Genomic DNA, 72,089 nt, shown 5'->3' with positions numbered 1-72,089 from the left:
TCTCTCTCTCTCTCTCTCTTTCTTTTTCATATCTCTCTTCAGCAACTCATTTAATAACTTTGCTCGGTCTTGAGCTTGCTCGGATAAGTTTGCTTGATGTTTGGTAGAACTCGCCTATGCGAATATGAATGCATTTGGGCTCAGTGTTTTTATTTAGTCACTCTACTTGGTCCTTCTCTCTGCTACGAGCACTTTCTTTACACCTGAGATGGTACAAAGGGCCATTGACAAGATGAGGACTGGGAAGGCATATGATCATGACGGTCTAGTAGCGGAGCACTTTATACATGCCAGGGATATTCTGATGGAGGTTCTCGCAGTGTTGTTCAATCGTGCCATGTGTGAGGGATTACCTGAGAGTTTGGAGGTTGTCTAATATTGTGCCCATTTTCAAGGCTGGTGACCCTACAGAGCCTCCGAACTACCGCAGTATTATGGTTGGACACAACACTTGAGTAATTGGGCAGAGGGCGAGGGTGTACGAGCAAAGGGTCAAGCCAGCTTCAGGAAGGGTTTGTCCACTCTTGATCATATTCTGACACTTAGGGCCATCATTGAGGCGGGCAGAGCACATGGGATAACAGGAGATGGGGGTGCCCATAGAGGTGATTTGGGGGATTATGGCTTTGTACAGATTAGTGATGGGACATGTACGCACTATGGAAGGGGTATATGATTTAGCTCACTCTACTATTGGAGTGAAACAGCGCTACCCATTGTCTCCTACTCTATTTGGTATGTATGTTGATGAGGTGTCTGATTACATTGACAAAGAGGGTGACAGGAATGCCCAGCTAGCAGGGACGTGGATCCCATTGTTGCTTTATGCTGATGATATTGTGTTGATATCTGACTCACCAGAAGGTATGCAACGACATTTGGATGCACTACGCAGTTTTCCAGAGGATAGTGGATTGTGTGTAAACCTAGGTAAAACCAAGGTTATGGTGTTTAACACCACACCGCAATGGGTCAGAAGATCAGTACCTACTTTCAAATATGGTCAAGAGATGTGGAGTATAGAGATGCATACACTTTTGAGAAGAGCAGTAGAGACTAGACAAACTAGAGCTGGTGTGGATTTGGGAGGAATGGAGAGGATGTGTTCGTAGGTTCAGTTCCACGAACCTAGGACAAAGTTATGGCTCTTTGATACTTTGGTTGCCTCTTCTATGTTATATGGGGTTCAGGTTTGGGGACCTTCTGTAGGCCAGGATGGTTGGAGGCTTATGGATAAGCCCCTGGTATCTGTGATCTCTCGACTCATTAGAGCCAAGGCTTCCGTACCGCATGATATCATTCGAGCGAAATTAGTTGTCCCCCCTATGGAGATTGAGGCGCTTACCAAATAAGTCTCCTTTGTACACAGTCTGTGGGATACTACCAGAGACAGATATGCCAGGATGGCTCTAGAGTCCTCCAAACAATTAGCTCTTAATGGGGATACATCATGATGGAATGCACAGATGGCATCATGGTTTCAGACACATGGTTTCACCATGGACATGTTGCCTCCTTTTCAATACTCTCTACAAGCACCCTTGAGGTATCTGACATGGGTAGAGATTAATAGACTCATTTGTTAGGATCTCATCCAACTGGACACGAGGAGGACATGGATACAACCGATACACAAAGATGGCTTTCTATAGAGAGCATCTTATCCACCTCATGGGGGATGGGTTTGTGATTTGACCTAGATATATGGACACACATCTTTCTCATGGTTTTCGTTGTGCCATTGGTTAGATACGCATGTCCTCACATCAGCTTGAGATTGAGACTGGGAGATTCAGAGGGACACCAACAAATAACAGGATATGCCACTTATGCCATCTAGAGACAGAGATAGAGGTACATTACATATGTCATTGCGCAGTGTACTATGTGATACGAGGCCATTTTCATTGTTCTCAGAAGGTTTTGGGCCTCTATCTAGGGTCATGGGTTATGAGGATCAAAGATGTCTGGGGCTATATCTACTTGAGTTACACCGGCATAGAGAAACTTTACTTAGGAGAGCTGATGAGAGACAACCCCAGAGACAGATCACAAATTTATTTGCACTAGATATTGTACACCCAAAAGAACAGACAGGGGAGCAACCAATAGTGGAGAGGTCTACCCGCACTACTGGCAATCTCATAGACCGAGCGGAGCTAGGGAGATCTAGATGACCCCGATGGAGAAGAGGAGCTACACAGTTTTGAAGGAGGCTACATCAAAGGATTTGAGCCATACTTTTTGTCATCCAGAGTCCAGATGAGGATGCATCTCTATGAAGATGGATCTCTACTTCCCTCCCATATTGTCTACACATTGTACTGCTTAGTTCACACATTTCACGCCTTTCACCTTTCACACCTATCAGCTTAGTTTAGGATTCTGCAGTATTTATATTTTGCTATCCTAGTTTAATTTATTTTGTTAATCTAACTTTGTATCAGATACACCACATTGTAACTTTCTGGTCTCATAGCCTTTTGAAGACGTTAATATAACATTTAATTTCATTTAATTTTTACAATAAGCTGGTTCAATTCTTTCGTTTGTCTATAGCATTGAGAACACCGTGCCAATTGAAAAAGATTTGATGTTGAAAATCCTTAAGAGCTCCACATAAGGATGGCTAATACAACATACCTTCACTACTATTGCACCAAAACATGAGTGATTCGACCAGAGACACAAACCGTTTGGTATAGCGGCTTGACCATCCCTCCCATCTTGGATTGATGACAATCTCTAGCAATGCTACTTCAATATCTTAGACCGTCCAACACATAGTATTTAGTTGTAAAGCACATTTCACAAGAGATTTGAATGGCCTTGCTAGGTGACTTCCAGTTGTAACTTATTACCTAGGGCACTTGGTTTGCTAGTTTTATGAGCCATATTGGCAAGAGGACCAACTTTTTACCACTGGAAAAGCAATATATTCAATTCAATGTAAGTATGTTGCAAAGTTTGTTAGTTTTTGTTGTGGCCATCTTCTTGCTATTTTGTCTTTTTATGCTTGTTTTATGCATCCATTTGCAATTTCAAACATAGGAGAGGATAGAGCTCCCTTAATCAAAACTATTGAGTGTATTAGATGTCTAAACAAACCTACTAAAATAGGCCACGCAAATTAGGCATGATTTTTTTTTTTAGTGTTGAATTGAAGATTTGAGACAATGGAGAGGTTCTAATTGGTCTTGTCTACCATCCTAGAAAGTATGGTTCCATTTGAAGCAGTTTAGCTTATCAAAACATGCATGTATTCTTGTGGCATGAGGTTTATATTTAGTGATTAACGCTCACTAAGATTGACACTAGAGAGTAATATTAACAGCCTCTCTTAGTCATGGCATCTACATCCCATGGATTGACATATTAGTATCTATGGTTCCCACTTTGAAGGATTAACAACCTCTCATGGTCTCCATGCACCAATAGAGTAAGCTACATTCCACGGATTGACACATTAGTATCTGTGTTTCTCATTGCTACCATTGATATAGTGAGGCGGGACAACCTACCGACAACTATATTGAAAATAGAGGAGCTTTAAGTTTTTTATAGCTCCATATCTTTTTAATACCTAAAAATATTTTACACCAGTGGATAGCTGATGATTTTTATATCATTAGTGTATACATGCATTACTATATAAAGTGTAAATCTTTCAGCTTTTCTTTCCTATAGAAATATAATGAGTGGCATGCACTAGGGTAGTAAATTTCACTTACGTTGTGGATTAGGGTAGAAAGTTAGTTAGCCCCCTAGGAATGTTTTTGTGTCAAAAATGTAATAATTGATCTTAGGGTTGTTTGAGTACTTTCTCTTACTTCTAAGATTGTCTTGGTGTAGAACTCGGTTGATTTGAACCTCCATTCTTACTTCCAAGGTTAGCAAGAGAAAGACAAGTGCAACAAACCTCTTGGTTGCTTTAAGATGACACTCTTACCTCCAAGTAGGCTCTATCTTTAGTTAGGCATATAATAGGGCTTGCTTAATGCTAAAGGTGATTTATGAGCCAAACATTTTACTTCTAAGTGAGCATAAATGGTGGCTTACTTTAGAATTCTCTAGTTATGTTTAAGCCAAGGATCTTACCTCTTAGGAAAGAGAAGGTCATTGCTAAATTTAGGTGTAGCTTGGTTGTGTCTGAGATTTGATTCTTATGTCCATGCTCATGTAGAACTATGGCTTGGTGTTTTGAACTTGCAATCTTACTTTAGAGAGACATGGATAGTGGATTGACAACTAGTGGTACTTGTTGTTCATGACATAGCTCTTTTTACCTCCAAGTATGCTAGTAGCCTCATATGTCATTGCCCACTAGTGAACACTTTCTAGACTCTAAGAACTAGTATTGCTAAATTACATATGGAATCTACATGGACCTGGTCACTTATAGCACCTCTATGGATGGGAAAAATAACCATACAGTCCTTGAGCACTATAGGAAGTACCTGAGTACAACAAAGTGTGTACATATTATGTGGATAAGGTTAAGGGTAATAGGGAGAAGATACTTAAGCAAACATTTCTTAATTTTGTCCCAATTTTTGGCTATACCATAGCGCTTGATGGATGGATCAACTACCAAAGAAAACCATTGATCAACATAATAGTAATTCCCCCCAAGAGCTCGTGCCTTCCTAAAAGATAATACAATGAACTTTATTAAAAAATGTGTATGTGCATTCCATTAACTACCTAGCCCCCCCCCCCCCCCCCCCCCTCCCCCAAAATGTTACATCGGTTATGACCAACAACACCTCCAATTGTAGTGTGTAGGCTTGTCCATCCAAGATAAGTATCATGGAATCACATGGGTATCATGTGCGGTATATACATTGAATCTCCTCTTGAAAGACATTGGAAAATTTTCATTTATGAAGCAAGTTCTTCTAGACTCCAACCATGTGATAAAATATTTATCAGAGAACATTAGTTCACCTATGCCCTTTTTTGGGTTGTGATATACACTCTTATTTAAGTTGAGCTTTGGGCATTTAAGTACTTGTTTCATGCAAGGTGAGTGTTTGGGAGGAAAAAAGAAGAGTGCATAATGAAAGTGCCAATCATGGGACACTCTATATGAAATATTTTAATTTTTAAGAAAAACATGCGGTGCAATATTAGAGTTGATGGGTGCTTCAAATAACAATTGTAACACATGTGACAGTAAAATGTTTCAAGAGCTTTTGCTTTTCCAAGAAGGGTTTATGATCTGGAAGCTTCTCTACTCAACCTCATAATGGTAAGTGTGTGAATGTATTTTTGACTCTTCTCCTTTATCATTGCTCCCAAATTGAACTACATAAAGATGGACTCTTATGCTCACCTATACTTGCATGAGCAACACAGCTTTGATATGCTCAACTTTGCCACCTTGAGCAATACTTAAAATAATAAAACTCTTAAACCACAAAAATATTACTTGAATCTTTGGATCCAATTCCCCTCTTATTTATTGGCTTAGCTACCCAACTCTAATTATGCAAAAGGATGTTGTTTTTTTGCATCCTAGTGACGGAGTGCTATTTTTGAGCTTGTACCAAAGCCGTTTCAATTATAGGAAAGCTTGTACCTTCAAAATAAGGAAGAAAAAGAAGAAAATGATTGTTGAGTTTTAATGAAGCTAAACCGAGATTGTCTTTTTCAGCATAGCTTAATCTTCCAAGTCTACATCTGTTGAGGAGGTTGTTGGTGATTAAGCTTGAGTGAAAAAGATTGTTAGTTTGGCTTAAGTAGAAAAATATGTGTGTTCCTTCATAGAATCCTTGGGATTGAAGTAGCTTCATTGAGACCATATGTGTGTGGCCTTTGTAGAATCCTTGGGCTTGAAGTAGATTCATTGGGATTGAAGTCTACTCTTTGACTATAGCACTTCGCATGCCACATCATCCACCACCTGTTAGCAATAGCTAACACATTGTTACACCGATTATGCACCAAGGGAGAGATTTTCTATGGACGTGGATCATGGGGAGTTCCAAATTGTATATGCTAGCTAGTGGGCTTAGACTTAATTCCAGAGTAGAAAGGATTGTGGTGCAAGCCTTTATAAGAAAGCCTTTATGCAAAGAAACCCTCCATAGTAGAAAGGATTGTGGTGCAAGCCTTTGTGCAAAGAGGTTTCAGTCTTGAGTAGTCATTCTTGAGGATCCATTCTTGAGATCTCTCTCTTGAGTGTTCACTTTATGGATGTCTTAGCCTTGAGATTAATGCCCATGCTTAGAAGGTTAGTGCTAATCCATTGTAATTAGAGAATCATTTCTTAATCTAATCTCTACATTCTTCATTAGTCTTAATTCTTCTATATTCCATTATGTCATGAAGTAGTTTCACCTCCTCATTATTCTAGATTTAAATGTGTGTGATGACTTCTTGCTTATTGACCACTCCTATCCTTCTATGAGCACTCGATTTGCGATATTTAACATCTCTAATTAGGTTGATTAATTTTGTTCTTAATCTTGCGATTAGTGTATGCGCCCTATTGTTTGCTTGTGTGTGGATGGGTTTAATGAAACTCTAGCACCATTCAAATTTTGAGGGTGTAGCTTTTGATGAAGTTTCTTGATTGGTATGTGGTGATTGGAGAGGCCAACACCAATGCAATTAGTGTGTGCGTTGAGATTCTAATCTATGTCAAGTCGGACTTTGGTGGGCTTAATTTGTGTAGGTGATGCTTGATTGATGATGTGATTAGAGTTAGTGACTCATGGCTAATCTCTATTGCATTGGAAGAGCATTCTTTTGAATCCTCTCACTTCATACATCCGATGATGCTCGTGCTTCCATGCCCTAGCTGGGCTACCGATCTTAGGATTGATAATTTTGTTGATCTTGGGTTGATCAGGGTATGCTATGATTTTTCCCAAAATTTGGCGCCGTTGCCGGGGATCGACAACCTAAGCTAGTGAGTATAGTATGTTTAGAATAGAGTGATTTCACTACTAATTTCATTGGTTTGAGTGTGTGTAACTTAATTTTGGATTGATTTGATGATGTTTATGCAAGTATTTGAAATTAATTTTTGAGTTATGAATACCCTAAACCCCAATTCCATCCCCAAATTCACTAATTTCATAATAACCCTTACTAATGTTTCTTCATTTCCATGCTAATTGTACTAATTCCATGCTAGTTTTTGCTAATTTAGGAGACCATGAAGCGGGGGAGCTTGAAGATGATGTTGCAAAAGGGTAGGGTAAAGATGCAGCGCACTGGAGGTCGTGTCCATGGATGTGTTGGAAGGAGGTTCTCTCTACTGTGAGGAACCTTGCGGGTCTACGTTACTCACTTGTATCCTCCATCTGCTAGCCAACCCTTTTTTTGGAGCTGGTGGAGGAGGCCCCTCCAAGGTCTGCGAAGAGCTGAAGTGGTGGCCAATTTTGAATAATGTACACTACTATGTTTGGGGTGTTGGTGTCGAAGAATAAAGGGAACGATGGTGATAGCATCAGACCTTTTTGTGGTAGCCTTGGATAGTCCTGCCTTGCAATTCAAAGGTGCATGGCTCACATCAATAGCCTTGTCTTTGCTGCACATCATATTTGGAGAGTAAATGAAGGTAGATTTTTTTTCCATTGGTCTGTTATAATATGTTGGTTGCTAGTTGGTCTTGGGGTGATGCGGGTGTCAGGATGCGGTACCTCTGAGGGAGTGGGTGACTCATGTCATATATGGTTGTATAGAGCTTGAGCAAAATTATGTGCGTGACGTGATGGGTTCGTAATAAACCTTACGATGCTTGCTCGTCAACTTTGAGACCGCATTAATTTGATGCGGTCTGGTTTGAGCACGGCCTACTGGATTCAAGTAGAGGGTAGATCTGTCTCAGGATGCTTTCTCATGGACTTTCAAGCCGCATTAATTTGATGATCAGCAAGGGGTCTGCTTTTAGCAGTCCTGTTGGATTCAACTAGAGGACAACTCTCTCTCTCTCTCTCTCTCTCTCTCTCTCTCTCTCTCTCTCTCTCTAACACATATTTTCGAGCTTTCCCACACACTTGCTCTCCTCTCATGATCACGAATGAGAGAGGGAAGTCCCTTCAATGAAGATTCGAACCTTCAAATGAAATCAAGCAAGAAGGTAGCAAAGGACCCGCGAGCGTGTGGTAGGTCACCGCGAGCGAGCCCACCGCTGGTAACGAGAGCAACGGACCATTAACCTGTCGAGCAAGAAAGAATGTTTTGAAAGAAACACACAGTCACCCATGTGTAGGACCCTATAGCTTGTGTGTAGGCGCAGCTATGGCGGAGCTCCTGCCAGGCTTGAACGACAAGGTGGCTTTGCTTTGCCTCGCTAGGGTTCCTCGCATCTATCACACAACTGTAAGAACTATTAACCAAGGCGCTTGGCAAGATTTTAACGTGCGGCCAAGAGCTTCTGTTGATGCAGCATGCAGTGCTAAAGAGAGGCTGCAGTGTGATCTACCATGTCAAGTGCGCAGGGGGACCCACCAAACCGCAACTTGACATCAGTGTTGGTCAAAGAGCCGGTCATGCTTGTTGAATTTTCATCAAAGCAGCATAATATGCCTTTGCATACTCTTCTTGCCAATATAGCCTATAGACCTTGTGTGAAACAACGAACAGTCTGGAATTTTCAAAAGAGCACGAGACTCCACAGAGGTAGTTTACACACCTCATTTTTAATCTTATCCTTGACATGACCCCAATGGTATGACCATGATGAAGCTCCTCTTCTTCATCAGTAGCGGGCGACTCAGTCCGCCTCAACTTCATCAATCGTTCATCGGAATCTATGTGCTTCAAAACCTTTTTGACTATATTTCGAGTCCCGCAAATGCTTCCATTGATGCCTTCACTAGCAAGTATGATACCTCCTCAGACACGCTGTTCATATCAATCATAAATTTGTAAACAATCAAAATGGGAAACGTATCAAGACAGCTTATACATTCGACCTCCCGGATACTGATCACTCAAGGTAAGAGATGACAACTAGAGCCTCATGAGACCAAGTCTGACTGATACCACAAGTCTTCTAAATGTAATTACAGAAAACCCCACCTCTTAGCCCTGAAATCTTCAAGCATCAATACCATATATTATGTAGGTCAAGCTCCTCCCTATTCATTCCAGCAGTAGAAGGTCGACAATGTCATTGTTTGCTTTGTCGCCATGTTCGAATTCACCTTCACCTGCAGTAAAGCCTCTGCGCCTTCCCGGCCTAGCCATCATATGAGCTATGTGTGTATGTCCACCTTCAACTACCTTACTCAGCTCGTTTCTGTAGCCGCAACTACTTATGGCCTAACTCTACTGTGTTTCACTGCAGACAGATCAAGAGAAACTTGGACACAACTCCTCTACATTTGCAACAGCAACAAATTCCAACGTGCGGTGAGTAAGAAGTGCCACATTTTTATCTTGAACACTAAGGACACAGTAAAAAGGAACACACTGAAGATTGCATGCTGCCGTGGGAATGGAACTTTCCCTCGTATTATAAAAATTGGGGAGGACTGTGCAAACTCCCCCGTGTAGGGACACTAGCACGTTTTCTTTTTTTTCTATAACATAAGAGATAAAGAAAACATACAAATAATGAGATTACTCTTAGAACCTTCAGGGTGAAAGCATGTTAACCTGTCGCGCTTTTTGTGCTAGTTAGCATTTTCAAGTTAGCACATCTTAGAAATGTTGGGCGACCGGTAAAATTTTTACAAATAATATCAAAATTTGTCGGAAGTTGTACATTTGGATTCCTTGTTTCAAGATCTTTGTATTGATATATCATACGTCATAGATCTTGGAGATGTAGCTCATGTTATTGTACTAGTTAGCATATGTCAAAATTGTGCTAGTTAGCATTGTCCGGGACATGAAAAAGCATGACATGTTAACATGCTTTCACCCTTCAGCATTGTGTGCTCACTTTTCTAACTCTTCGTACTCATTCTTTTCAAGGGACATTCAAGAAATCAACGATCGCTTGCCTCTTCTCGGTCTGACACCCCACAATAGCACAATCCATCACCAAGTACATAGTTGTTTCAAACGCTTGAACTGTTTGTTGCTTAGCCGTGACTAGTAACTAAATATCACAAGGTTCTGATCGCATTGAACCATTAAGATTGAGTCCGACTGAAGCCTTCAATGGACCATCACCGAAAACATAGGATACACCTCAACAGATCGAAAGCGAGACATCGCACTTCAATCAAGAATAAGGCTAGATTTCTACCATGCTCACAATCATGGATTGATATCGTCAATTTAGTACACCGATGGAGTTCAGAAATAGCAACGATATTCAGACCTTTAAGCATATGCTTTGTTTGTGGTGTAGTTTTCATCCAAATAAGTGCCTCTTTTCATTGTACTCGAGCTCCAGACGAGACATCGATCGAATGTTTGCTAGCAGTCTACTGGTATCTAGCTTAGAGGCTACACAAATAGGAACGCAATGGGTGCAGTGCTCCGCTTGTGAGAACTCAAGCGCACATCGCAGATATTGTGTGCCCTTACTTCCAGACTACACCAGAAGAATATTGAGCGGAAATCAGCTTCACATTCAGCTACTGAGCGTCATCGACATATCTATCAACGCCATATCAACAGTGACAACAATTGCATGAGGTACACTAGATAGACGTTCAATATTAGATAATCCTCTGCTATCATGGAGTAAAGAGCACAGAAAAACCTTCACAGAGCAAGATCTAGCTACATCACAAGTGGCAGACATACTTGAATTCAATCTTGAGAACAACTTCGTAGTATAGAAGTACATGTCGTACCACAATAAGAAGCTTGGCCTCTACATACTAAGTCAAGATAGTGTGAGCAAGATCATTCAACGCACCTTTTTCACTGATGGCGCAACTGGACACCAGTTTGATGTTTGGTATCATTGAAAACATCGTTGAACCGGCCAAAAGAAGAGCATTCACTGCCAGCGATACTTACGAATTTGCTTCTTTGCACCTTCGTGGCCGTCAACAATTGCTAGAGAGAACAGTTGATTTCAAGACCAACGGCATGCCTGCCGCATCAAGCTCCATGAACGACATCACAATAGAGACAGCAGCGTTTCCATTCCTGTTTCCTTTTGGGAAAGGCCAGTATGATGGTAAAATAAACTTCAGTATATATGTAAAGATACGTGCATCGACTCTGTTCTCCGTTTACACCCTGTACAAGCCATACCTGCTCATAATGTACCAACTAAAGCAGGCTCTTATGTTGGCTAGCAATACACACACGAGCTTATTGCAAAGGGACATTGACAAGTACAAGAAGGCCAATCGTACGGCAACTGACAAGGATACTGTGAGACATGTGCTTTGGTATAGCACCCCTTTCAGCATGCCAGGCTCCTGCTCGTGGCACCGCAAGAACCTAAAGGACTTGATAGCAATGGTGGACGAATGGGGAATGCCTGATTTATTCTTGACTTTCACTGCGGATGAGGTCACAGACACAAGATGGTCTGAGTTTGACACGATCGAACTAATTGCACGTCATTTGAACGCCTCATTCACTTGGACAAACTACCCAGCTGAATGCGCCCTCACCTTCCACACTAAGTTCCAAATGCTTATGTCCAAATATATACTTGAGAAAGGTGTGTTCGGCCGTGTGCAACACCACTTGGTTAGATATGAGTTCCAAAATAGAGGATCACTACATGCTCATGTCATACTGTGGATGCATGAACAAGACAAAGCGCAACTATCTGCTGAGATAACTGCATACATCCTGCCAGAAACTAGCACTGTTGTTTTGCCAGAAGTCAGCCGCCTCCGACAACTCGTACTTAGGAAACAACTTCACAAGTGCCGTACAAGTTGCTACCACGGTCAAAGAGATGGAGTATGTAAACACGATTTTCCATTTCATGCGCAGCCTAATCTAAACCCAGTCTTCAATGAACAAAATCATAGATGGAAATACTTCAGGCCCCGACCTGAAGACAGAAATGTCGTACCGTACCACCCTACACTGCTTCTGCTATGGGGTGCACATATGAATATATAGCGGGTCACCAATTCATCATTGTCCTACTACCTCCTGAAGTATGCACTCAAAACTAAACCAATGGGCCATCTCAACATCCGCTCAGAAGATGCAGAGCGCTTAGGCCTAGGTGGCCTTGACATTGTGAAATTGAAGCTGATCTCAGCCTCTTTACTGTCAAAGCCTATCTCACCAACAGAAGTGGCATTAAATTGTTTGAAAATCCCAATCATTTCAAAGAGTGACACCGTCCAATACGTCGACTCATCACCCCAAAAGTACAACAACGAATAATTTCTCACAACAATGATGTCGTGCTGCACCCTGTCGATCTGTACTGCGCACGACCACAAAGTTTGGAGAATCTTACGTTCTACGACTTCCACAAGAATTACACAGTGACGAAGGAAAAAAAAGTATTTCAGAGGCGAACACGTACGGCCAACCGCTGGAGTGGCAACACCGACTGGTCCGTTTCATAGACTTCCACCCAGGGCATCATCCGGAGGCTTTCTTTTACAACGTGCTGCTAAAGAGCATCACCTTCATAAATGAATCCCAGCTGCTCTCACCGGAGAACACGTCCAGGTCATACTACCTTGAGTGCAAACTTAAAAATTTGATACTGACAGATGAGGACCTTGAGATGTACATCACAGAGTATACACAACGAAATATGCTCACAACAGATCAAACGCACCAATTTCACAACATGATACTACAGAAGACATCGTCAATAAAGGCTGCCTCATTTCAATCTCCAAATGTGCAAACAAACTACGAGCAACAGGACACAACTTCTCGTATCTTTGCCCTTCTAAACGAGCTTCAAAACGCCTAGAACGCGTCAGTGACATCTGAACAATCGGAGATGTACAAGAAGCTCACAGAAGCAAAGGGTGGTCTGCATGTGATCACAGGCACTCCTGGCAGTGGCAAAAGCTTCCTCATAAGATATATCACAAGCCAACTCATAATGCAAGGGAAAATTGTCACACTCGCTACTTCGAGGACTGGTGCAGCGGCCACGAGGTTAAGCAGCATCGCAACAATTGTCCATTACCAATTCAAGATACCAGTGCGCACACAACAGTATCCCCAGTCAATGTCCGAAACTGATGACAGATACGCCAGTATCAAAGAAGCAGACACGATTATCATAGACGAGATTTCTATGTTGACAAAGCAAACTTTTGATCTCATAGTACGACAAATTGTGAATGTCACCAATGGCACACTGCTAGACCCATAAAGATAAAAATCTCTTCTTGTTCGGTGATTTGGCGTCAAAGCATAGCAGACGGACATTCAATGGGCACTAGTACCATAAATCCACATTTCCACTAGCTCTCGCCTACGCTATGACTGGACACAAGTCCCAAGGCGCAACAATCAACACCAACGTCTTGCTCATTGTAAAAGAAGTTTTCACCCCTGGCCTTCTATACGTGATGCTATCACGCGTCACTGAGCGAACCCGGCTACATTTACTAGAGCTCCCTACGCCAGAGATGTTCACACCATCTATATTTTTGAACTTCTAGCCGGGAATGTTTCCTACGCCATCTCCAGTCTCAAGTCCTCTTTCTATTAAACTGATGAAATCGCCTTGTAACTGCCTTGTATATAAACCAGGAATTTTTGTTTAACTACTTATCTTCTCTTCTATGGACTTTTCATGTTCAATATGTTGCATTGCTAAGACATCTTCCCTATCACCCCTACTCACTTTGATCCACTCTTGTAAATTTACAGCTCTTCCCTTTTTCGATTCATTCATTGGAGTTTGAACATTCATCCGATCTTGTGCTTCAGAAATACTGCAGCCGATCGTCAAACATTAGGAGAAATATGAACCTTGCATGGGCCTTGTAAGGAATCCTAATTTTTAGGGATTAAGGCTAATGTTGTGTACGGTTAAGGTGACAAGGACATTCAAAAAGCTAGTTTTGAGTAGACTTTTCTAGCCTTTTTTTAGACACATGTAGGATGTGGACCTAAGAGGTCACTTTCTCTCTCTAGCTTTTGGAAAGTGAAGGGAATAAAGGGGTGTGGCCACATCAGCAAAAACGTGGGTCACTAAGAGCCAAAATTTGACTTTTTTTCAAAAAAGTTATTTTTACTTATTTTTGACTTAAAATTCCCTCCCAACATATATACATATAAAAAAATCATTTTTTGACATTTTTTAAAACCTACAAACACGAAAAGTCCACTTTTTTAAAAAAAAACCTTTGTTCTCTCCTCCTCCTTCCTTCTCTCTCCCTCTCCTCTCCCTCCCTACCCCCTTCTCTCCTCCTCCTCCCCGCTCTCTACCTCTCCCCCCTCTGCCCCCTTCTCTCCTCCCATGTTCCTCTCCTCTCCCTTCCTACCCCCTTCTCTCCTCCTCCTCCCCTCTCTCTCCCTCTCCCCCTCTGCCCCCTTCTCTCCTCCCATGTTCCTCCCTCTCCCTCCCCCCTCTTTATTTTCATTCTTTCCTTTCTCACGCAACAACTGTCATGGTGCTCACGGACATCACAAATCGTATCCCTCCACCACCATGTACTCCACACAACAAAAGTGTACATATTGCTTGTCCGCGGTGTTTGCACCGAAGGCCGCACGTGAGGGTGAGCAGAGGTCATCCCACGATCGTCATACTATCGGTGAGACCAATGTGTATGGTTCTTCAATATCTTGGGAGGGGAGAAGTAGGCTTGTTAGGCTATTGCAATTGGTTGTGTATGGGTGCAGGTGCTTCTTTGCATTCATGGATGCACGAATGTCAAGCTCTTCAGCTCAAAACAATGGCATTACAAGAAACAGTGGGTGCAGGTTAGAGAGGTCAAGTGTGACAACTTTTCCTCTAAAACAGCCTACTTTGTTACATCTTGCAGGTAGGTGCTTCAAATCCATCCTTATTAGAGGTGGGTAATCTCATCCTAATGCAAGAATGGCTCAAGGAACTAGCATAACATGAAGCTTTTATGGTGGCACAAAGCTCTTCTCAAGCAATGTGGCTCCCACTACACCAAAAATCACTATGCTAACATGGAAAGATCCCTAGTAGGACAATACAACAACTTTTCATCAGCAGCACACCCTTTCCTAACATGAGGGCACCCCCACCAGAGATATTTTTATATGATAGGTCACCCCTTGAGCATACCATGTCATGGAATGGAGGTAAGAACTATGACTGCACTACCCCTTGGAAGTTGTTCACGAATGTATGTTTATTAAAGTTAATGAGAAGAAGTTTGCACTTTTTTGTTTGTTGATGTGTAAGTGCACTCTTGGTCTACCATATTTTAGATTGTTTGATAAGTTAAATAAGATTTGTAGTCATTTAAAGTATCATTTTTTTTTTTGTAAGATTGTACATGAGAAGACATGATAAAGTACAAGAGATCTTGACGGAATAAACCTCGATGAGATTCCCACCATGTACTTGTGACACCATACCTCTCCTTGAACCCTTTGACTTCTATCGTTGTGGGGAGTCCAATGGGGGAAATTTTGGTTATTCTAAAGTTTATACACAGTCTAGGAGTTCATTCTGATTGTTTTTCTTTAGTTTCAAATTTTGACCGAGTACACTCCTTGGAAGCCACTTTTGAAGATGTTAGGGTGAGATTTTGGGAAAGTTTTGTATGTAGGAAATACAGTCCTTAACACAATAAAAAACAATGGTTCTTTGAGTATTTTCAGATTCCATGGTTTTAATGCTCGTTGGAGCCCGTAGATTAAAAAAAAAGTAAAAAATGTATGTTTTACATCATTTTTAAATAAATTGTCAACTTGCACATTGATTTTTGGAGAATGCGAGCAAGATATGATTTTTTCTCATCACATGATGGTCGAAGAACGCGATGAGATGAACAAATTCATGTGAGACAAGCCCAGACAGATTCGGAGCCGATTGAAATCTAGAAGCTGTTGAAAACAACCGAAAAGTTCAACACTTAAAAAAAACAAAAAAACAAAAAAACAAAACTTAACACTTGAATCATGGCCATGCTTCAAAAATATGCTCACACAGTGAAGGAGGTGCTTCAAAGCTATGGAAATCAGTATAAAATGCAAGCAATAGCGTTGGAGGCTATTCAAGAAGTTGTAGAGGCTCACATCATTTCAGATGACTTTGCAATGACAAAATGATTAAGAGTTGTGTCTACTGTCTCCATATTGATTTGGCTTTTCGGTTTATCCATGTGTTTTAAGTTAAGTGGTTTTGGCCATGAAGAGTTAAATTTAAATCAAATATTAACATTTTTGTCATCCTAAGGGGCAAACAAAGCTAGAAAATGCAAAAAAAAGGGTGGCCACAAGGGCGCACAAATGGCCCATCCAGCAGTTTTGGATGGCTCATCTGTGCGCCCTTGTGGCCACCCTTTTTTTTTGAATTTTCTAGCTTTGTTTGCTCCTTAGGATAGCAAAAGTGTTAATAGCGGATGAAACCAGATGTTTATGTAGCATGAGACTAGATTTTTATATTAACCAATGTGATTTGGTCTTTTGGTGCAGGGAACAAGTAAGTTGAGTTGAAGGAAGGCATAATGTTCTTGAAAAGTTAAATTTTACATTCATCTCACCGTTTCCAAGGTCCTGGAGTGCAACAATAGCCTAATTATGCAAAAAAAAGGGTGGCCACAAGGGCGTGCAGATGGCCCATCCAACAGTTTTGGATGGCTCACCTGCGCGCCCTTGTGGCCACCCTTTTTTTTGCATTATATGGCCTTGTCTGCCCCTTATAATAGCAAGAATTTTAATATTTGATGAAACCAAATGTTTATGCAGCATGAGACTAGATTTTTATACTGTCCAATGTGATTTGCCCTTTTGGTGCAGGGAACTAGTAAGTTGAGTTGAAGGAAGGCATAATGTGCTTGAAAAGTTCAATTTTAGGTTCATGTCATCTTTTCTAGGGTTCTCGAGCGCATCAATAGCCTAATTATGCAAAAAAAGGGTGGCCACAAGGACCCACATATGGCCCATCCAGCAGTTTTGGATGGCTCACTACGCGCGCTTGTGGCCACCCCTTTTTTTGCATTATATGGCCTTGTCTGCACCCCAGGATACCAATTTTCTTTTAGATTAAGTGAAAGCAAATCTTTATGCAAAATGATAGTACAAATTCCACTTCTTTTCACTGAGATGTAATTAGAACTCCCCCCCTCCCCCCCCTTTCTTTGTGTTCAAAGTTCCAGAGCATTCACTATGTAAAATTTTCCTATATCACGTGCGTTCACTAGAATGGATTAAAAGTACCCCTTATAGGCCTTATCTACACATGTTTCTGCAACTTTACAAGAATATAAAATCCCTTCTGTTGAACACATGTGCTATGTTACATATACTTTAGTGAACTCCCCATGTCAACGGCCTCACAAATCCTGTGCGCTAAACATTAAACACTAGAAATCGACCAAACAAGGAGCCAATTTTTACTTCCTTGTGTCCACCTAGTGTTCTTGTGAAACATTGCTAATGATATATATTCAACATCCCCAAATGAGGACATCTTGACAAAGTTTATGATCCACTTTAATACGAACAACCATTAATGATTAAACTGAAATCAAAATATTTCTTGAATTTCTTCAAGGTGGAGTGATTAAGACTTGCGGCTTGAATCATCGTATAGGCAAATCAAAATATCCATAAAAGTAAACAATATTTCTTAGATCTGTATGAAACTTCAGTAATCTAAATTAAATACTCTCACTCAATGCGACACCATTTAACAAAAAAACATATTTATATTGCATTTATAGAGGAATCCAGCATCATGAAAAATAATTATAAATGGAGACAATGTTGTTGCTGTTAGGCTTATCTTACAAGTATTTGTCTTCCTCATCTAGAGATTCATATACACTTGAGTATTTGTGTGTCTATGACACTAGGGAAGATAGTAGTACTATATGGATGGCTTCTATGAGAGCTCCTAGAGAGTCCCTATTGGTTCAAGATTCTAAAAAACACCTACTATTCTTATCAAAATCTTTTAACATGGTAGTGAAAGGTTCCTCAAGGAACAAAAATAGAGTGATTTCCATCTCTGCACATGGTTGTTTGCTCATGTCCTCTTAAAACAAGTTGAATCTGTAAGTAAACAAAAGATTATGTGAGCACAAAGTTATAAAGTACAAAATGATATCATTCCAATTATCTAATGACAATTATACGAAGAATAAATTACAAGAAAAATCTTTGACGACTCTCCATAGATAACACAACTTACTTACATTGTGAGACTCAAATCACATGCTACATAACTATAGATGGCGCACCAAAGTCATAAACAAAATAGCACCACCCAGTGTTATGAGGTGTGAAGCCTAAACACTGAACTCCATAAAGAGGTTAATTCTCTCGAGCATGATAAACTTAAAGATGGAGATGATGTTAAGCTCTGAATGTAAGCTACAAGGGTAGTTTTCTTACCATTCTATCTTTATGTTGGAGATGAACCCTTGCAATGCCCACGCGATATTCACACCTCCTATTGTTGTGGTATGCAACTCATGTGAGCTCATACTTTTGCCACCTTCGGGAGTAGAGGTTTCCATGTAGTGTGAGTGAATGAAAGTAGAAGGAGTAGAATCTTGTTTCATGTTGTAATGGAGATGAGAGAAGGGAGAGGACCTAGCTTGGTGTGAAACTATGTGGTGGGTAAGGGGAAGAGATGGAGCAGGAGCTTCTTGGTGCTACAATGGAGGTGGGAGAAAGCTAGCAGAGAGATAATGATGGACTATAGGGGGTGCATGTGGTTGTTGCAGCAATGGAGAGCTTGGAAAAAGGTTTGTAGAGAGAGAAAAACACTTTTTAGCTATAGAATAGGTTTGGAAAGACTTTGGAGGGTGAAAATGATGTTTTGATTTGTTTTTTTTTTTTAATCAATTTTTTGGATTTTTTAGTGCACGTTTTTAACTTTTGAGGGTCAAAAATACTTTTTTGACCATGAAATAGGTTTGGGGACCTTTTAAAGAGGGAAAACTTGAAATTTGAATTTTTTTGAAAATTTGAAATTTTTAGTGTATTTTTAAATCCGGGCCAAAAAGTGGAGGAAAAGAGGTCAAAGTGGTCCCCCCCCCCCCCCCCCTCTTTCCCGTAGCCACCTCCCTTACCTTCTCACTAGGTAAGAGACAATTAAGAGGTGTAAGGCTACCTTGTCCCCCTACTTTTTTGAGGGTATAGAGTGTGTCCACCACCCTCTTCCTATTGGCTGACCTTTAATTAACCTTAATCCCAAAGGGCCCCTAGAGGGTTCATATTTTTCCTAATGAATAATTATTTTTACGTGCAGGAAACTGAATCAAACAATGGATCACAACATGGTACATTTTGCACACTTGTCTGATCTTGCATCTGCCTATGTATACACATGCGAATCAATCACTCATCTTACTGTGCAGCTCTTCAAGCAATACACGAACAATGCAAAGGAAATGCAACCAACGATACAACCTAAGAGATTTTACCTCACGACTAAGCAGATGAGACTGGCTAACTCATCAAACGAGAAACCCCATGCGTATATTGAGGGGTTCCATACTTTTCAAGAATGTCGCAACTTCATGAATAAGTGCGACGCAAGATATAAAGCTCTAAACCAAATGATGGCCACACCAAGCACAGACAGAATGAAAACAGGTACTATCAGGAAAGAAAAATATAATGCCTTCTGTCTATTACGCTAACCAGCTTGCTCCTACATCCTGCAGGTCTGATGAAGCAAATACTTGAAGAGCTTGACATCCAGTACGAGGATGATGACAATATGTTGCGTAATGTTGAAGCACAACAACTCCTCGACACAAAAACTGAAGGAGTTACAGTGTACACGATGGAGCAGCTTCGGTCTGGTTACAACATTGACTTAGTTGAACTTCAAAAGCTACTCAAGAAAATTGTGCCGCTATCTTGACAAATTTCATGACTTCGGCAAACTACACGCACGATGCAACTAATCCACCTATCACAATCGAGAACGTAGCATGGAACTACAATGAACACAAGGCAGTAAATTACGGACAACCAGCCTCTCCATACGAGCCAGTTGCGATAGACCAAGGCAAGCATGGATAACAAGTATCACTACCTTCCATTCATTTCTCCACAGCACCGTCATTTTTTAATTGGCCTAACCAATCTACATGGACTGCAGATTTAGACACTCATCAACAACCAGAGACAAGCATTGGCCTTCCACCCCAAAAAAAGCAGCGTCCCGGGAAGAATACATAGTCTACAGTATACGCTGCACGAAAAACGATAGGAGATACATCGGAGTTACAAATAACGTCCATAAATGCATTAGCCAGCACAAGCGCAATCCTCAGAGGAGAATGCAAGTGGACATGTAGGCACATAGTCCTTTCGAGGACAATTTTGAAATTACCACTTTAGCATCCAGCACCAATATACATAAAGCTAGAAACTTAGAACATTTCTATATTAAACAACACAAAACAACAACTGCATTAGGTTATAACGTTTGCTCTAGACATCCACCAAGGTTGAGAAAATAATTTTTTTTTTAAAAAAAACAAGAAGGTATAGCTGTGAACTTCTGCCATCTTCATTTCATTGTTTTTCTCACTGTCTTTGTCATATAATGTTGGTCATTGGCTACAACAATGCTTTTTTTTCCCATTCAAACTATGGCAGACATGACAACTTATCAACTTCATTGATTGAAATGCTTTTTCTTTTCAGTTTAGAATGGGTAGGCCGATTCCAGTTGATCTGATTGAGCAGCAGTCAGAATTTCAGACTGTAATGTACATGTTGCAATACTATCTTTACCCACATTTGCAAGACCGGTTCCTCAGACACTACATGCATAAATGGAGTGACTTCATTCCATGGCCAGTTCAGCCACCTACCCCATGGCATCCACATTACATCACTTGGAATACACTCGGTCGACAAATCACCATCGACATCGCCGTGCTAGCTGGTTGCTCCACAAAACACCATTGTATGTTGTTCGTTCAGATTGCGGACGTGCTCGGCCTACTCGAGACTATAGAATTAAATTACTCTAACGTGGTCCCCAGCCACCTTTAGTCAGCTAAACAATTCGTTTCGCGCTATTTTTCTGTCAACAACCAGTTTTCCACACGCGCAACTCTGAAGAGCATCTTACTGATATAGCCCTATCTTCCTGCATCAAAAACTCCCACTGATATGTGTTGTTACCTAGTCCTCCTCCTCTTCTCCACAGAACTTTTGTCCATTTCATTTTAAAGAAGTCATTGCATGCTACATTCAAAGCCTTCTCAACTCTTGTTCACTTGGTTCCGTTCTTAATGCGTCAACTTTTTGGCATGCTATTTAAATGAAATCGTTTCAATGACTTCCACTCACTTAGCGTAACAACATTTCTACAAAACAAATAATAAGCACTCTATCTCTCTCTCTCTCCGTCTCTCTCTCACCTTTCATTTCTTCATTCTCCTTTACGGATGTATACTCTTGTTCAGTGCTTGCATGAAACGAAAACAGTATATACATTTCTGCACGTTCGAGTGACTTCTACTCCCTTATGCTAAAAAGAACCTCCCTCTCTCTCTCTCTCTCTCCCTCTCTCTCTCTTAGCTTTCACTTCTATGTCCTTCTCACTAATATATACTCTTCTTCAATGCCTCGATGCTTCAACCACTTCCGATTATGCAGGCTGACGAAGCACTCTAGTTATGTACTCTTTTGTCTTTGTATGTCATCCATGGTTGGAACTAAGCACGGAGGTGTTCTAATTCTTTTGATATTATGCCAATCCATATATGTCCACTCACATTTGTGAGTATGGATTTAATTAAAAAAAGAAAAGGGAAGTTTCTTTATGACCTTCAAAAGGAAAAAGAAAAGTAGGCCACCCTTCAAGTGGCCTTCATAAGGAAAAGTAAAGTCACCCTTCAAATTTGAGCGGGTGGAGTCACCCTTGCCGATTGAGCCTTCAAAAGGAAAATGGGAACCACACTTTAGATGACATGTGGAAGTGTTGAGTTTTCAGCATTTCCTCAAGCTCCATTAGAGTATGAGGGCCATTAATGGGGTGGGCGCCATTTCTTGAATGTCAAAAAATCGGTGCTTTCTTAGTAAGCTTAGCTTAGATTGGATTTTAGCTGTTGTTCCATGATCGATTTGGCTAGCGACAAAGTTTTAGAACTAGGTCCGTACAGTTGTACGATGCATCTCCCGTTTTGATATACAAGATTACAAAGTCTGCAATTGATCTCGATATATGCAATGCCGATTGTGTCAGGGCTTATACTGTAGGTACCTTTTCCTTGCAACTATAGATTGCACCCCTCCATGCCTTGAATGAATCAATACACACAAAACACACCCATCACCAGCTTAACAGTCTTTAATATGGCCCCATACCCTATAAAGAGTAAGTAGTAAGAAGTATAGATATAGAAGTTGTGTATTTATTTCAATTGGGGTCAAAAAAAGAAGAAGATTTAAGGCATTGCTTCCAAATTGTAAAGGAAATATTCTTATTCTTTTTGGTTTTGCCATACTCACAATAAAGATTTTGATTCTTAACGAGACCTTATGGCTTTAATGATGGCAAAACGTAGAGAAATCTTGCCATCATTTGCAATGCGTCCAAAAGTCACTACATGACATTATGACCAACTTGCCTTGCGAAACACATGAATTTATATTGTTCACACAAATTTTTCCAGCGTAATCATTTGAAGGGAAAAAATTAAAAAAATCATTTGAAGCCAAAGGGCTTGGTCTATGAGCAAACAACAGCAAAGAGCAAGCAATTCCTGATGAAAGAAAATGAAGATTTCCAATTACAAATATGCACGAGACTATATAGAACTTCCTGTGGCAAGTACATGAGCTTTCTTACTTCTTCTTGGGAGACATTATATTTAAGAATATTTGTGTTGATTAAGGCTAGTGCTTACAGCAACGATGCCATCAATATTTGTCTCCAGGAAAACAACTTACACTAGGGATCTAGCAACTATCTAATATTAATTCCTCACCAAAACAATACAGTGGATCGTTAGTCATTTTCAGTTAAGGTCTATATAGCACAACCTCTAGCTACAAATGTGTGTGACACTATATAGAAATTGTTTTGTTAGATAAATGTGTGGGACAAGTAGATGAGCTTTCTTTCTCCTTTTTTTTTTGTGTAGCATAACACATTTTTTAGTGCATGATGATACAATGAGCATCCGTGAGCGTTACCAAAGTCGCTTGGTCGCATTCAAGTCCATAACCCAGGTCACGGAGGACGAATGCTCAACCAACCAAGCTAGCTCCTTTGGACAAGAGCCTTTCTTTCTTCTATAGTTCTACTTGAAAGACAACAAAAGGTTGATCGGATGGTTGTCTACATGTACCACCCCAACATAAGGAGTACAAAAGGAAAAGGTGGTAAACAAGGGCCAAAACTTTGTCATTCATTCCTAAAGCATGGTCTCGACTCTCTCTCTCTCCCTCCCCCCCCCCCCCCCCCCCCCCCCCCCCCAAAAACGTTCCTCCACACATAGTACATCTCAGGTATCTTTGGCACCATAGGTCATATTTGTCCTCTGAGGATGATTTTCCAAAAATATTCTTAGCATGGTACATACTTTACTTCTATAGGAAATCATACTTCCATAGAAGTTAACTAGACTAGACTAGGCTTATATATTAACCAAACACATTTGTATACTTTTTTTGTGTGGCAAAACTTACAATTGTAAGTGGATTATATTATCACAATCAAAAAAATTATAAATTTATGTCATGCTCGTGACGAGCCATATAACTACATCAACTGATAGGGGAGCCACCCCAAGGAAAGGAATGAGTTCACCTCTTCACCCAAGCAAAGCAGTGTTGAAGGTTTTGTTCCATTCATCAGATCTTGTTTGCTTTCCAATGGCGATGATGGTGTTCTCAAAGATGCGGCAGTTCCTTCAAAATATCACTACTTGTGTTATGATAAGAAACGCTTTACTTTTATATACTTTCCCTCCCAAGAAGAGATCATTTTTGTATAATCCAATTTTTCAAGTTTTTTGAACCCATTTGCAAATTTTTCTTGCCATGCCACTAATTGCTAGGCATTCCTAGAAAAGATGAGTGAGGTCTTCACTAGCGAATCTACATTGCGAACAGTGATCCGGACCAATTCCCCTACTGAGAACCTTATGCTAGACATTTGTGTACTTTCTTACTATAAAATACATTAATTGGTTGTATAATGGGGGATAATAGTACCTTCAAATGACTGTAAAAGATTGTTTATGCATGTTATTTTTTAAGGACACAATATAGGCTTGATTAGAATCAAATCTCATTTCTCATTCTAGATTTTTGTTTTTTTCTAGGTGGGTGCACTTATTCATTAGGAGGCATAAACTTTTTAAAATTTTGAATTATTTTACCTATAGAAAAGGTTTTGTACTCTTCAAGTATGGCTCTCCAATCCAGAAAAAATAAAAATTCTTTCAAAACATCTCAAATGCATAAGTGAAGGGTGACTCTAGGAAATGAAAAGCCACATGGAATGGGAAAGTCAAAGAATTTTTAGTGTCCAAAGGGCGCATAAAAACAAACCGCCATCCCTTTTCTTCACTGGCGGGCCGCTATGTTTTTAGAAAGTCTCCTTCTCTCTCTCTTTCATTATTTTCCACACTATCTCTCTCTCTCTTACCTCTCTTGCTCGTCCATACTCCTATCGCGGGCCGCCATACCTCACCCCTCCCTATCCCCTCTCGTCCACACTCCCTCGACCTCACTATCCCCTCCTGTTTTCCTTCCACTCGTGGGACACCATGCACCCAAGCCCTCCTTCTCCTTCTCTCTCTCTCTCTCTCTCTCTCTCTCTCTCTCTCTCTCTCTCTCTCATTCTCTCACTCTCAAAATCTGTGTGTGTGTGTAAGCTGCCCAAAGGGCGCATAATATCCTCTCTCTCTCTCTCTCTCTCTCTCTCTCTCTCAACCCCGACCCACTACTTCTCCCCACCCCGTTGACCTCCCCCCTCCCCCCTCCCCCCCCTTGTTTCCACTGGCGGGCCACCCCGAGCCCAAAGCCTCTCTCTCTTCCTCTCTCATGCTCCCTCACCAAGCCCGAAGGCAGCCAACACCGAGGCTCTCTCTCTCTCTCTCTCTCTCTCTCTCCCTTCCACACCCACATACTACACTCCCTCACATTCTCCCTCCCTTGCCATCTCACTCCCGCCCTGTGTCTCCCTCTCGCTCTGTGTCATCAAGCCCGCAGGCCACCACATCACACTGTGTGTGTGTGTGTGTGTGTGTGTGTGTGTGTTCAAGCCCGTAGGCAAACTCTCTCTCTCTCTCTCTCTCACACACACACACACACCCCCTTGCCTATACCACAAACACACACACACACCATCTCGCACTCACTCACACACCTTCCTCACGCCGTCTCTTTAGTAGGCAGCATGTAACAAAAAGAATTAAATATATATATTTATTTATTTATTTTTATTTTCCTTATACCCCCCTTTTCCACGCACAACTCTTATCGTACACATATACACACACACGCCTACACACACTCACTTACATACACTCACCGAACATGCACACACATGCGCACACACAAGGAAATAAGAAAAATGAAGGAATCGACACCCAAAAGAATAAAGGATGGCCAAGTCATGCGCCGCCAACACCGAAACAAGAAAAGGCACCAAAGGCATGCCTCGGCCGGCCCCGAAATTGGCAGACACGCTACATTGATGCACCATCTAGGCCCGTTGTTCATTGACATCAGATCCATGACGCCCTCTTCAGTGAAATCCATAGGTTGTCATCATTTTTCCCCATTTTCAAAAAAAATCTTGTAAAAATCCCAATTTGTAAACTATCACCTCTCTCTAGGTGATGGCCAAAAGGCCGACCTAGGAGTTTTCATTTTTAAAATTCCCCAAGACAAAGCAAGGGTCAACCATATAGGACCCACCACCTCTCTTTGTCTCCCATGATTAGGGCCCTAAACCTAATCAGATTACCCTAACCTAAAGCAGCCAGCACCTATAAAAAGGCATTGAGAGGTCACTATCGGGGGGGGGGGGGGGGGGGGGGGGTCAGCACTTGGTAGCATTTTGGTGGGAGGGATTGGCAACACTTGTATCAAGAGAGAGGGGATTTAGAAAATACTCCTCTAATTTGTGAAAATTTTCAAAATACCCGTCAAATCGCAAAAATTCCCAAAATACCTATATTGGTTGGACTCTTCAAGAGTTTCGCATCTTTATTCTTTTTTACAATTCATTTTTGACAACTGAGATCCGTTTTTGAGTGCTTAGCATGTAATTTGTCGCAAATGAAGCAATTCATCTCTGAAGCCTACATAACCAACTCAAATTCTAATTTTAGTATCTTGTATCGATGCACAATCAGTGTGCTTATGAAAAGCTACAATTTTTCCAATCTTTGGAGGAATCTAATCTCACACCAGGGGTATTCTGGGAATTTTGGAAAATTTGAAGGGCATTTTGAGAATCGTGACAAAATAGTGGGGGTATTTTGGGAACTGTTTTAAATTTGAAGAGTATTTTGGGAATTTCCTTGGAAAAAAAAAGTATTTTCCCGAACACGTCCGTTCTCTCTCTCTCTCACACACACACATTTTTTATACAATCACAAATTATGCATGATCCTGACATAAGCAGGTTCATGATGCTTCTGAGAAGCTACAAGATCCTCGTAGATACATTATTTAAGAAGAGGCCAAGGTAGTTGTGATCCATACGTTGTTTTGTCAAACAGAATAGCATTGCCGGCTGACCATATGAAAGTGAGCATCCATGCGCGCATTGACAAGAAAATAATCGTTAAAGCTTGATCAGCAACCTGTATCGTGTCAAATATAAGGTGGTATTTAGTGACCTTAATCTGCTAAGCATTATTCCAAAGGTTCTGTAGACGAGTCCACCACTGATGCACCTGGGGGAAATTCCATAGCATGTGCCGCATTGTTTCCAGTTTCCCACAATGCGGGTAAAGGCCAGTGCCAAAGTTTTTGCATTTGAGTGCTTCCCCTATGAATAGGGCTCCAGTTAGTATTCTCCATAAGAATACCTTATGCCATAGGGGTAGGGTAGCGACCAAATCTGAGAGAATCTGTTGAGCCACTATTTAGCAGGTCTCTGCAGACCCCACATGTGATTACATTTACTGTGGATTTCTGAAGGAGGAAGAAGCATGGAGTAGAAATCTGCAGTTTTACATGTCCATCAGCTGGCATTGGAAGTTGTGAGAGCCCAATTTCTATATCGTTGTGACAGATTTTTTGTACAAGGGACTTGAAGGTGAGATACATGCGCGCAAATTTGGCCCCAAGTGTCTCGAACTGAGTTACCCAACCTGTACGTTCGACGAACCTGAAAAAAGGGAATATGTTGGTTGTTAGAGTCCATGCATTGCTTGATTAGGCTGATCCCTTTCTTGTGAAGAGATAATGCTTTTCTCCCCAAGAATAAGGCAGGTGTTTCTTGAACACAAAGCTCCAATACACATTCTCCACAGCTAGAGAATTACAAGTGTAGCGCACATGACCATTCCAAATAAGGTGAGAGCATACAAGCTTCCAACTACTAACTAGTAGTTGGGCTGTTTTGGAGGGGATTTTGATAGGAATTGCTGTAAACAGTTTATCCCATGAAGATACATTCCAAGTTCCATGATAGTATGCTATAGATTTTTCAAGCAAAACCCACATAATTTTGGACCAGACAGTATCCGTGCAAAGCTTATGCTTCAACATTGGGGCCCTCCTAGCCTGTATATGCGTGTGTAGATCCAAAATATCGAGCCCCCCCTTGGCCAATGGGCTATTCAATACGCAACCAAGCAATCCATGCAAAGTGCGATTTGGCCCAAAAAAATTTCAGAATACATGATTTAAAGGCAGCCAAAGAAGTTTTTGACCACGCAATCAGGAGCAAGAAAAACATTATCTAGGACAGAAGTATAGATTGAACTATCCGAAGACGAATCTGTATCGGCCATTCCTGACAATGCCATGAGGCTACCTTGTGTTGGACCCTCTGTAAGACCCAAGAGGTTTGTTCACCAATGGTTACATCTACCCCAAGAGGGTATCCCAGGTGCCTGAATATAGTGCCTCTTGGGATTTGTTTGCCTGCCAAAATCAGATAATCGAATTTTTCTGCATTTATGTCGATGAGACACGATTTCCCAAGATTCAGATTCAATCCTGCAGCAAAGGAGAATAACCCCAAGTATGACATACATTTGGCTAGATTGACATTAGTAGCTTTAAAAAAGGAGACAGTGTCATTAGCAAACCCCAATGCAAGAAAATTTTCAGCGCCAATCCTTACACCTTGTGTACTCCCAACAGCAGCTTGTATTTGTAAAAATTTGTAAAGAGGGTGTGTCGCCGCAACAAACATTAGGGGGCTTCGAGGGCAGCCTTGTTTGACTAACCTACAAATCTCAAGCCTGTTTGAAAGTTTCCCATTGATGATAACTCTGGAGACAGCTCCCTCCTCAAGCAAGTATATACATCTAGCCATTTTGGGCCCAAATCCAAGCTTAAACATAACCAGTGAGATACAATCCCATTGTACCGTATCGAATGCCTTGGCATAATCTAGCTGAAGCAAGACGGTTCCCTGGTTGGTAGACTTGGCTGTCTCAATGCCTAGCATCACAGTAAAAGAATGTTGTCATATATGGATCTGCCACCTATAAAACCTGATTGTGCAAGGTGAATTAATTTTCGCAAAAAGGGAGAGAGCCGAGTAGCAGTGGCTTTAGCCAAAATTTTATACAATATGGGCATCATAGTGATGGGCTTCCAATGAGCTAGGGTAGTACAGAATGCTTGTTTGGGTATAAGTTTAATGCTACCCTGCTTGAGAGAGGGATCCATGTGTTGACTAGACCAAATGAGGTTGCTAAGCGAGGTGATCATAAATTCCAACTTGTCCCAGAATTCGACAATAAATTCCTTAGGCAGTCCACAAGTTCCTGGTGTTTTGTCATTAGGAAGTTTCTCGAGAGCCTATTTCAACTCTTCTCTTTGAAAGGATAGTTCGAGCCTCTTGGAGTCGGCATTGCTAACGCACGGATCTACTCTATGAAGTAGAATTCCAATCGCTTGTTGTCTTTCTGTAGAGGTTTCAGGACCTTGATTTAGAATCCCCTCATAATACTTTTTACATTCCGCCATCAGCTCTTTGGGTTGAGTGAGAGTTCTCCCATCGTCTGCTATTAATTGGGTTATGCATTCCCATTTGTGCTTTTGCTTAAGTCCAGAGAAGAAACCCCTGGAGGATCCAGAAGTGTCCTTGAGCTCTGCTTGACGACAAAGAAATCTTGTTCTTTTAGCCATGTTTGAGTCATGCAATCTCAAAATTTGTCTTGCTTTAGCTAGAGTATGCAATTGAGTCTCATTGACACGAGAAGCATCTGCCTGCAAATGTTCTTGATAGTGACCAAAGCATGCTTCACTTTACATTTTCTTTGCCTGAGTACATATTTTACCACATGTTGTAATTCTTGCATGCCAGAGCAAAAACAATTCCAGGCGCATAACACATCCAATTCCCCTTGACGTATTTCATCAATAAGAACATTTACATCAGAAACAAATATGAGATGGTCAAGCAATGTGTTGTTAACATAAGTGGTCGCATGAATCCAGCATCGAACATATCCATTTGTTCACAATCAGCCAATGTGAGCAAAACAGGGAAGTGGTCAGAAAGGGACATCTGTATATCCACTCTAACTTGTGTTGTAGAGGGCAGCCAATCTTGCAATATGAAGTCGAATCAATCGAGTCGCCACCAGAAGGATAAGTGGTCCGGAGAGTGAAACGTGAAGGGTTAAGATGTGTGGGGATTAGCTGTTCACAAATCAGACAGAAGGTAGAGGGAGTGCATGTGCTCCCAAGAATCCTGCTCAGCCTGAGAGAGCATAGTAGCAGGAGAAGTAGTGTCCTCAAAGTGACATACCATATTGAAATCCCCTCCTAAGAGGCCTTGGGAAAGCTCACAATGTTTCAACCATTTTTCATAGCTGGGTACAAGAATTATTGTCTACATATACATTAACCAAGGTCAAAGGCCCCCAAGGGGATGTGATCAAGAATACAGAGCAGCGACCAATGGGGTGGTCTAATAGCCAAATGGGTTGCAAATATATTTTTATACATGTTAGTACACCTGAGTAGGAGGAGGAACGACCTCCGTAGAAACATTGATACCCTCTATAATGCAAGGTTTGACCAGCTCGATGATGAAGTTTATGCTCTTGTACCAAACATACATCTAAATTCATACAACCTCTGCTTTCAAAGGTTTTCCTAGATGGAGTAAAGCCTTCATTATCTGTTGCTACCCATTTTCCCTTGTCCGGAATACCTCTAGGGTTAGCTGATGTCGAGGGTACTGAGGAGTTGGAACCAGGGGTTTTGAACAAGGCTGTTTTCCCCTTGAAATAAAATGATTTGCTGCTAGGATTGGTGGGTTTAGCTGCCCTTGATGCACTTGCATAGGTGGGGGTGATAGGGGTATTGGGTTGAGGGTTCGGAGAAGCATTTCTCTCTGTGTGAGGAATTTTCCCAAAGATTTTCTCCCGAGGAACCATCATTTTGCTTCTAGGATAAGAGGGGATGAGATCTATTGTACGAGAAAGCCTAATTGACCGCAATGAAAGCAAGAGCCTGCAAGACTACCCCACTACAAATAGATGACCAACTTTCCGACTGTCTTGAGTTCACTTTCGAGGGTCTCAGGAAACTTGTGGTTGGTTTGCCAAAGGATGCAAGGTTTATTGCAATTCGGGCAGTGAATTGTAGGGGAGAACAAGACTTTCCCCAATGATTCAGCTAGCTCCCCCAAACAAGGCCACAGGAAGGTGGGAAGATCAACAAGTTCAACCCAAACTGGGCATTTGGTAAAAAGCTCATCTTTAATCCGCTTAATGGGCTGCCAAGGTATAATGTGCACTATTTGGCCACAAAGCACAATGGTGGAAGTAGATAGGAGGCGAGCTCGTCCTCTTTTCTATAGAACAGTATCTCGAACAATCCTATACCTGAGTAAAATATATTATCCATAGCAGCCCTCTTGAAGCCAATGTCGATATTGTACCCAATATCTTGCATTGTAGGTAATCTCCCTGTGAAGAAGAGAACCAGAGCCCTATCTTTGAATATGGACAGGTGCGACCAAACTATTGTTGGCTTCAAAGTAACCTTATGCTCACCTTTGATGTTGGCATTAGGAGTTAGTACATCGCGTAAAATGTTGTCCATGAGTGTCGGGCCGTATTCAAATGAGAAAGTACCTAAGACAGCGTGATTGGTGGCATGGCGAGGGTCCTGCTACAAAGCGGGCGGGAGGGGAGAAGCGCACGGTTGGGAGTGACTAGGGCACTCGTCGAACCAGGCGAAGGTCTGCGTAGCCTTATCTGAAGTTCTCTACTTCCCGCATCTTTTCTCTTCTTCTCTCTCTCTCTCTCTCTCTCTCTCTCTCTCTCTCTCTCTCTCGCTAGTAGATTACAAATCATCCTCAAGCTCAATCTGAGCCTTGAGGGATAGAGGGTTACAACTGGCTAGTTTCTAAGAGATTGTACAAATGAGGTGTTGAATCTTAAAGTGTGCATTGATACATTTATTTTTTTCTTCTTTTTTACCTTTCCTCTAGTGTTTGTTTCCTTTAGAGCGTCTTTGCACTATGCAATATGTAGGTAGTGAATTTGTTGCTTTTGAAGCCATTAGGTCTCCCCAATCTCAAGAAAATAAAAATTCTTTTAAAACATATTAAGTGCATAAGTGAAGGGTGAGATTAGGAAATGAAAAGGCAGATGAAAGTGGAAAGTCAAAAGACATATGAAGGTGGAAAGTCAAAAGGCATATGAAGGTAGAAATTCAAAAGATCTTTTGTGTCTATATAAAGAGGTGTTTCTCTTCTCCTTTATTTTTTGTTTAGCATTTTCTTCTTTTCAAAACCCCCTCTCTCTCTCTCTATCCGTCCTTCTCAACTAATACTATTGTAAATCTACGTACTTATTCATTGCCTATTGCTATCTGTCCTTCTCAGCTAATACTATTACAAATCTACATGCTTTGTCATTGCCTATTGCTATGTGCTATAGACTAGCGCATCATTTTTGTTGTTGTTGAGAGAATCTTTGAACTACAAATACCTTTTAATTTTTTTGAAACCATTAGGAATACCTTTTAATTTGGTATTAACAATTCGTAGGTTTAACAAAAAGGAGGGCTCATTTTAGTGCCTCGCAATATTTTAAGTATAGAGGCTTTTTCCATCTCAGTTGAACGCACTTGATATAGCTGGTTTATTTCCAGTGCATCCCCCAAGGTCTCTTTGTACCCACCTAAAAATCTTGCAAAACATATCAGTAAGGTTTTACATGCGATAGAAGCAAGGTTTAACCCATTTAGCAATAAGGCAATAGCTCACATAGTAAGATGTCAGTTGTTTGTGGTTGTTGTTTGGTAAAGAGTAGGTTTGTGGTAGGAGCTTGCTCTTTGGTGGCACCGAACGGCAATGGTTTGTGAGGTGGTGATTACCCTCTTGGCTATTGCCACGATGTTTCTCTATCGGCAAGGTCTCAAGATCCCTTATGATGGTGGTTGGCTCACTTTGAGAGCCTACTGTTGGAAGCCCTTATGACTACTTGGTGTTGGGAATGGCTAGAACAACTCAATGGTGATGGAGTGTCAAGGCTCCCCCCATATGCAGTAGTGAGCCCTCTATAGGTCTTCTTTTGAGTGGGTGGCTCTCCATTAAGACTAATTTTTGGCTAGAACCTGGTATGTTCATGATAGTGTGTAACCCTCTATTTGTGGTGGGGCGGCTCCCTTGTTAGCCAGAATTTTGGAATTCTTTTTGGCCACCATGTTGCTCGTCTAATGATACTCATGGTAGACTTCATGTATGAGCTTTTTATGTAGCGTATTGAACGCTAATTTACTTCAACATTCCCTATGGACTCCTATTATAACCCCACCAAATCCATCTATAGCCGTACCATAGAAATGTAGGACTTCCTCCAGAGTTTGATTTCTTGGAGAGGGGATATCAAGGTGGTGCTCTTGGATACACCAGCACGACACCCCTCTTCTCCTCTTCACTAGATGCAAAAGTTGTTCTTCTTTCTCCCTTGTCCTTACACCTTTCACACTCCAAGAGATCACTTGGAGAATAGGGTTCATGGGGAAAGTGGGGCAAATTCTTGAACATCATATTCACACTAACCCCTAGACTCCCTATTTCTCTTGCTATTGAGGGAGACTCCTGGTTGTCTAGGGGTATTATGTCTTGCAGTGACTCAAAAGCATTGTGTAGGGGGATGGCGGATTCTCTCTTGTTAGGAGGTGAGTGCTGATGACTTTTCTTCTTACCCTTTCTTATAGTGGTATAGTCGGTTCTACTCCCTCCTGCCAGTACTTTTACTCTTTTCTTTGCCTAAGGTGTCATATTTTGTTCCGGAATTGTGATTGCCACATTTGATGCCACCATAGAGAGACAAGGTTTTGTAGTCTGGAATACAGTTGTTTGTTTATTAAGTGGCTCTTGAGGGGCTTGAGATGGCTTTATAATGGTGAGCTCCACTGCAAAAGGAGCTAGGACGAGTCTTCAATTTTATTGTTTGCTTCCTTAGAACAATCCATTATTTCTCCTTCTACACATTGTCCATATCCCTTCTTCTCTCCCTCTCCTGCTCGAGGTCACAATGGACAATCTCTAGCAAAGTGGTCGAACTCGTGGTTGCAGGCAAAACACGCCCCAAAGTAAGTCTCAAATGGCAGCGGCATTACTTTTAGTCTTGCCTCGACATCAACAACCATTTGTTTGGGGGTGGGTTTGGAGATGTTCATCCCCAATGCATACTTTGTTGGCACTTCTACCAAGGCCTCTCTTGGTTGGCACAAACAAAGGGGTGCCCATGAAACTCACCAGATCCCTAAGGTTGTCCCATAACCAACTTGGTGAAGGGCCTAGGACTTCCACCCATACATGGTGAATTTCTTGCAGAGACTCTTGCGAATCAAACAAAGGGCTCCAAAGAAATACATCAATGAGATATTTCAAGAAATAGTTAGCTATGAGAGAGTCATCAGTTGGGGCAAGGTTCCCATCAAAGCAATGTACATTTTGTCCATTAGATTCTCTTCTGAAGCAGTAGGTATTCTGCTTCACTCAAAGATTTTTTCATATTAACTAGCCCGAATTTTAGTTGCCCCATGACTTCCCTCAATTATTGATTTAGTAGTAGCTCTTTGTTTCGTCTGAGAATCTCTAAACTAGGCAACATCGAGGGGGTCCCTAATGCCACATCCTTTGTCTAGTTGTTTCAAGATGGGTTGCCAAAGGTACCCTGTTTTTGCCTATTTGAGTCCCCCACTATTGTATTAGATAGATTAACACCTTTCACAAATTCCGCAAATGACACTCCTGTCCGAATTTTTGAATTGCTAGTATTTGCATGAATGGGACCTTGATTCTCATTAGTAGGCACTATCTTGATTATGAAGTTGATCAGAGCCGACCTCTCTTGCATGACTATGTCTCGTGTTAACTTTGTGTTCGGGTCCGCTATGTAGCTGACCCCGCCACCTAGAAGCATGGCATCAACCGTGAGGCAAGTACACTTGTTATTTTTCACCGGGGTGGATTTGACTTGACCCATATCTATGTCTGACTCACCTTTGTTGTGTCGTCCTCTTTACCATCATCATGGGGGTAGAGCGCCCGCTACCATAGATGCTCCCGAAGCTAGTAGGTTTGTTTTGGGGACAATATGGCCCAAGTGTTGAAAAAAGAGGTTAAGATCTTTTTTTTCTAAAGTTTAAACTCACAAAAGAGAAAAGGTCAAAATCTTAGGATTGTTTCTTTTTTGGGGGGGTGGGGGGCGCGGGGGGCTTAGGCCACAAAACAAAAAACCATTTACAGGAGGTAGAGGCTGAAAGAAGAAATGATTATAATCGTTGTTACAACAACGACTATAATCGTTGATAGCTTCAACAGGCTTAAACAAAAGCAATTATCATCTATACTAATAGATAAAGGGGGAGGGAATTCCGTCCCCCGGCCACATGGTGCAAGCTGCTTATTCCAGTCAGTGTGCCCTCCAAGCAAGCCCAGACAGCGAGCGACATTGTATCCCATCCGACTCCCAAGCCTCGGCGCCGTCAAGTGCAAACGTAGAGAGAGAGAGAGAGAGAGAGAGAGAGAGAGAGAGAGAGCCACTCTCCAAGGCCGTCCACACACCGAGTACGATCACAGAGAAGGAGAGAGAGCGCGCATGCGTTAATGCTCGCTGACACTGCGGCATTCAACACGGACCAATCTCCAGGGCGCTAAAAAAGGACTCTCTCTCTCTCTCTCTCTCTCTCTCTCTCTCTCTCTCCCCGCTGCCAGCGCTGCAGAATACCCAAAATACCCCTCAAGTTTCATAAATTGGCAAAATACCCCCAATATACCTCTAGTTGTAGCTTATATATAAGAAAACTAATTGTCTAACAATACAAGATGCTAAAACTAGAATTTGAGTTGATTATGTAGGCTTTGGAGATGAATTGCTTCATAGGAAGAGGGTTTCCCCCCCGCCCCCCCCCCCCTTGCCACATGGCGGTAGCTCTTTGCTCCGGCCAGTGGTGTCTATAGCCCGGCAGCATAGGTGACACATGCAAGAGAGAGAGAGAGCGCATGCGTTAATGCTCACTGACACTGCGGCATTCAACACAAACCAGCCTCCAGGGTGCTACAAAAGGACTCTCTCTCTCTCTCTATGCCATAGTGACACGCTCAGACACAGTCTGTGGAAATTCCCAATGTGCTATAGACAGTCTCTCTCTCTCTCTCTCTCTCTCTCTCTCTCTCTCTCTCTCTCCTCCCCCCCCCCCCCCCCCCCGGGCGCTGCCAGAGCTGTAGAATACCCAAAATACCCTCAAGTTTCATAAATTGGCAAAATACCCCCAATATACCTCTGGTTGTAGCTTACATATAAGAAAACTAATTGTCTAACAATACAAGATGCTAAAACTAGAATTTGAGTTGATTATGTAGGCTTTGGAGATTAATTTCTTCATGGGGGGAGGGTTTCCCCCCCCCCCGCCCCTCCTTGCCACATGGCGGTAGCTCTTTGCTCCAGCAAGTGGTGTCTATAGCCCGGCAACATAGGTGACACACACAGAGAGAAAGAGAGAGAGAGAGAGAGGGAGTTGATTCGTGCCATGCGTAAACCACCCCAGTTTCCATAAGGATGGCACACATGTTGAGGATTTCGTGCACAGCATGGTTGCACGGATCGCTAGGAGCGGCGTGTGTCGAACAGACCGCGCCAGAGCAACGTAACACTTTGGTCAAGCACTTTGCTCCAGCCAGTGGTGTCTACAGCCCGGCAGCACAGGAGACAGTGCGTGACACACACACACACACACACACACAGATGGATCTAATTTGTGCCATGCGTAAGCCACCCCATCGTCCATAAGGATGTCAAACATGTTGAGGATGTCGTGCACGACATGGTTGCACGGATCGCTAGGAGCGGCGTGTGTTGGACAGGGCCTGCCAGAACAGCACGACACTTTGGTTAAGCACTTGGCTGTGCATTCGCAGTCAAACACCTGGTACACCTCCATCCCGAAGGCATGAGAGATATATAGCCGTGAAATATTCGACCTGCACATCCCGCCAATCCACAACCACCACTTGGTTTTGTAGGCAGCTGACATGGCTGCAGCTGAGCGGAAGGATCCAAGCATGCCGCGTCCACAAATTCCCGTCGATGACGCTCCCCCTCCGCCACATCGTTGCTTTCAACCAAGCACTTGTGACTTTTTTAATGTTGGCGATATGGCTGCTTGAGGCACTCCACTAGGAGCCTACCATCGTGAGCTGCACGACCATTGGCTGTTGTTGGTGTTTTTGGATCTATGCTAAGGGCATTGGATTTTTCAATGTCCATGGATCCGATCAAAGATGGACTGGTTTTGTAGCATAGAATTGGGGAGGTGAAAGAAGATATACATGTTTTCATGTAGTGAATCCTTTGCAGTCCTTTTGATGTAGTGAATTCTTTGCAACCTTCTAGCCTTCATTTCCTCGCTTATAGAGTTGGTTCCCAATTAAATTATAGTCGCGAGCCTCCAACTCTATAGCCCTTTTCCATGCTCTTGCTATGTTTTCAGGAAACGTCCTTGTGGTTAAGAAATCAATGATATATCGACTCCATGCAGGTGCAATGTTTACCTGAAACAATGTCGCGTGATCCACTGGTCGTTTGGCACTACATATAGTACTGATAGCCGTTTTTTGGCTTTCCATAATTGACATAGTAAGCTACCTCACCCTATCAAATCACTCAAACACTGTGGCTATCCCTATCATTTCACTGTACAAAGGTGTGCGTGAGTTAGGGGACTTTCTCTATATTTTATTAAAAACCCTCAATTAGCTAGTCACTGGGTTAGTTGAGCCAAAAAAATAAAAAATAAAAATTATAAGTATATTATGGTCCATTTTTGTGTAAATATTTCATTGTATATAGGGCCTAAATAAAAGGATTTTTCATAATTATTTTGGTATTTATTTAAATAATTCTACCTATGGTGTGTTATTTATGCTATGTACATTGATTCAACATTACCATATTTTTTCTTACAATTTTGCGTTCTCTTTATTCCATATAAAAATAATTTCATGCAAGCTTCTCTTATTTTTGGTGTAACTCCATCCCAACAAAAATCCAAAAAAACTAGTTTTATTTATGTGTATATTTTTTCACTATTGTGATTTTTTCCTTCCTACATCTATTCTCTATTACTCTCATAAATTAAACCACCAAAAATATTCATCTTTTTATGGTAGACTTATAATGAGAGAGATTTATTTTGACCCCTTTATATTTTTTCCACCTATATTATTTATATTTGACATGTACGTAATTTTTTTAGACCCCTCAATATTTGATTTTCTTAGTTGTACTATTCACTTATATCATGATCTCAACAATATCTTCAATTATAGACCTACCAAATAAGGTCAAGGGTATGTGGAATGCATGCATGCACCATGGGGGGCTCACTCTTGGAGGTATTCAAAAGAATCACCCAAAGAAGGACCTCACAAGGACTTTGTGTAGTGGAACAAAACAGCTGGTTTTGCTGAATTTTTAAAGATCACATGCTCTCCAAATTGGAAATGGTGATACAAACAAAAGTTGTAGCTCTTGGGTTGAACTTTCACCTCACATTTTTTCATATTTTTTTGAGCTATGAGCTGTGAGCTATGATTTTATTGGTGGACCCCAGTTTGCCCATGCTATGCAGCCACACTCCCTCTTCCACTTTATCATTTTCCTCTTTCACACACACTTCTCCACTCATCATCACCACCTCTCTCATCACTCCTCTCTACACCCTACTCACCTTCTTTTCAACCTTGAAGAATAAGAGAAACCATGGTGAACTCATGTCTCCTACACACACTTCCATTCCAAAATTGACCACCTAGTCTCATTTTTCCTCATCCATATTACCTATATCTATAAAAAAACCACAAAATTCAGCCTCTTCTCTTGAAAGACAGCATCATGGTGATTGATTACTCATGTTCACTTACCTTGTTCCCAAGGAAGGTCAAGAGTGGAGAAAAAACGTACCGTCAAAGCTAGTGGACCGTCAACAAGCATCAAAATTGACCCTACTCAAGACACTTGGAGCATCAACATTGTAAGAAATCCAGATTTTCTTACCTATTAAGAGTTTTTTCTTCCTTATTTGTATCCTACTTGGATACTCCCATTGTAAATATCCAATTCCATTTGTAAATCAATAAAAATACTAACTCTACTAATTTACTAACACTAACCTACTATGAAAAGTCCTATCACCTCCACTTCTCTCCTCTCTCTCTTCTTTATCTATCCACACCAACTTCTTGATAATTCCAAGCAAAACAAATTACATAAGTGCTGAAAATCTAACCCAACCATGGTAGGAGGAGTAACCCTAGCCCTCAAAATTGCTATAAAAGGAGGGTGTAGCTAGCACAAAAGAGGGGGAGCCATAAGAAAAAGCACTATGCTATAGCTTTAGAAGCCAAGCCCAACCTCTCTAGAAGGAGCTCTTGAGTGGAAGCTCATTGTCTTATGCGTATGCATGTATTGTATTAGGGGTGATTAGCAAGGGAGCTCTATGACATTGTAAGAGAGAGTGATCATTCAATTGAGAGTAGGAAATCTATCATTTCTCCTACTAGTGTAAGCCGAACATTTGCTGAATCAAGGAGGGTGGATTTGGACTAAGCTTGGATACTTTGTCTCTCTTCCAACGTGAAGTAATGGACAACAATGATGTGTAAGTGTCTTGGTGTTTTCTTTAAGTTCTTGATAGTTTGTCTCTGGGTTGTCATCAATTTAGCCATAAATCCCACATAGTGTAAGAGGGCGACAGGGTGGAGAGGACTCCCCTGGCCTTAAGGCAGTGATTAGGGTGGCTTTTCTTGTGATGTGTTGTGGTGTAATTTACTCAAGCTATGTTGAACAAATACTAATCTCACTTTGATTGGTCGTGACAGATTTGTAAGAAGGTATTAATGCAACAAGCATCCCCTCCTCTTTCTCTCTCTTTCCTACATATATAATTGTGTTTGCTTGATCACGGCCGATACATTTCAAACCAGCCCGAGCTCTCTCTCTCTCTCTCTCTCCCTCTCTCTCTCTCTCTCTCTCTCTCTACGCGTCCTAGTTCGCATCCAAAACTAGGTGGTGCCCCAAATTTGTGTAGGATAAGGTTGCAGGTTTGTGTGTGTGTTTGTTGTTTTTTCCAATCCCAACCCAATTGAGCAGCACGGGAGCCTAGAAGGGTGCTTAGAGGCCACTCTTCTTGTTGCCCGCCCCGGACCGCCTCAAATTGGTGCTCCCACTGAGGAATGACTTTGTGCTTATTGTTGATGTATTGCATGAATGCTTGAATTTTAGCATAATCAAGTAGATTATATGAATCATGAAAACTTGTATGACCGAGTTTAATTTCAAGGCAACAAAAATTAATCTAGAATATGGTTTGGATTAGCATAACATAAGAAAGGAAAAAAAACATTTTCACATAAGAATCTAGAATTCATGTTGAAAGACCTTTCAAAACTTTGTGTAGTTAGTTTATGTCATGAGAGAAAATGATTGTTTGGAATTAATCTTTGTGTGGTTCTAGCATTGAGAGACTATGACACACTATACCTTTGATGATATCCCAATCTTCTTCGGAAATCTAGAAGAAGATGTTGATGATTTTCTTGCTGATTTTAGAATGGTTTGTCGTATCCTTGGTAAAAGGGATGACATTGTAAAAGGGGATTTTCTATTGCTATGCCTTAGAGGCAACGCTAAGCAATGGTTTTGGAGTATGTCTTCTCAGATTGAAGATAGGTATACCCAAATTTCCAAAGCTTTGAAGACCAGATTCTGAAGACCTTGATCTTATGGAATGTTCTGAGAGTGTATCTTGTCTAAAAGAAGATAGTGAACCCAAATGGCAATATTGTGTAGCAATAGTAGCCCCATGGCGTAATAAAAGTGGTCTTTGTGCGGTCTTTAAGAGCAATCTTCAATTGAAAATAGCCTGAAAAACCATCACACACACTGTACCTCTCATAACCTGCCACTGAATCCAAGATCTGATCGATGAATGGAAGAGGATATGGGTTCTTCTTAGTGGCTGCGTTTAAGGGTTTAAAATCTACACAAATTCTCCACTTCCCATCCTTCTTTGGACTGACTACAACTGGACTCACCCATTCTGTGGTCTCCACAGGGACTATGAACCCTGCCTTCAATAACTTGTCCACCTCTTCTCGCAAGGCTTCCATTTGCTCTTGACCCATCCTTCTTAGCCTTTGCCGCACTGGCTTAGCACCTTCTTTCAGCTCTATATGCATCCCTTCGCCCTTGAACCCTCTGATCTCTTCATATGAAGTAATGAACAAATCAGGAAAACTAGCCAGCATGTGCAAATATATATCCGTCTCCATAGTTGAGAGGTCTCCACTGATCATTTGTGTCATCAATTCTTGCTTCTTTGACAACTCAACCTTGGTTTGCATCAGCCCTTCAATCACTTCATAAGGCCCTTCACTTTCATCTTCAACCTCATTCGCAAATGCAACTAAACCAAACTCCTGGATTTCTTTGTCCATCAAAAGAAATGCAACATCAACATCCTCATCACTACTGGTAGTGCTATCACTGTCCTCATCTGTCACCTTGGAAGAGTCTTCATCACTAGACTCATCCTCATCTTCATAAAGCTCCTCTAATCGTTTCCTTGTGTCCATATTATAAAGCTTCTTGGTACCTGTCTTTCCATAGAGGCTAATCGTACCATGTCGCCAATGTTGAACAGCTCCCACTACACGTAACCATGGTCTGCCCTGTATAATAGGATATGCTCCCAACCCTGCTGGCATCACATGAGAATCAACCACTGCCTTTGCATCATATGCCTCCACTTCTAAGCTCTTTACAACACCCAATTAAGCATTTTACTTTTTGATGGTTTGCCAATCTGATCCAAAACCCCGACACCCCAGCCACTGTGAGACCCATCTTCTCAACGCATGAGTGTGTTATGACGCATATTTGGGCTCCTCCATCCACATAACCTTGTCCCAAATTTTTTCTTTTATGCCACACATCTACTATTGGACAAATGTCTGGTAGCTCATCCATTGCCAACACCTTTACTGAACCTCTCTCTGGCTCTTTCTCCATTGGGTTAACCATCCTCTTCCACTGTCGCTTTAGCTTAGGCACCATCTCTATAAGCTGCCCAAAAGTAACATCTTCCTTCCTGCTCGTCAGATCCTCCTTCAAGTCATAGCTTAATTGCCCATCCCCTAATGGAAAATCTGAAATATGAAACTTTCGACGAGCTCTCCTTTTCCTCTTGTCCTTGACATCCTCGCCTTCATGGCTCTTTCCTTTCTTCTTACTAGGACCTGAGGCACTTCTTCCTTCCTTATCCTCTGTGGTCCTCTTCCCAATAGGCATCACTAATGTATCCTCTATCTTTGATGCCTTCTCCAAGGTGACTACACTTAGCACTTTTGTCTTTCCCTTTTCCTCCTGGGTCAGTCCATTGGTTCCTTCGTCTCCTTTAATTTCGATGCCATAATCATTTGACCTAGCTAGTAGCTTTCTTGGCAATGGATACATGTCTCCCCCCATCCTTGGCGGCTTATCACATTGCGGACTGATGTGACCCAACTCTCCACAATTATAACATGTGGGCGTCTGCCTCTAGTACCTACCATTGCTTTGTCCAACACCATTCCTAGGTCTTTCTTCACCTCCTGGCTGATTTGCATACCTCCTTTGACCTCGATTATTTCCCACTTGACCTAGCATGTTTAGGCTAAGATTCTTCATCAAATCTACCACTTGCCTCATGTATTGCCTTAGCCCATCATCTTGCACCGATGTAGTGACCACTGCTGGCATAACCTGAGTAGTAACAGGAACCACTGGTTCATGATGAACCCCTGACATGCGACCTCATAAAGACTCTAGAGGATGAAATTCAGACCTCATGGGCAAAGACTCCACCCCTAACTGGCTCATTTTCTTCAGCTTTCACTCTTTGTTCCTTGCTACCTCTAGTGCATCTTCACATGTCCTAGGCTTCTTTAGCTCCACTCTCCAACGTATATTCTCCCAAAGACCAGCCAAGAACCTATCCTTCTTCATCATGTCAGGCGGGGGTACCTGTGGTGCTAAAGCCTTGCACATCCGCTCCCATGCCAATGAGAACTTACGTATGTACGCATCTACTGGCTCACCTTCCTTTTGCACCAAAGCCTGTACTTCTTGCCACACTTTGTCAGGATCTTCTATCTTTACAAACTCCACTTCCAACCCATGTCATAGATTGTCCCAACTCAGCCTTACAGGTGGATCAGCCACACGCAACTCCTCTTCAAATGCTTTAGACCAAACTCGTGCATCACTCTTCAAACAAATTTGGAGAAGGCGTAACATATGCGCAGGGTCTTTCACATCTTCATCACTTCTTCCATGAAACTCCGGATAAGAGAAAGCCATGGCTACCCAAGTTACAATGCTTTAAGAACCCCTTTGAACACACGTGCAAGAAACCAAAACTTTTGACTACCCAATCCCCAGAAACTTCAATGGAGCTCAACTTTAGATAAGGAAAAACACATGCACATCAAATGAGTTTTCATAGTTGATCATCAGAATTACAACAGGCAAAGGAAATTCCAAGATCTCTCGTAATCTTCTTGGCCCGAACATAAAGACTATGCGCTGCCGGAAAAAAATCTTCCTAGACACATGAACATTTATCTGGATTCTTTGAGTTAAATGAAAAGGAGTGAATTGAGGGCCATTTTGATCATCCATTAAAGACAACCATGAAGCTCCCAAGAAGGCACACCTGACTTAACCTCTGATTTTTGCCAAAATTTCAACAGCATAACAACATAAATGGCTCAAAAGACCAAAAAACCAACCATCATAACTTGGGAAAATTTCGACAGAGTTTCCCCAGAAGTAGAGCATTAGGAACCCAAAATATAGACTGTTTATGTATGCATAAACTGTCAACAATAGAACCCGAGCATCAAGTAGGACTCACTAGTACATAGCCTATGGCGAGGTCACGAAAAGGGTGCTCCAGCTATCTGTATCACCGAAACGATCTCCACATTTGAGAATCCCCCAGCTCAATAAAAACCTCACGCTATCGATCCTCACACGAAGGCTAATGCAAATCGCGTATAGTCAAGTCTTAGAAATAACTATCTTCCAAACCAAGTCTCAGAAATGGCTGGGACTGCCAAATAAAACCATATATGGCTCCACAAAGGCGTACCATGGCAGTTTCCACAAGTAACGTACAATCCAACAGACAATGCGCTCAAACAGGCGCCAAATGGTGCATACCCACAATAACTGCAAGTGACACCACTGCTAGTATATCACTGTACTCCAGCCACCTGTACCTGTACCTATCCCTGTAACCTGTAACCTGTAACCTGTAACTTGTAACCTGTACCCTGTAATCTGCAACCTGCAACCTGTAATCCCCAATATCGAAGCTCGACGCTCGAAGTAGAAGGTACTCGAAGAAGATCCTCAGTGGGGGCACCAAAAGAATGTGGGCGGGATGAAAACACACACAGCGCCTCTATAACGACCCGACACACACTCTTGGGAAGATACACACACACACACTATGGGGTACCACTCGGCTTAGACAACACACCTGGCCGAGACAGGGAACACACCTCTGGAGTGAGAGGAGAGAGACTATCCACTTGCCCACTCCACACAAACACACACACACATACCCAAAAAACTTAGCTCAAAAGAGGAGAACTTCTGATGTGTAGATGCAAATGAGCTTGGGCCAACACCAATGGGGCAAACAGCTCACACAATATGGGTAAAAGATACAAGATACAATCACAAATTGGAGAAGAAGCTTCACTCACCGGAGAAGATTACACAGAAAAATAGCAGAAAAAGATTGAGGAATTTGGCAAAATGGACAGCTCCATCGCGTCCGGAACGGCCCAAAACCCCAGTCTATAATGTCAAAGTGCTCAAATCCGACCTCGGATGAGCAGTTTGAAGCCAAAACAGGCTCCAAAATGAGCAAAAACACAGTTGCATATGTTCCTCCTCTCTTCTCCACGTTTTTTCTGGTCTTCTCTCAGTTTTTTCAGTTCCCACACTTAGCTTTATTAGTTGGGCACCCTTGGCCTTTTAGATGACCTCAAACGGACCTCGGACAGGCCAAAAACTGACCTCGGAGTGCATAGTTGTCACCCTGTTGCATCCATGCGCACACCTGGCACCCATTTCTTTTCAATAATGCGTCTCGCAACCACATGAAGTGGCCCCAAAAAGTGGTCCTAATGATGACCTTTCTGCATAACTCTCACAAGAAAACACCACTTTGTGTCTGTATTCATCCATGTGCAAATATTGACCCCGTTCGCCCTCCTGACGCCACTAGATGCCATCTGACGCACCTGCTTACCTCATGTCGTCGGCCCGTGGATAGCTTCCTCGAGAAGCTTTACGCACTATAAACTCCTCATTATTGTAGAAAAAACATACTGGTACTGGTGATAATGAAAATCGATGCACTATGTACATGCTGTCCTACTTGTACACATGTGGGCCCCACGTAACCACCTGGCTATGGAAATTGGGCAATCCTGTATTCGATGCAGGATGCATGTGTATGTACATATGCGCAATCCCTTGCTCCAAAAAACTCCTGACATCGTCAATTGCATATGTAGTTCGCAAGCGAGGCATCTCCTTTGCTAGCATACTCAAGGGGCCTAACTCTAAGGATTCTGGAAAAGGCTCAGTAGAAGGGTTGGCGAGTGAAGGAGATTTCAAAAAACTGCAGAATACAAGAGCTAGAGTTCAACAAGAGATTAAGAAATTCAACAAAATGATTGAATCCGGCCCTACCAACAAAAAAAGAACTAGTTCCCAAGCAGATAGCAGTGGACTGGTGGAAGACGGGTTGGCAGATCGGGTCTTTTCCGCTTTCAAAAAGTCTTTGCCCCAGCAGGTGGAGGTTGTTGAGGCTATTACGGTAGTGATACCACCAGCAATTATAAAAGAAAAGTTAGGCAGGCAAGCTGAGCTGACGCTTGTATTTGGGTTCAGAGGAAGAATCTCGAACAGGTTTGAGATGATTCAATGGCTTCAAGGCCCTCAAATTCTTGGCCATGGAGGAGCAGTTGAAAGTACTTTCTACCTAGCTAAAGGATTCTGTTCAGTGAGATTCAAAGAGGCCTGAGACGTGGAAAAGATCCTTGGCAAAGGGCCCCTAGTTTTTAATAGGACTACGGTTTGTGTGGTGCCTTGGGAGCGAGTGTTCGACTCAGCTGAATCTTTACAAGGGTTTCATCCGGTCTGGGTTGAGCTGGTGGGTCTGCCTAGCTAACTGTGGGAATATCTTAGGATGCTTGCTAGCCAATTGGGCACTCCCTTATTTATACCTAGCAAGAGAGGGTTTGGAAGAACTTCAAACAGGGTTTGTATAGGCTGAGATGTGTCTAAAACGCCACCTAAGAGAATGGTTATCAATGTCGGAGCAGGGCTAGTTACTATTTCGCTAAACTTTGGAACATACTTTGGGGCATGTTTTGAATGCAACAACTTTGGACACTTCGCCAAGGACTGCCCCTTGAAGTCTACTGATAGTGCAGCTCCGACAGCACAGGCCTCAGTAAAATGGATTCCTCGATGGAAGAGCTAGAGAAGCAACGAGGCAATAACAAAGGGGTAAATGCAGAGAAGGATAAAGGAGGTATGGTTTTTGACAAAATGGATATCAAGATACAGGACAAGATTGTGGAGGAATTGATTCCTATACAGTGAACTTCTGAAGGTGCAAGAACTAATAATAGGAGCAATACTTCCGCTCCTATCCCCAAATTTATGACAGTGACAACGGTGACGGTTGTCTAAGTCCCTAGTCTGAAAAGAGCCAGAAGAGTGAAGGCAGTGGCAAGAGACTCCAAAGTGCTTCAAGTTGTGAGAACACTTGAGGTGAAAGGATCTAATTCATCCTCCACCTTGTCAAAAGGAGGGGGGTTCACTGTCCCACTGCACAATCCATTTGCAGCACTGCAAGAAAAGAAATCCCCTGACTTGGAACCCCTAGATTCTCCTGTGACCAAGGAGAGGGGGGACGGGGGGGGGGGGTAATGATTCGGATGCTGAAGGATTTGTCTTCTATCACAATGAGCTCCTCATTAATGATGGAGTCTCTCACTATCCAATCTTGGAACGTCAAGTGGTGGAAAACCCTTAAGAAGAGTACCCTTTTTTGGGAGGAAGTAAAAAAGGAGAAGACGGTCAATTTCCGGGCCATCCAAAAACACCACTTGGATGCCCATAGCAAGAGAAAACAGGTGCTAGGAAAGAAACTGGTATTCTATGGAGAAGGAAGTAACGGTTTTGGTGGCGTGCTCAGCATTGCGGATAGAGAATTGGAGCCAAAGGTGGTTCTTAACCACCCATCCGACAAAATCTTGGGGATTAGAATCCGGTGGGAAGGGCATCCCTTCATAGTTGTGAATGTGTACGGCCCTTGCAATGCAAAAGAAAGAGCTAATCTGTGGATGCATCTTAGAGATACTCCTATTGAAGGTGAGTGGTTGTTGGTTGGCGACTTCAATATGGTAGAAAAGAGCAGGAATAGAACAGGATCCTCCAATATGTTGACTGGCTCAAAAAGGTCTAAATGGTAAAGTTTTTGCAAAAAGTGGGTCATGATCGACTTATGGGAAGTCAGCCCATGGAACAGCACGCTTGGTTTCACCTACACAAGCCTCCAATATGCCCGCACTGCCTCAAGGCTAGACAGATGCTATTGCTCACACCAAGTTGATTGGATACCATCGTTGATGGAGATGAAGGTAATCTCAACAAAAAGTCTTTCGGATCACATTCCTCTACACATTCATTTTATGAAGAATAAAGGGGAGGAGGAGACCCCAAGAGGTGGGAAAAAATTGTTAGTAACAGGGGCACACCTATTCAAAGACCTCTCTTCAGGAATCTAACCAAGAAAGCACTGGGTAAGCTCAAAAAAGATGTCGATCTCAACAAACACAATGCATGGGACCTCTTTGCTCGGAGCATCCAGAAAGCAATCAAAACCTCAGGCCCCCGGTTCAAGAAAGCTAGGGCCCGGTACACCTTCTGCATCTTTCAGCCGAGGTCCAGGTGCTTACCTCCATAAAAGCCAATGGGCATGCTACTGAGGAGGAGCACAAACGATGGCTAGAAGACAAATCTAACCTTGCTAATGAGCAGTTAGAAGATATCAAAAAGGCAAGGCTTCTCTCGAGGGAGACTTTCCTTCACCCTGAAGCCTTCAATCAAACTCATTTTTTAGGGCTTTAAAAATCAAGAAGAGCCAGGGCCACGTCTGATCACTCTATGATGAGAAAGGGACAACATTTCATAACCAGGATGAGATGGTTGGTCTGATGTTGACCTATCTTAGTCAAATCATTGGACGGCCAAAGATCCAGTCCCAAGAAGTGGAAGACCCCAGAGGGATCTTACTGCAGAGTGTCAAGAAGGAGATTCCCCACTTAGAAGCTAATTGCTTGGAATGGGCATTCTCCGAAGACAAATGTTCACTAGCATTGCAAGCCCTTGGTAAGGAAAAGTCATCTGGTTGGGATGGGATGACGGTGGAATTCTATAGAGAATTTTGGGATGATCTCAAGGCCCCAATCACAAGATTGGCCAATAAATCCATGGTCGAAGGGTCGTTGGAGGTATGTGTAAAGAGAGGGCTTATCAAACCCATCCCAAAACAATTTGTTGTTCTCAATTGAAACATTGGCGCCCTAAAATGATGATGTCAGTGGCCTACAAAATTATAGCTAAAGCAGTAGCCTGAGCTCATACTAGCCCCCTTACTAACCAAGATCATCTCTCCCCATCAACATGGGTTCATAAAAGGAAGGTCCATTTACGATAACATCTTGGCAGCAATGGTGGGCATCGAATACGCAACTGTCACAAAGCAGGAGTGCATTCTGCTGCAGTTGGACCTGGACAAGGCTTATGACAGAATAACATGGACATATATAGAAGCTTCCATGGAAGCTCTGGGCTTTGGGCCTCGCCTATGTTGGTTGGTATGCGTACTGGGGGCTGGAAGCCAGTCAGAGCTCCTATTCAACGATAGATTGTGGGCTCTTTTGAGGTCAAAAGGTATATTAAGCAGGGATGCCCTCTGGCCCCCCTGCTTTTTGCCATAGGATCACATCCTTTAATCACGACGCTCAAAGCTAGTGCGGAACGAGGGGAGTTGCAAGGCCTCACTTTGCCAGGAAATAGCCAACTCCTAGCAAAACTTTTTGAAGACGATTCTCTCCTCTTCTTGAAGGCGTGCCCCTAGGTGATCATAAAAGCTCTAGAGATTGTTCAAAAGTTCACAAAAGCTTCGGGGTCCCAATGTAATAAAGAGAAGTCAAGGCTGATCTCCCTATCGAAAAATGACTCATTTGACCCTTCTGTTTGGTCGGGGGAGATTGTCACTAAAGCGAATATATTCAGGCATCTGGGAGCCCCCTTGGGGGTGGACGTGAATCACAATCAAAGATTTGAATGGGTGCTTGAGAAAATAAAAACAAAAATGAGTATGTGGGAATATGCTCTTCTCCCATTCTCAAGTCGGACAAAAGTGATGAATGCCTTTATGATTCCTTACATTGCCTTCACTAGCCCGCTTCTCAAGATGGCTAAGTGTCACTGGAAAGAGTTTTTATGGAAAAACAACACAAAATCCTCCAAGCCATGGCAATGGGCCCGGTGGGAATTAGTTGCTCGATTGGTGAATCAAGGAGGCCTCGGAATTCTCAACCCAATGGCCCATGCATAATCTTGCTGCACCAAGTTTGTAATTGTCTCCTTGGCTAAACAAGATCAAGTTTGGGCTGTCATGGTCAGAGATATGATAGAAACATCTAAACTTGGCTCGGATGGTGGAAAGTGGAGAGGGGTGGAGGTTCATGACAAATTGCTAGTCCCGGAGTGGTCTACCTTAAGACTGGGAGGCAGCTCAGGAGAATTGGTAAGAAAATTCAAGAGAACAGCAGGAGTCTTAAAGTGGGGGGAAGAAGTCAGATACTTCAAGAACTCCATTTTGCATTGGTCCCCCTGGCTGTCCAAAGTTGTATATCTGCCACAAACTCCTTATTGGATTGAGATAGCCAGAAAACTGAATAATAAGGGCTTGAAGTGACTTGGACACTTCTGGGACAGTGGCAACAAGAGTTGGAAACCATTGACCTTCTGGTTACCCAGTACCAACTCAATAGCTTGGAGGTCTGTTGGTCCACAAAGTGATGAAGGATCTTGACAATTTAGTGATGCCAATCTGTGATTCAGTGTTTGACTGGAATGCTTGGAAATGGCCCGGAAGCAGTCTATTAGTTAAACCCCATCCTAAAAGAATTTATCTGACAATGATGCATAAGAAGAAGTGGTCTAGCCCCCTAAACAAGCTATGGAAAAATAAATGGCTGAAGGAAAGGTGGGAGCAAGTATTGGAGTACATATGGAAGCCAAAGGTTTTGCAACACATGAATGTCTTTCTATGGAAGGTAATTTGGGGTGCTCTACCGACGGGGGTGAAGATTCAGGAGAGAGGGATTGGATCAGATCGATGCTTGGGGTGCAGGATGGCTAGAGAAGATATGGCCCACCTATTCATGGACTGCCCAACTATTAAAGGCCTCGTAGGGAAAATATGCAAGTGGGATTAAAGAACATGGAAAATTAGGTTCTTCAAGACTGACCTATTCCTTGGAGGAAAGAATTCAGGAAGTCCTGCTCTCCTCGTCAGATATTTCTTCTTACATAATGTATGGCAGACAAGGAACCGGCGTGTGTTTGAAGGAGCATCTGAGGTGGCAAGCTTCACAGAAATTACTCAAGAAAGAAAAGTGCTAATATGGAAGCTCCGCGGAAAGCAACACTCGGAGGATTGGTCTAGGACTACTTGTGCCTTGTTGTCAGCAGATGGAATGCCTAGGACGGCGTAAAGATCTCAAAAGGACAACTTTTTGGACCCTGTGTATCGAGGAAGAGACGGCGGGTTGGTGGGGGTGGCTACCGTGATGTAATTATAGTCTTTGGATGATGTCATGGCTCAACAAGAGCATGACTAGACTTTGTAATTTTTTGGGCTGTTCAATATAATTCACTCACAATTGTGAGTTTTGCCCAAAAAAAAAAAACCATGAGAATAGAAACTCAAAAGACTTTTCGTGTCTATATAAAGGAATCCTAGAGTGGGCATTTTTATTCTTTACCTTTCTTTTAGAGTTTCTTCTCTTTACAATTTTCTTTCACTATGTAGATAGAGTTTGGTTACACTAATTTCTGTTTTCAAATCCACGAAGAGTTGTAATTATTTTAATGTTTAAATTCTAAACGGGTATATAGTTCTCTTAGTGGCTTAAAAATAAAATAAAAATGCTATCTATATAGTGCAAGGATACACTCTAAAGAGAAGAAAATACTCTAAGGTCAAATAAGCAAAAGGAAAACACAGATGTATCAATGTGTATTGGACCATCTCTTTATATGGTAATAAAAAGCCTTTTGACTTTCCATTTGCATGGGTCTTTTCATTTTTTAAAACTTTTTTTAAAAACCATCAACGCGAGGAAGGAAGGAAGGAGAAACTTTACACATATCATGTATTTACAACTATACATTGTTGTACATTACACTCTCGAGGGGTGACTGTGAGAACTACCTCCCCAATAGGAGAGGAGAATACACCTAAGAGAGCACAAACGATGAGCTTCAAACCCTCAACCTTGGGGTTACACCACAAAGGTCTCACCAAGTGAGCTACACTTCTTGGGTCTTTTCGTTTCTTAAACTCACCCTTCACTTATGTACTCAAGATGTTTTGAAAGGATTTTCATTTTTTCGAGATTAGGGAGACCTAATTGTAACTATTTTAAATCTTTTTGAACCATTAAGAATTATAATTATTTTATATTTTTTAAAGCCATTATGAATTGTATGATTGAATGGAAAGAATCTCTTAATATATATCCCACAAATTTTTTATTTTGTAATAAAACGGTTGTGAGCTCAACCATATGTACTTGTGTGTTTGTGTCCGTGTGCACATGTGTACATGCGTAAAACTCTCTTGTAGGGACACAGTTACGAATGTTTCTAAACGATCTTTCTTGTAGGTCACTTAGAAAAGGAATCTTTATTTCTTTTTGTGAGGATGTCCCTTTTAATAATAGATCTGCATGATATAGTGCAAAATAAGCACCACTCGAAAAGATGAAAAGAGGTGTCAAGAAAGCGGATGTGGCATATATAGCCATCACTCTTTTATTGTAGCTCCAAAACAAGGACTTGAGTTAGGCCTACACTTAGTGGCTTATAAGAGGAAATTTCAAAGTAGCCGACACAATATTTTTGCATGTGAGTTAATTGAATCAATTAACTCAAACGGGTTTTGCTAGTAGCTATATATGGGTGTACTTTGTGTATGTGTGTTTGCGCGCGCATGTGCGCATGTATATATATATATGGATTTATAGAGATATACAAATATATATATATATATATATATATATGTCTTTATGTGTTTGTTTGTTTGTTTATATATTTTCTTATACAAGTAGATCGGCAAGACTATCTTCCTTCATTTTGTGCGCTACAATGCTCTTTGAATCTTTCTTTCTCTTTAAAGTTTGACCTCAATTCAAAATACATGTTCTTCTCATGTATACTGTAACATGCTTAACCTCACCAAGTCTCCTACACATGTCCCTTAGAGGCTTCAAAAGAGAGGAGATTGTCCAACTCAAGACGAAATTGAAGATGCTTTCAAGGTGGCGGTCAAAATTTTTCCACAAAGGTATCCTTGAAAGATGGGAGATGCTTGAAGTCATGGTCATTTGTAGAGAGGTCCAATAAAAATTTCAAATTAGTTGTCCACTACTTTAGTTTTTGGATGGATCAATTGTGTGTCAGCTACTTTGAGCACATTACTCCTTTGGTCGCGACTCACAACAAAGGAGTAATGGTTGTATGTGCAACTTGGCACTCCTTGACACCTCTTCTTGTCATCCATTGCATGCACATTTAGGGCTTAAAGTGCTTGACACTTTTTCTCGTTGTCCATTATGTGCACCTTTAGTGCTTAAAGTGCTTATTTTTGTCACTATCATAGGCAAGGGGCAATCGAGAAAAAGCCATGTGGTAAAACCAAGTTTCCTTTTGCAACTTTAAAGAACTACTAGTATGTGACCCGCGCATTGCTGCGGTCATAAAATTTTAAAAGAAGAGTTGCAAAACTGTGAGTTCTCCAAGGGCTTTAGTGCTCGAGGATTTAAGAAGTAGTATAGATATCAAAGTATTAAATTTGAGGACTAGATTTTCTTTATGGCCTTCAAAAGGAAAAGTAGAGTAACCCTTTAAGTGACACATGGATGACTCTTTGGCTCATCTCTCTCTCTCTCTCTCTCTCTCTCTCTAACACACACACACACACACACGAGCGTCCCGTGCAAGGATGTAGCAGATTTTCAATAGGTGTGATCGGGGTGGTTAGAGAGTGATCATGGATGTATTGGACATTCAACTTTTCTACGTCTATCATGCTCTTCTATTTTGGGGCTATTTGCGATTCCCGATGTTTGTAATAAGCCATGTTCAGTGTATTTTTGCCACTAAAATTGTAAGTTTTAATTTTTTGGCAGGCCCTATTCGAGAACCCACCTCCCCTGTGTGTGTGTGTGTGTGTGTGCGCGCGTGCACGCTCATGTTGTCCCACATAAGGTGTAGGTAGCGCCAATCGACTCCGAGATCATTCGACTTTGACCCTTTGTGCAAAGCTACAACATGCAATGTGCACATTCTCGGGGCTAGAAGAAAAATTATACACGAAGGTGCCAAGTGCGAGATTTTAGCTCAACATTATACAATGCGTGAAATATTTGGAAGTTCTACATTTTTTGAAGCTCAAGTATAAATTTCAAGGTTATAAAGGAAAAGGGAGTTCTTTATGCTCCGCAAAATCTAGCTCGGGCAAATTCCAATGGGATCGACATTGGGGGTCATTCGGACCGTCAAATTTGGATTGTCGAGTAAATTCTGGATGAAAAAGTAAATATGAGCCAGCAAGTAAATTTGATCTAGTCAAAATTGTCTCGCACCTTGCATGTCAAAGCAACGACTTGCCCTATTCAAGACATGGGCTCTAACCACCCACGCTCACATGCTTTCACTGAAGATCATGGTACTCCTATGCATTACATTGTAAGTGCAGACTGATTTGTAAATTTGGGTGCCGATCACATGGTCTACAATGCATGCATGTCATGATTTGTCACCTCCACCCTTGATCTCAATTAACCACGCCCATGCCATAGTGCTCGGTGTTCTTTACGGCCTTCAAAATGCGAAGTAGAGCCACCCTTTACAAAAACAAAAGTAATCACCCTTCAAAATTGAAGGCGGAAGTGAAACTCCATGGCCTTGCTAAAGAGTTTAAATAATATAAATATAGATATAGTACTAAGTATTGTGACTTTTTGAACGCACATATTGGGTTGATTCACTCATGTATTAATCAATTTGTTACTGAGATTCTGAACGAATCTCTTATTTTCGAAGCCAAAGTCGTTCGCCTGTCATGATCACTCCTCGTCTGCCCGCCATCCCCTTCAGCAACACACACTCCCCCACCCCTGTGCAGCGCACTGCCCCACCTCGCCAGCACGACGGCTTCTCCCATTGCCCACACCATCGCCGCTTCTACAACCCCTACTTCTCCTTGTTCACACATGCAGCTCAGCACGAGCTGCAATCCAAGCTCCCACAATTCTCACCAGGATCGAGCCACACAAGTGCGCAACTGAGACCCACAGACGGAGCCAAAGATGTTGTCATGGCTTGCTTTGCACCCCCTGGCAACGCGCTCCTCTGCCTTGCGATGTCCCGTTACTGTGTATTTTCCGCAGCTCACACTCTGTGATCATGCTCTTGCGCGCTCTTCTGGCCTGAGACCTACCTCACTCCTCATTCCGTGTAGACACCTCACGCAACAATGGATACTCTCTCTCTCTCTCTCTCTCTCTCTCTCTCTCTCTCTCTCTCTCCCGTTGGCCTAACAGACAGCTCCCTCTCTCTCTCTGCCCCTCCCCTACACATGTCATCTTCTCCCGTTTTCTCCTCAAAGCATTGGTAGCTTCTCGTTAGATTCACGCTAATTTGACATGCTTGGAAGATTAGGACAACATATGAGAGAACCAAGAATGAGAAGTCAAAACTAAGTCTTTTCATTTTCTACCACAGAGTTCTTACTACTTACCCTTCACTTTTACATTTCAATCCAAATGACTTGTTAGTTACCCTTCACTTTTACATTTCAAGCCATATGTTTCTTAAGATTTTTGAAATGAATGAGAGAGTGACACATGGATGCCCTCTCCTTCCTTGACAATTTGAAGCTGAATTATATATAGTATAGAAGTAACATCATCTTGAGAAGGTCGTAATTGCATCCCTACAAAGAATGTACACGTGAGCATACACATGGGATACATACTTTCCACGATGATGGGAGGATTAGTTGAGAGCTACCATGTATTCAAAATTACTCCAACCTACTAAGACCTCCAGCAAGCAAAGAAGAGCAAATATGTGATTAAAAAAAGGTGAAAATACACGATGGCCTACATAAGGCCCAATGAGAAAAATTTCACAATAAGCGATTTCTTTGTAAAAGAGAAAAATAGAAAGTGACACTAGTATTTGCAAACATGTGGTATCACAAAATAATATATAATGTATGGAAAACAACGAACCACCTGTGTTTGAAGGAGATCTTGAGCTGGTAAGCTTCGCAAAAATTATACAAGAAAGAAAAGTGCTAATATAGACGCTCGAGCGCAAGCAAAACTCGGATGATTGGTCTAGGACTACCCATGCCTTGTTGTCAGTAGACAATAAGTAAAGCTTAGAAATTTTGTTCACATTTTAGGGGTGATAAGCCTAACTGTGAGACAATAAACATCTAGCTTGTAAACTTATGCACCTCAAGGCTCATTTCGAGCTTGACGTTGGTTTTGTAATATTATGGTATGACTAATACAATCCACTCACGAATTGTGAGTTTTGCCAAAAACATAATTATGTTTTTTTTCTACAATTCTATAATATGGGCTTCCTTGTGTGTAGAAGGGTTGGTAAGGGTGTTTGTCAGTGGGTCTGGCTTGGGGGTGTTGGGTTGTAATGGAGTGTCAAGCATTGTTCACAATAGGACCTTCCTACCCTGCACTGTCACGTGCTATCGCCATCGCCATCGATCTCAATCCTCCCTAAAATCTTGCAACAAAGAGGACCTTGAATCAGAAAGCATTCATTTTCTCCTTCTCCGTTGCTCGCTCTGTAGCTACAACTCATCTCGTCATCTCTACCTTGCTTGTCATATCCACCTTGCTCCTTTTTTCTTTTCATTCCCCTGTGTGTTGGTGGTCAAAGTGTCGAACTTTGATTGCCTTGCTCTTTGCTCGTCAAAGTTTTGTGCTCACCATCACCTATCTGCGGCGCCCCCAAGGTTTGCATGTTATCTTCGGCGTTCTCCTCTCATCTTCAACGATACCTCTATACATTATGTTGGATGGTTCCTTTAGTGACCATCTTCGGCATTAGTTCATATTAGGTGTTATTTTTATTGTGATCCCACCTTGATGCGGCTTGGTCTGACATCGCCCCCTTCTGACATTTCAAGATTCATGTTGATCCTATCTTCGATGACGTGATGGTGCCGATGGAGTAGGACATCCGAAAGTTCTCAAAGTTGCTTGGCATTGTAAAACTGCCGGTGCAGGATGGCATCGTACCAATGAAAGAAGGGGCCCGGCCTACACCGCGTACATAAAACATTGACAATATGAAGGAGGGAACATTGTTGAATTGTCCGTCCCTCGGGAGTATTAAAGAATGCTCGTGTGATATGACTCTCCCGAAAAAAGATGATCCGGTCGACTTTAACACTAAAGGGGACAACTTTGAGGTAAAGACTCTCAAGACTGGGGAGCCCCAAGGAACCATATGTACAAACACTAACAAGGTGACTTCTGGCTATGATGCTCTCAGACCAGTCATCTCTTTTGCAAGCATCTTGAAGGTTCCATCCCCTTTGGTTTGCAACAAAACCGCATTGATTGAGGGTGCTAGAGATGAAGGCCAAGAGAAATCAAAGAATGTCAAGTCCGGCTTGAATAAGAACTTAAAGAAATCAATAGACAGATGGAGACTGGCCCTGGTGGTAACAAGAGACCTTGCTCATAGTCAAAAAGTGAGAGGCTTCTCGAAGATGGGTTGGAGGATCGAGCATATAGTGCTCTCAAGAAGTCTCTTCCGTAGCAGGTTGAGGTGCCAAAGGCCATTACGGTGGAGATACCACCAGTACTTATTAAAAAGCATCTTGCCATGCAAACTAAGAATACTTTGGTGTTTGACTTCACTGGGACAGCTGTTGAAAGTATGCCGTACCTCGCTAAGGGATTTTCTTAGTCAGATTCAAGGATGACTGAGACGCTATGAAGATCCGGGATAAGCGAATCATCCTGTTTAGCACGACAACAGTCTATCTGGTACCATTGGAGCTCGTATTTGATTCGGCAGAATCCTTCCAAGGGTAACATCCAATTTGGGTCGAGTTCAAGGGGCTACGAAGTTGGCTGTGGGATGTTGGCAAGTCATCTAGGGACCCCATTGTTTGTTCCTAACAGAAGAGGACATGCCAGGGCCTCGAATTGGGTGCGCATAGGCTGGAACATTTCTAAGACACCACCTAAGAGCGTGGTCATCAATGTTGGAGTAGGGCTTGTCAAGATTCCACTAAACTTTGGGACATACTTTGGAGCATGCTTTGAGTGCAACAAATTTGGGGACTTTTGCCATGGACTGCCCCATGAAAGTTAAAGGAAATTCCGACTTGGCAGTGGAAGACTCCAGGATGGAAGCAACTGTAGAAGTGCGTGAGAAATAGATAACGGATATCAAAGAGTCACGAGAAGGTGAAGAAAAAGAGGCTATGATCTGTAACAAAGACGTAACCAAAAGTAGGAGAGTATGGTGGAGAAGCACTGCGTCACTATACACATCCCTTATGGACAAAGCAGTGAGATTATCTCACCACCTAAGTTTATAACAGTAACAACTATGTGAACAATGCAAATCCCAGGCCTAAAGAGGGTCAAAAGGGTGAATGCAGTTGCAAGATATTCCAAGTCACTTGAGAATACTAATTCTTGGAAAGTAAGAGGCCTCGCCCCACCTCCCGCCCAGCCAAAAGGGACAACATCGATTGTCTCTCTTCACAATCCCTTTGTAGTTTTGCAAGAGAAGAAAGACCCTGATCTGGATCCCTTGGGAGACTTCATGTTTTTCCATGGGGCATGGAAAAGGACCAGTGGAGGAGGACATCAAGAAAGAGAGCTGCATAAGAGAGTCTCAGGATGGAACATTTTGTTCCCATTTCTTAGTAATGGAGGAGTTGATTATCCAGACATGAAATGTTAAGGGGATCAAGACCAAGAAGAAGAGCTCCCTCTTCTGGGAGGAAGTTTAAAAAGGAAATGAAGTTAACTTCTAGGATGTGCAAGAACATGACCTGTCATAAAATCTAATATCTAACTATACCCAAATGATTTTCTCATGCATATAAAATTAATCACTTAATGTGAGAGAATAAACGGGAACAAAAGTTAGAATATAGATATATGCTCTAGATGCATCTCAGCACAAGACCAAAGGTAATGGCTCCAAATGGGGGATGGTCTATCAAAGAGAAATGCTAATGTATCTTAAAATACCTTAAGGTTAGCTTCATTAAACACCCTAATAGTTAGTGTGAAATGCCTTCGACCTTAGGAAAGCTAGGGCTGTGCTTGAGGTGGGAACCTGACCCAAACTTGAGGTGCTTGTCGTTCTTGATGACCGAGATGCTTGAGGTGCTTGATGACTGAGGTTCTTGAGGTTCTTGATGATTGAGATGCTTGAGGTGCTTCTCGTATTTGAGATGCTAGGGTTGTACTTGAGGTGGGAACCCGGCCCAAGCTTGAGGGGCTTAAGGGTCGAGCTTGTGGTGGGAACTGGGCCCAAGGTTGAGGTATCACAAAGTAAACAAGGATTCCTACAAGGAGGGAGAGAGACCTACAAGTTGGGGGCATGAGAGAGAACACACACACCCTCACACAAGGCAAGCAGAGACCAAGGAGGCAACAAGGACACATGTCAAGCTCCTCTCCATGTTGCCCTCACAAAGTGCCTAAAGCCTATTGGTGGGCCTCTCAAGGGGTCCAGTGAGAAATTAGTTTATTTAATTAATTTTTAAAGAATTATTCAAGCCCTCTCTCTCAAAGGGATAATAAGGACACTTTTCCTAATGCTACCCTTATTTCTTGATATGCACTAAGCATGTGATTGGCTAGGCTTGAGGAGGTCCAATCTGGTGCAGGCTAGTGCCTGAAGAAGGGGACCCGCCGACCAAAGCAAGGAGGGGAATATCTTCGAGGTAAAGTCTTCCCCCCCCCCCCCCCCCCCCCCCCCCCCCCCCCCCAACTCTCTCTCTCTCTCTCTCTCTCTCTCTCTCTCTCTCACACACACACACACACACACACACACACACATTGTGTGAGGTGCAAAGTGCAAGAGCTCCATCTTCTTCTCGGAGCTTGTAGAGAAGTTGAGAGCCTATACCAACACTCTTGGCTATGGAATGAGAATCCAACCAAGAGCCATGCTCCAATGCTTAAGGTTGCCATCTTCTCCTTCTTCATTATTATGCTATTATGTATGATAAGCAAGAAGAGTGATGATAAGTGAGGAACTATTTCTTTCTCCTATGAATGTTTCTTTTTCCTCTTTCCTATCCTCATTCTCTGCTAGCTCTCTCCATCTTTGAAGGTGTTTGACGCATTGGTGATGGTTAATTCTTTTTACAAATTCTATGTTATGGTTGTGATGCATGAAGCTTTCCATCTTCATCGCATCACCTAGGTCACAAAGGAACACAAAGATTGTATGGTACCAACTCTCTCTTGATGGGAGAATCTATAATACAAAAGCCTATTGGAGGGGGGACCGGCTCCACGTAATTTAAGTCTTCAACTATTTTCAAGTTCTGTAAACTCTCTCTCTTGCAAAAGTATTCTTCATGCCAGGTTAATTAAGTATTATGGTTATCTTTCTATCTTGTTCACCCTCCTTGTTCTCAAAGTAGTCTCACAAAAATGCTCACTCTAATTCTCTTAATTTTGCTATTCTCAAGCTCAAAGGCTATTTTCATTACATCACCTCTATGCCGCAACTAAAAGAAAACAAGCACTAGGAAAGTAGCTTTTTTTATGGAGATGATGGGGATGGGTACAATGGTGTACTGACGTGGAACATAAGGTTGTGCTAAATCATCCATCTAGGAGAGCTTTGGAAGTCAAGATCAAGTGCAGGGATAAACATTTCACCATTCTTAACATCTTTGGTCCCTGTATAGCGAACGAAAGAGCAAGGCTCCGGGATGACTTGAAGCAGGTGCACGTGGAAGGGGAATGGCTTATGATGGGAGACTTCACTATGGTGGAGAATAGAAAGGATAAGACAAGCTCCTTGAGCATGCTTGCGGGTTCAAAGAGTACCAAACGACATAGATTGTGTGATAAGTGGGCTTTAATGGACTTGTGGGAGGGGGGTCTATGGAATAGTACGCCAGGATTCACATATACGAGCATGTCGTATGCTAGCTCGGCATCTCATCTGGATAGATACTATTGTTCCCATCAAGCAGACTGATTGCCGCCATTTCTTGATTCAAAGGTGGTAATGTCACAATGCCTTTCGGATCACCTACCGTTAAGCATGAAGTTCCAAAAAACCAAGATAGAAGGTCACTGCCCTCAAGGCTCAATGAAGCTATTGACAATAGGAGCTCATCTTTTCAAAGACCCTCTCGTTAGAAGCCTTGTAATAAATGCTATAAGGAAACTCTATAAAGATATGGATTTGGTAAGCCCTAATACCTGAGATGTATTCATCAAGAATGTACAAAAATCAATCAATACGGTAGGACCCAGAAGGAAGAGACACCGCGAGGAGTGATTTAAGAAAATCACAGACGAAGTAAAGCTATTTACCACCAAAAAACAAGAAGGGTCCACAAAAGGTGGCTTGAAGCAAAAGGCAACCTGATGGATCAACAACGCGAGGAGGTGAAGAAGGCAAAAATTCTTTCCAGAGAGACTTTCCTCCAACTGGAGGAGGCTAATCAATCTCACTTCTTGAGGGCCCTCAAAATCGAGAGAAATCGTGGCATAGGACACTCTTTATCTATTGAGGAAGGGAAGGAGACTAAGGACCCAAATAAAATGGCTCATATGATGCTTAACCACTTGCAGAAGATTGTTTGGCCAGCCAAAGGCTCAATCCCCAAAAGTGGATGGAGCCAATTCTATTCTCCTACGAAGCGTTAAAAAAATGATATCACAATCTGATGCCAACATATTGGAGAAGGCTTTCTATGAGGAGGAATTCACTCACGCATTGCAAGCTTTGGGCTAAGAGAAGTCTCCAAAGTCAGATGGCATGACTACATAATTATTTTAAGAATTCTGGGAGGATATTAAGTTCCCAAATATGCAAATGGATAACCAAGCTCTGGTCAACGGTGCTCTAAACTTGAGCGTCAAAAGAGTCCTTCCAGTTGACGCAGTGGCACCCAATAACTATGATTTTAGTGGTCTACAAGATAATCACCAACATTGTTGCTCTTAGACTTGCTTATCTTTTGGACAAGGTCATCACCCCTCACCAACATGGATTTATCAAAGAAAGGTCTATCTACGAAAACATTCTGGAAGCAATGATCGGCATAGAGTATGCATCTTTCACTAAGAAAAAGTGTATATTACTTCAATTGGATTTGATAAAGCATACGATAGGATCACATGGACTTTTATCGAAGAGGTTATGAAATCACTAGGCTTTGGGCAGAGGATGTGTCGATTGGCTAGCACTTTGGGTGTTGGTAGCCAATGTGAGATTTTATCTAATGAACAGATTGTGGGGGATTTTGAGGTAAAAAGATGTTTTAAGCAAGGTTTCTCACTAGCTCCCCTCTTGTTTGCCATTGGATCCCATCCCTTGGTCAAGATGCTTGAAGACAGTGTTGCAAGAGGGGAGATTCAAGGACCATCCCTTCTCAATAATGACCAACTTTAGGCGAAGTTATTTGCAAATGATTCTAAAATCTTCCTCAAAGCTTGTCCTCGGGTAATCAGGAAGGATCTAGAGATTGTGCAAACATATGCAATTGCGTCAGGGTCAAAGTGCAATATTGAAAAATCAAGATTGATCTCCCTCTCAAAAAACGACTCGTTTGATCTGGCAATGTGATAAATGAAAAAATCCTAAATTTCCCTCATATACGGAGCTTATTAAAAATACAAACAAAAATTTCTAGCACTACTTAAGACATAATTAATTACAAAGGTGGTGTCTCAAGAGATAAACTTAAGAACATTCCCACACTAGCTTATTGGATATTAATTAGGAACGTAAAAGAGATAATAGAGAATATACTCAATTGCACCTAGCTAAGCTCTAATACCAATTGTTAGGATCATGCTAGGTGCAAGTGCTCAAAGGGGCTTGAAGGAGAAGGCACACATATCTACACAATTAGAGACAAAAAGGGGGGGGGGGGAAGTACACACCTTCTAGTAAGTAGAATCAATATACAAAACCAAAAAAAAACCCTTAGCATACGTATGTACAACATGGCCTTTATTTATAAGTATTGGAATAGATATACAACTAAGCCTTTGATTTTCACATGGCCATATAACATCAATGAGAGGCAAACAAATTTTCTACAAAAATTACATAGAGAAGAGGGCATATATGAGTTGAATCTACACATACTCTCACAATACCAATTGTAATTCACTAGAGCAATGATGCCTTTCCTCTACCACTACAGAGTCTGCTGACATGTCCTACACAGTTACACGCTTTCTCTTGAGCATACTAGAGCTTACCCACAAATGAGACATCTCTCATCTATCCCTACCCACATGTCACTATCATCATTGAGACCATGTCGTTTGGCCCCTGAGAAACCTGCAATGTGTAGATGATGTAGGATCTTCTCCTTGCGCAATAACTAGGCGACCTAGATTCATCCAAACATATTTCTCTCAAAGCAGTACCTGACAACCAATTTCTCTCAAGCATCTCATTGATATCAAGCTCTACGCAATCACAGTAACATAACACACATATCACAGTATATAAGATACACCACTGGGTAATGAAAAGCATACATCTCATGCACCCTCTAATGCGTTGTTAGCTAGATACACACAACTAAGTTCCCATGAGAAAAACTGCTAAACCACAAAATCCATGTTTGCAATACTAAGTCATTTTGTGCTGAGAGTGAAGTCATTTTTGTGTTGAAGGTGAAGTCATTTTTGTGGTGAGGGTGAGGACCTTGCTTGCCCACCTTCGCAATTTTCTCAAATTAAAAATATTTACTTTTGAGAGTCATTCTTTGTGTAGCTTAGTTCAAATCTACCACCTCACAAAGTTGAACTAATAGAGATTTGAAGCTCTATCATGTAGAATGGATTTAATGGTCATGATGGTCCCAAAACTGAGTTGATTATTGTCTAGTTGGATGGACATAATGGAACCCGGATTCCTCTATACATTGACAATAACTTGGTTAAAATTAGGAGGGTTTATGAGCTCAATAGCATCGAAAATATTCTCCATGGATGACCAATATGACTAGTACTTATGGATATATGAACATGCATGTGAGAAACTAGTCATTTGAATTTGATACTCACACCACCCATGCTAGCCACAACTATAAACTATATAGTTTCCTAGTATTGAAATAGGGGATGTATCACCTGATTTCTTATTCACTCAATTTCCATATTTTCCCAACCCCCCCCCCCCCCCCCCCTTCCCTTTTTCCCTTCTATTTTTTACACCAAAACCCCATTTGATTAGTTTTAGTCTTCAACTTTCATTACAATTATCCCTAGTGGTCCATAAAGGTGAACTTGTGTGTGTAGAAATATCATGCTCTCCCAATAGAAACTTGTTGTTTGTTCCCCTCCCCTAGACTCAGTACAATCATCTACTGAACTGCTTATTCAAATTGACCTTACTTCTTGCATGCTATCTTGTGAAAATTGAGGTACATGCATTCAAAATGGCTATGCATTTTACATTTGTTTATACTCTTTGCGATTTGGATGAATTTTTAAAATGATTTTTTAGTAGTTACTAAAGACTTTATTATCTTAAAACAAAGCCAATATCATTGTCCAACTTCAGAACAAAAACAAGTTCCTAGGTTTAAGACATGGTCTTAACTCACCACCCCTTACTTGACTATTCACAAGGCTAAGCTAGTAGCATCAATTAAATGGCACTACAATGGCATAGTATACCTATTAGGGTACCTTTTGCAAGACTTTCTGATGTGCACAATTTGATTTTTTAGCCCCTATGAACCTTCTACTATGTTATAGCTATTTTTGATGTTGCTAGCATGGTGACCTCCATAATATATCTACTAATGCTATTGTTTGCAAACCCCCCCTACAACACTACGGGGTTTGTTTGTGCTGACCGCTCGTGGGGTGACCACTCAATGTTGACATAGAAACATATTCTGTCATATGAGTCGGAAAATTTCATGAATTATTTATATTTTTGGGAATATTCAATTCCATACTTCATAAGTATACCATCTTTTAAAAAAAAAACAAATGCTTTGTTTTGGAGTATTGCATCATACCATGTACTTGCTTCTAAAATAATAACCCTAAAAATTTGGCTTCCTTGTGGAAATTATTCTATCAAATGGACATGTTACTTTAGTAGCTCATCTTCATACTTATGGAAACTTTGATTGCTTTCATGGTGAACTGTGTGTGATATCTTGTACCTTCTCAGCTATCTACATTCACGTATTTTGGAATGTTGCATTTAAATTGAAATAATTTCTTTTCTGTTGATCACCTTTCATTGATCGTGCGGCATGCCAATGATTTTGCAAAACCACAAGCACTTTGAAACATCTAAAGGCATTTTAAACAATTTTGAAACCCCAAGGGATTGAAAATCATGTGTTTTTTCTTGCCATTGAGCTAATGTTTTTGCGACTTTATGCTCTGGGAATGTGAATAACTTTTACACAAACATTATCTGACTTAGGCTGGCGAGGAGGTAATGTACTGTCTACATTTGTTGTGCGATCCTGCACACTTCTCTATGCCTCATTTACAAATGCTCATACCATGAATTTGATGGAAGTTAAAATAATAGAAATTTTATCTAAAAAAGACTGGTTATTTTATCACTCTGTCACTTTGTCAAGAATTTTAAAGAGCTTCCATAATAGAAATTTTATATAAAAAAGACTGGTTATTTTATCACTGTGTCACTTTGTCAAGAATTTTAAAGAGCTTCCATAGCAATGGTGAGGGGAAGCACCATATAGCCACCACTACACCATGCTAGTGAGTAGGATATGATAGTGAATTTGATGGAAGTTAAAATAATAGAAATTTTATCTAAAAAAGACTGGTTATTTTATCACCGTGTCACTTTGTCAAGAATTTTAAAGAGCTTCCATAGCAATGGCGAGGGGAAGCACCATATAGCCACCACTACACCATGCCATTTGTAAAAGCATTTTGAATTGCTAACATAAGAGGGGCTACTCATAGTGAGTAGCATATGACTTGATAAAATGGACTCAAAAGAATGAGAAAGTTCACCCTCTAGCTTGAAAAGCGTTTTACAAAGCCTTTAATCCCTAAATGTGCACGCGATGGATGACGAGAAGAGGTGTGAAGGAGTGCCAAGTTGCACATACAACCATTACTCCTTTGTTGCGAGTCGCGACCAAAGGAGTAATGTGTTCAAAGTAGCTGACACACAATTGATCCATCCAAATACTAAAGTAATGGACCGCTAATTTGAAATTTGTAGTGGACCTCTCTACAAATGACCATGACTTCAAGCATCTGCCATCTTTCAAGGATACCTTCGTGGACAAAGTTTGACCGTCACCTTGAAAGCATTTTCAATTTCGTCTTTTGGACAATCTCCTCTCTTTTGAAGCCTCTAAGAGACATGTGTAGGAGACTTGGTGAGGTTAAGCATGGTAGAGTATACATGAGAAGAACATGTATTTTGAGTTGAGGTCAAACCTTAAAGAGAAAGAAAGATTCAAAGAGCATTGTAGCGCACAAAATGAAGGAAGATAGTCTTGCCGATCTCCTTGTATAAGCAAATATATAAACAAACAAACACATAAATAAATTTAAAAAATATATATATATAGACATATATGTGTATATATATATATATATATATATTTATTTATTAATATATTATATATATATACACACAGACACACGTGTGTGTGTGTTTGCACGTGCGCAAATATGCGCACACACGAAGTACACCCATATATAGCTACTAGCAAAACCTATTTGAGTTTATTGATTCAATTAACTCACATGCAAAAATAGATTCAATTGTATTGTTTTCTTCACATGAAAAAATATTGTGTTAGCTACTTTGAAATTTCCTCTCATGAGCCACTACGCGTAGGCCTAACTCAAGTCCTTCTTTTGGAGCTACATAAAAGAGTGATGGCTATATGTGCCACATCCGTTTTCTTGACACCTCTTCTCATCTTTGCGAGTGGTGCTTATTTTGCACTATATCATGCAAATCTATTATTAAAAGGGACATCCTCACAAATCCTTTTCTAAGTGACCTACAAGAAAGATCGTTTACAAGCGTTCGTAACTCTATCCCTACAAGAGAGTTTTACGCATGTACACATGTGCACACGGACACAGACACACAAAGTACATATGGTTGAGCTCACAACTGTATTATTACAAAATAAAAAATTTGTGGGATATATATTAAGAGATTCTTTCCATTCAATCATTACAATTCCTAATAGGTTAAAAAAATATAAAATAATTATAATTCTTAATGGTTCAAAACGATTTAAAATAATTACAATTAGGACTCCCCAATCTAGAAAAAATGATAATCTTTTCAAAGCATCTTAAGTGCATAAGTAAGGGTTAGTTTAGGAAATGAAAAGACCCAAGAAATGTAGCTCACCTGGTGAGATTTTTGTTGTGTAACCCCAAGGTTGAGGGTTCGAAGCTCATGGGTTGCGCTCTCTTAGGTGTATTCTCCTCTCCTATTGGGGGGGTAGTTCTCACGATCACCCCTCGAGAGTGTAATGTACAACAATGTATAGTTGTAAATACATGATATGTGTAAAGAGATCACTTTACCCTCCCATTTCAGGATGAGATACTAAATGAGGTAGTTGGTCATGAGAAGTATACTTTGTGTGATGGCTACTTGGGTTACTTTCAAATAGGTATCGTGTTGGAGGATCAATTGAAAACCTCTTTCATCACTCCTTGGGGGCTGTTATGCTTTTAGAGTCATGCCATTTGGCCTGAAAAATGCTTCTGCAACTTTCCAACGTTTCATGAACATGGTGTTTCGAGCATTCATCGGAAATTCAATTAGGGTGTTCATTGAAGAAACTCTATGACATGGGAGGTCAACTCAACCCTGACAAGTGCCACATAGGTGAGGATGAAGCGATCTTGCTCGGTCACAAGGTTTCCTATAAAGGCATTGAGGTGGATCCTTAAAGGCAAAGGCTCTTATTGAGATCCCATCACCCAAGAATCTCAAAGAGGTCATCTCATTCATTCAAAAGGTGAAGTATATGTCACACTTCATTCACTGAGCTTCGGAGTTGCTTCATCCTTTGCAAAAATTGACACAACAAGTAGAATGGCATGGTATGATGAGCTTGATGAGTACTTTTGTAACATTAAAGTCAATTTGTCAGAGCTACCAACACTCATGCCTCCTTGTTGGGAGTATACATTTTCGGTTAGCTCTAGTATTGGAAAGGAAAAAATTGGTGCAGTTTTATTACAACAAGATCCCCATAGTACCAAGATGCGACCCAACTACTTTGCTAGTGGAGTCATGAATGCTTTGGAAAGAGGCTCATGATGCTTTCTCTCATGTTTGCGGTGAGAAAGTTTAGATCCTACTTGCTACCAAAACCTTTTGAAATTCTCACTGCAAAAAATTTATTCCCTTGGGTGTCATCTTAAATGAATCTTAGTACTAGGATCTCGAAGTGGATTATGGAGCTTCAAGAGTTCCAATACTTTTTCAAGGTAGAAGATAGTGTGTGTGCACAATTGGCAGAGACCACTTATAAGGTGCATGAAAAAGAGATTAAAGTGCCTGACTCGTAAAGACCCTATCATTGCTACCACCAAAAAGTATTCCTAATGATTTTACCTTCTTGTTTGGCCATGCAAAACACTCCATACTACAGACGTTGCAAAGAATGTAAATAGTGGAGAGGGTGAGAATGATACCATGATACATGAGATTTTCCTTGTAAATATGGTTATCCTTGAAGGTGGCCCTTAATTTTTGCACCATCTATGGGTAGTCGTAATGGTAGGTGTGTAATAGGACACGTAGCCAAAGTATTCCACCAACTGGGCAAGCAGTCAATCAATGGAGAAGTGTTCAATAATAGATAAATCAATTTATGGCTCAAAGGTGCCTACCTTGTTAAAATTACAAGTTAGAAGAAACTCTTCCTCAAGATTATCCTCGTTAGCCTGCAGAATATGTCTCAATGACAATGAGGACAGGTAGCTATAGGGTAGACTAGATAGAATTGATTGAGAACCAGGGTAGACAAGGTAGCATTGATTGACAACTATAAGTTTGATTCAGTCACTCAATGTTACCTAAGGCATAGTTAATTAGCATCTCTCTTGATTATGCATATTTTGTTCCAGGCTACTACATTACACACCTCTCCTATTGGTCCCAAGGGTCGAGACTTGAATCCCCGCCCGCCCAAATTGAGGCTATCTTTTCTCCACCAGTGCTGAGTCCTTGACGCTTATTTTGAGAGTGTTCAATAAACAAATACCACTTTCAAATTTTTGTGCCATCAAAGCAAGTGGTCTTTACACCCTTTGAGGAGATGCATGCTAGGATATGTAATGTCTCACCGGGCTCTGGAAAGTAGCGTTTCCAAACGATTCCCATTAGTCCATGGTGAGAAGATTTTAATTGTCTCACCAAATCCTCTAGAGTAGCGTTTCCAAACGCTTGCCAAAAGTCCATGGTGAGACGATTTCAATTTAAATAGTTCTCAACAAAGACTCTCTTCTCACCTAGACCTCTACATTAGTATTTGGATTCCCATTAGTCCATAGTGAGGGTAATAGAAAGCACTCTCTTTTTTAAACTAATGGCCTTTTCACCAAGCCATTTGCTCTAGCCTTTCCAAACGCTTCCCACAAGCCTATTTTGAGAGTGAGAGATACTCTCTCCTTTTTAAAATCCATCCTCTCTTATTGTTTTTAAAAACCAATAACCTTCTAAGTTTAAACTTGATTGTTTCCAAATGCTTAATGGTAAAAGGGGTTGATAACTTGACAAAAGTTGAGCTTGCAATGAATATATACCACTTACAAACTGTTGTACACCATCAAAATGGGTGGGCTAGGAGACGCATGCTAGGATTTTCCAGTGAAGTACGTTATGCTAGGATTTTCCAGTGAAGTCAAACGCTTGCCAAAAATCCATGGTGAGATGCTTTTAACTCACGTACTTCTCAACAAGCCCTCCATTCTCACCTACACGTCTACATTAGCGTTTCCAAACGCTTTGCAATTTTTTCTCGTTGTCCATTACGTGCACCTTTAGAGCTTAAAGTGCTTATTTTTGTCACAAGGGGCAATCCTCAAAAAGCCATGCGGTAAAACCAAGTTTCCTTTTGCAACTTTAGACAGGTAAGTAACATCATCTTCAAAAGGTCGTAATTGCATCCCTACAAAGAATGTACACGTGAGCATATACATGGGATACATACTTTCCACGATGATGGGAGGAATAGTTGAGAGCTACCGTATAATTCACTATGGCCTACATAAGGCCAGTGAGAAAAATTTCATAATAAGCGATTTCTTTGTAAAAGAGAAAAATAGAAAGTGACGCTAGTATTTGCAAACATGTGGTATCACAATAAAATATATAATGTATGGCACACAAGGAACCGCCGTGTGTTTGAAGGAGATCTTGAACTGGCAAGCTTTGCAGAAATTATACAAGAAAGCAAAGTGCTAATATAGACGCTCGAGTGCAAGCAAAACTCGGATGATTGGTCTAGGACTACCCATGCCTTGTTGTCAGTAAGTAAAGCTTAGAAATTTTGTTCACATTCTATGGGTGATAAGCCTCAATGTGAGACAGGAAACATCTATCTTGTAAACTTATGCACCTCAAGGCTCATTGCGAGCTTGACGTTGGTTTTGTAATATTATGGTATGATTATTACAATCCACTCACGAATTGTGAGTTTTGCCAAAAAAAAATATGTTTTTTTTCTATAATATGGGCTTTCTTGTGTATAGAAGGGTTGCTAAGGGTGTTTGCCCGTGGGTCTGGCTTGGGGGTGTTGGGTTGTACTGCAGTGTCAAGCATTGTTCACAATAGCACCTTCCTACCCTGCACTGTCACGTGCTGTAGCCATCCCCATCGATCTCAATTCCTCCCTAAAATCTTGGAACAAAGAGGACCTTGAATCAAAAAGCATTCATTTCAAAGTGGGTAGCAATCAAGTTGAATCGACGTCATTGCTTGATTCTGGTGCTCAAGGAAATCTAATCTCTTACAGATTATACAAACAGCTCAAGCCCATAGGTCAACTACATCCTACTCCACAAGTGCTGGAAAGTAGGACATCACATTCGCTGAAAACATTGGGCTGGATTATATTGCATGTACAAGTACATCAATATATTTACCCACACAAGTTTTATGTGTTCGAGGATGAAAGCACACAACACCCCATGTTGTTGGGACAACCTTCGCAAAAAGAGTATAATGTGCAGATAGATTGAAATGCGGATGCAGTAAAAACTCAACATGCACAAGAAGAATAGGTGGTAGCCTTTTCTCAGCAACCACGGAAGAACCAGATAGAAGCAACACAGTCACTGGATAAAGAACCAAAAGGATGGGTGCCACTAAAGAAAAACACGATACCCATGGAAAACAAACAGGGAACTTCCAACCATGTTCACTACAAACATCCAACCAAACAGACTGCAATGCCAAGATCAAGGTTAGCAACACGAGAAAAACAAGTATGGGTGCGGAAGGATAGAGATGACATGGCAAACAAAGCACAACACAACATCATGAGTCAAAAGGAGAAAAGAGTTCAAACAAAAACCAAGGGAATAAAAAAGATATGGATCCCAAAGAAAATGCTCAGTAACAACTTAAATGCGACTCGCATTTGGATCTCGAAACTCAAGCAACAGGAACTCCCTTCTGTACAAGCAACATCGGCATACAGACACACACAACATAAGAAACCAGCAAACCGATCTATGTGGGTTCCAATCAGCAGCAAAACAATGACAATCGCGGAAGTAGCAATAAACCTGCAAAGCAAAGCTACAAATGGAAAGCAAAAGAGAAAAAGTCTATGGCCACTTCTGCCATGACAATTCTCTCCAAGGAGACAACTATGGCCATATCGACAGTAGTGGCAAACCACGCGACTTTTGCAAGAAAGACGATCAAACAGAGAGCGGTAGAGTTACAACTTTTACTTGCAAAGAAAATCTACCGACCAAATCAACACCAAACAGGAAACCTCGACGGGGCGAATGCCCATAAGCATATTGCTTATACCCTCCTCTTGCACAGCATTAATTTTTCCATGCATTGACCGAGTATGCATCATATAGGGCCAGAGTACACGGACAAGCATTAGCACGATTTTTTTAACCCAGGCATGGCACATCTGTCATCCGGGAGGACTCCGGCTAGGAGGGGGGGAGGCATTCTCAAATGCGGACTCAATGGAAGAAAGAGCAAAAAAGGGCATGCTTTTCGACTATTTTTAAGGGTTGTCATTTGATTGCAAATTTTTTTGGACTAACCCAAGTACATAAGCCCTTATACAACATGAATAGACAAGTATATGGGGCCAAACGCCAAATCAAGCCCCTAGGTGTGTGTATATAGGTAAAAATAGCCATTTTCCGAGCAAAATATTGGTAAAACGGAGAAATCCGGCCATAAAAAATTCATGTGAGTGTATATAGTGCTTTATGGTGGTGTTTTTGATTTATTATGATTTTTGGGGATTTTTTGGGTTTAATTTGCTATTTTTCTTTTAATTTTACTAATTTTCGGCAGAAAAACTTCAAAAATGCAAAAAACATGTGAAAAACGGTCGTAATGAAAAACAAAAAATATGGAGATGATCAGTGACTATAGGACAACCTATGGTACAATGGGGGTGCAATTATGTGAATGGAGCGAAAAGCGTGTTTTGGC

This window comes from Adiantum capillus-veneris, chromosome 29, assembly GCF_014529385.1.
Source record: "Adiantum capillus-veneris isolate H3 chromosome 29, ASM1452938v2, whole genome shotgun sequence".
Taxonomy (NCBI): Eukaryota; Viridiplantae; Streptophyta; class Polypodiopsida; order Polypodiales; family Pteridaceae; genus Adiantum; species Adiantum capillus-veneris.
This window is presented reverse-complemented; position numbering follows the sequence as displayed.